The 70,430-nt window shown below is 52.1% G+C and overlaps 1 protein-coding gene and 1 long non-coding RNA gene across 12 annotated transcripts; one reads left to right on the forward strand and one right to left on the reverse strand.

Annotated features, from left to right (window-relative positions):
* Nucleotides 1-5,441: 5,441 nt before the first annotated feature.
* Nucleotides 5,442-38,807, reverse strand: CHST3 (carbohydrate sulfotransferase 3). 11 transcript variants are annotated; one of them, XR_004914661.2, is made up of 4 exons: nt 38,291-38,807; nt 12,744-12,968; nt 8,991-11,468; nt 5,442-7,768 (listed from the first exon to the last, which is right to left on the reverse strand). XR_004914661.2 is itself a non-coding variant. In XM_036083905.2 (4 exons), the coding sequence occupies exons 3-4, from the start codon at nt 12,899-12,901 to the stop codon at nt 10,166-10,168; spliced, it is 1,461 nt and encodes a 486-aa protein (XP_035939798.1). In that variant the 5' UTR covers nt 12,902-12,968; nt 17,526-17,708; nt 38,291-38,807; the 3' UTR covers nt 5,442-10,165. The 11 variants fall into 11 exon arrangements, 4 of the variants coding, with proteins under 4 accessions (XP_035939798.1, XP_035939797.1, XP_077933747.1 ...); XR_013449745.1 differs by having other exon boundaries at nt 5,442-8,440; XR_004914658.2 differs by having other exon boundaries at nt 5,442-8,817.
* On the forward strand, nt 28,084-31,344 carry LOC144382466 (uncharacterized). Its single transcript, XR_013449449.1, has 3 exons — nt 28,084-28,142; nt 28,413-28,470; nt 31,106-31,344. It is a non-coding gene; the product is annotated as an uncharacterized LOC144382466 (long non-coding RNA).
* Nucleotides 38,808-70,430: the final 31,623 nt, after the last annotated feature.

Genomic DNA, 70,430 nt, shown 5'->3' on the forward strand with positions numbered 1-70,430 from the left:
ATGGGGCTTCCTTCTGGGGTGATGAAAACGTTCTGGAGCTAGAGAGTGGTGACAGCTGCATATTACACATGTACTAAGTGTCCCTAATAGTACACCATTCATTCATTCATTCATTCATGCAACCACCACTTGTGCTGTGTCAGGCACAGGGAGCCAAGGTGAATGCTCAAGCCTTTCCCTGAGGCTTAATCACCCGTGAAGGAGAACGAGGAGCGGGCACTGACGTCTGGAAGTAAATGTCAGGAGCATGGTCCTATATTGGGTTCCTTGGATTCCTGCTTCCATGGGCAAGTCTTGACACATGTCTTCTCAACTGTTCCTCTGCTCCCCAGCCAAGCGGGACATGTGTCAGGAAAGCAGTGCGCTCCAAGCCAAGTGTGAACATGTCTCTGTTTGGGGCCAGGGTGGTGGAGAGCAGCACCCATCAGGCAATGTTTTGAATGAATTGACCTCAGCCCAGATCTTGGTCCCCCAGCGTCAGTCTCTCCACTCATACAGATGGAAGGCAGAGGGCATGTTCTCCCGGAAGGGACGCTGCTTAGAGAAATCACCACCAAGCCAGGGGAAAAGAGAATGTTAAAGAAGGGGAATTAATGGAAACTTACAAGGGGAAACAGGATTAGCTCCTGTTCACTTAGCCAAACTCTGGAGGAACTCCATGGGGCATCTCAGGTCTGTCCCTGAAGCTCAGCTCTGCTTTTTAGGATTTAGGACAAAGGGCAGCCTGACTGCCTGGGGCAGGTGCTGAGGGACCCATTCTCTTTGGCCCTGGGTTCCATTATAAGTTCTCTTTGGGCCTCCCTTCCAGCCTTCAAAATATTTGTCAATTCACTGATTAACTGAGGGGCGTTCAGAGGAGGACGAGCATGGGGCAAAGACCTCAAGTAAAGCAGTACCTGTTTATTAAGGGCTCATCATGAACCAGGCACACGGCACATATCCCTGTCCTTCATGTTGATATTGTCCCCATTTTACACGAGAGCCACCTAAGGCGCAGAGAGGACAATTCACTGGTCCAAGGTCACACAGCTAGGACACATTGATGTTATTCAAGCCTGGAGAAGAGCAGACTCAGGGGCAGACTTCACAAAGTGGGCACTTAGAAGAGGGGTCGGGCTTGTCGTGTATGAGCCCGAAGGGAAGCCTTCGGTTCTGCGCTTGTGCCTCCTTGGCATTTCCATGACTTGAGGGCTCTCACCAGATCGAAGTGGGAGACTTGAGGCAAAGGATGGGACAGAAGGGTCTATGAGGATGGGAGACGTGGATTCACATCCTGACACTTGCTAGTCGTGTCAGCTGCCTGGGCCTCACTCTTCTCATCTGTGAAATGGGGTCCAGTGATCACAGCAGGCCACTCTGCTTCACTCTGCCTTTCAGTGGCTCCCTAGCTCGAAGGATCAAGTCCAGCCCCTTCCTAGTGTGGCTTAGAGACTTCTGAGCATTCAGGCCCAGCTCTGCTCTCCAGCTTCCTGTTTCCCCAGAAGCAAGCTGTTTCTCGGGCCACAAGGGCTCCCAGTCCTCTTTGTCTTCCAGGCCCTAGCACCTGCTGCCGCCTGGGGCCCTCTGTTGAGCTTTCCTGGGTGAGAGAGAAGGGGGTGGCATATGAATGCAGGCACTGGGGATTGCCACGCCGATCATTGCAAGAGCACGCCCAGGGGTCCTGTGTACCCCACAGGTGAGCATCACCCGCTATGCACTTTCCAGGGAGGGCAGCTCTGGTATGGACTGGACACAGGCTGGCCCCATCCAGCCTCTAGGTGGGCAAAATCACCTTCTTTCTCACTGCTCATTCTGGCCCCCTGCTCAAGTAGGTAACAGCAGCTCTGGGGGCGGGGTGGGCAGGAGAAACCCAGGTGGATGTAGACGGGGCAGTTAAGTTCAATGTTCTGATGAGGCAGACAGAGGCAGAGCCCACGATTTCCAGACTAACCAGCTTATTCCTCAGATTTAAGTGTTAAGGACCTTGGGGTAGGCCTTGCTGGGAAAGCCTACTCAGACCCCAGCATGCCACCAGGACTTCAAGCTGGAGGTTGAAAACGCAAAGGCCTCTGGGTCCTGGGGAGCTATTATAATGAATGGAGTCACAGCAGTAGCCCTCATGGACAGATGAGGATTCACAGAGATGTCTCAGTCGGAGGTAAAATATCAGTGCTGTGGTAAATGGTGCCTCAGTGTTGGAGAGCCCAGGGGAACGTGGGACCCGGCTCTTCTCCCCTTGGAGCGACTGCTGCCTTCCCCCAGCTGCAGCGCATTGTCCCTGCGGGAATGAGAGCCCCACACCACCCAGGAGCGGGTGCTGTCAGACCCCTCCCCTCCTTACACCTTGCTCTGCATACTTACGCTGCGCTCTGGAAACTTCCAACTGCCTGCATCTCTGGGCCTGAAGGCTTGTTCCAGAATTCTGGAATGCTGTTCTGCCAGCAAGGCTGTGCTGGGGAATTAATATTCCCCTAAAGCAGCCTTCAGCCAAAATCTGATAAGGGTTGATGTAGGAATACTCCAGGCTCCCTCATCTTCCCCCTCAGGTAGAATAATTCTAAGGCACCGGCTTTTTACCGTTTCCTGGAGGGCTTCTGCTCCAGTTGCCCAAGGGGGCAGCTGGCTTACCAGTGCACCCTTCACTAGCTGTCTCGCTTCCCTCCTCCCCTGCTCTCTAGGGGAGGGTGACAACAGAGGGCGGCATGATAGGAAGGAATGGGACCCCTCCCCCAAAACTCAAACCTGTACCTCTGCCCAGGCTGGGCCTTGGGAACTCAAACCATTTTCTTCCCAACCCTTAAAAATTCAGCCGTGTGCAATGACAAAAATAAACCCTTTGCTCTCTAACCCTCGTCTCAGCATCAACCCCAGGTGTTACTCAAACCAAGACACCTGATGTTCTAGAGGAAGTGGAAAGTTGGTTTTCATATAAAACCCCTTATCTTTTAAGTGTCGGCCTCTAATGCCAATTGCTAAAGACGAAACCAGACACTGTGTGGGCCCCACATCCACAGGGTAGATTCGATCCATGGCCGGGGGTGTGCGGGGCCACGCGCACCCTGGGCCCTGAGTGCTTGGACATTGCAGCCGTGGCTATCCTCGTGGGTGTCCTCTTTTAGCACCTTGGCTGTCTTCCTCCCCTGCATCTCATGAGGATGCCCCCTCCTTGTTGTCACTTCCCCCACCCCCCTTCCTCCCCCCCTTCTTTCTCATGGTCTGATTTTCCTGGGCAAGCCTCTCTCGCTGAGCCTTTACTACTTGCTTGTTCTTTCAATAAACCGCACAGCAGCGTTTAGCGAGGGGTTTACTAGCTACGAGAGGATTACATCTCCAGGGAGCCTGTTTACTGTTGGTAACCTTTGCCCGGCTGTTCCAGAAATGGCTCCTTTAAGAGTTACCTCCAAGCTCAGATCAATAGTGTCCTGTGGTGTTTATGCCTGGCCTGGTTCCCCAGGGTCCCCGCTCTCTGTGGGGGTTACCGTACCTTTTGGGTAATGCTGCAGAGGCTCTGCAGGTGTGGGCTCAGTTAAGGAAGCCAAGGACCCAGGGTATCAGGTGACCAGGAGGTTTTACAACAGCAGCATGGATGCCTTGGGGTATGATCTTTGACCCCCAGCGCCCCTAAGGCTGCTACAATCTCGAAGGGTCAACTCTTGCTCCTAGCCTGCAGCCCCTTGAGAATGGTGCGAAGGTGGGATGAGGCCCCGAAGCTCCATCCTGAGCTTTTTCTCCCCACCCCCTTCACCCACAACCTTCTTGTCTGCTTATCATGGCTTTTAGTTCCATATGCTTATATTTGCAGGTTTCTGATAGCTACAAAGGGACCTGTAGAATGCCAGAGTCTTGAAAATGTTGTTTGGCAAAAAAAAACACTTCATGATGAAAGAATTTTACCCATAAAAATGGTTCTGAGTGAATTCTGGTAAGCTGGGGCAAAGAAAAGCAGACCTTCTCAGAGCCTTTAATATACTAATGTGCGCTATAACTTCCTAAGAGTGGTTAGGTGACCACAGTTCCTCCAGACACACCTGGGGACACACTGATGCAGACTGCAGTGCTGGGCCTGCCATGAGCAAATGACACAGGTCCCAGGCCCCTGCTGGTGGTCAAACTGCTTCCCAGATGGATCCAGCGGACTGTCACTCCCTCAGAGACCCTGGGGAGTATTTGGCTCCTTCCCAGGGTTGGATAACTTGGGGTATAATGGAGGAAGGTTCAGGAGTCCCAAAAGGTCTGAGAGCAGAGAGGAAAGATGGCTCCAGCCTGGGCTGGTGACTGAGGGGGTAAGTGGGTGGGAAGATTTCCCGGCTTCTCTCCTCTATGATTATGGCAATTTGTTCCTCCAGGAGGTCATTTGTGGTAGGAAACATAGCCCAGAAATTAAACTAAATATATCCAGTCCCCAGGAGAGTGGAGACAGCAGTGGCACCTGACTGGGGGGGTGGGGGGCGGCAGAGGACTCAGGTTGGGATGTCATTGCACACGGCTGGGTTTTTAAGGGTTGGGAGGAAAATGGTTTGAGTTCCCAAGGCCCAGCCTGGGCAGAGGTACAGGTCTGAGTTTTGGGGAAGGGGTCCCATTCCTTCCTATCATGCCTCCCTCTGTTGTCACCCCCTCACTCCAGGTACCCAACTGCTCACCAGTGCTCAGCCTTCTCTGCTTCTTCAAGCTTGCTACTGTCCCCATCTCACCTGGGCCCCCAAAGCCACAGAGCTTCACCAGCTCTGTCTTCTCCTGTTCCAAAATGAACCTTCTCCCTTCTCCCTGGGGAAACGCCTACTGCCTCCAGGTGGCTGTTTGGAGACAAAAGGGCCAAAATCTAATTCGCACTATAGTTATGAGGACTGATAGAGCCGTATAACAACAATTTGAAAGGACTCCATTAAATTTCTTAGCCAAAAGGGTCTTTAGCAATCTCCTCATGTGGTGTTTGAGATTTTGTTGAAGGCCCAAGGAAATCTTAGGTGCCATTTCAACACGTGAAGCAGAAAATATACAAGTGCTCTGGGTGAGAGGCGCTGCCTGCTTTTTCAGCTGACTTTGGAACCACTGATTACATGTTTCATTCTCAAGGAACCTCGGGCTCAGATAAGAGAAGTGACTTGTCCGAGGTCACAGGGCCAGACAGTGGCAAAGCTGGGACCTGTCCCCTGGTCCCCTGACCTCTAGCCAATGCTCCTGTCCCTGCCCTAGAACACCTGGGTGTTGATGTGTCAGACCGCATTCCTGCAGCCGCCTCCAAGCATGGTTCCCACCAGCTCTGCCCTCCTGGTAACATAAACAGCGATCACACCCCTGCACGTAGCCACCCCTCCGTGTGTCTTCCACTTCTCAGGAGCTTTCCTCTGCCCTGCTTCGTGCTAGAAGTCACCCCTTTCCTACTGCTGCTCATTTTTGTTCTTGTTAATTTTTGGTTGCTGCCGAGAACAAATGCAAAAAGAAAGGCAGAGACACACTTCAGATTTTGCTCACTGCGTGTTTTCATTTTTAATTAAATAAGTCAAGTAAGCCATCAAGTGATGGTTCACATTCTGTTCCACAAAGCAGACCCTGACCGGAAGTGGCCCCTGCATTTCCAGGAGACGGCACATGGCAGCCATGGCAAGGACATCTGGGACGTTTAATGGCAAGGGGGCTGGGGGCAAGGCGGCTGAGCAGAATGAGTTGCATGCTACACATACACACGTGTGGACACATATGTACACACATGACCACGAAGGGAGTGCCCCATACCACGTGGCCATGAAACATGACATAGGGCCGACCGAGATCTTGGCAAAAAGACAAAGTTTGCGGGATCCAGGAGGGAGCAGGGGAGCCAGGCAAACTTGGCCTAGAACATACAGACGAGATGGAGACTTCTGGGGTGCCCAGCTCAAGCCCAATGGCAGAGGAAGCAGGGTATTTTCCCAAATAAAATACCTGGTCTACATTATGAGCTGGGCCCATGGGGATGGCACCGCATCCATATCCTTGGAAACACACAACTCATTCGTCCCCCAGGCACAGTCATGGAATGACAGAGGACACGGGACCAAAGGATCTCCAAGCTCTTACGGCATCTGAATTTGCCAATTCTGCTTCAACCTTCTGAGGTAAAGGGCAGCTCCCACTATTCCTGAAACTGTGGGCAGCTGAGAGGCATTGTGGTTGCAGTCAGGAAGCCTTCTGCCTCTCATCCAGCTGGACCATGTCCCGGCAATCTCCACTAGCAAACCCACCAACCTGGGACCCTTGGGATGCTCCTTCCACTTTGTGCAGATCGGCAAGACCTACTTGGCTTCTGCGGATCCATTTCCCCATGCCCTGCCCCTTCTCTTCCTGACCCAGAATCAATCCCTTCAGGACCTGCCTTTGCTTTCAGCCTTGGGGATGGGAGCAAGGGACTGCCTCAGGGACGCGGCCATCTGCTCTTCTGCTCCCATCCTTCATAATCCAGGGCCTAGCAAGGGGCAGGCCCTAGAGTCAATTAAAATAGGCCCTAATGTGGGAAAGGACCACCAGGGCTGGAAGAGACCTCTGGGATTAGGTCCAAACTATCTGATGCTTACCCCTCCAGGCCAAGTGCCCATCTATTGGAACAGGGAATCCCCTGACTTCCTGCTGGACCTTGCTCCATCATCAGAGAGGACAGAGGTGGTGGGGAAAGATGCCATTGTAATGGGTTGGGTGGGCCCTCTGCTCTCAGGGGTCCTGTCAGCAGCTGCCCCGTTAGACCAGCCCCTAGCTGAGGGTACTGGCAGGGAGTAAATCTTCATTAAACACTTTTTTCCTATTCATTTAGTTATTTATTTTCAAGTGTATGTATCACATAAAGGGACCAAAGGCTAGATTTTGTTCATGACCTCAACCTTAGTAAGAACTTGGTGATAACCTGCAGCGGTGGGGCAGGAGGGTGGGGTGGGGTAGAGGGGGAGTGCCACAGAGCTGCGAATCTGCTTATGTTTTTCTCTCTGTGGGGACTCAGGGACCCTGGTCCCCACCGACTGTTCCCAAAGACCCCCGCCCCCAACCCGGTGCCCTTAGCCCCTCCAAGGTTTACAAACAAGGCCAGAGGAGAAGCCAGAAAAGGCGGCCACAGTGGCAGCCTGTGGGTGTTAAGACACTGCTCCGTCTCACTAAGGCCTGGAATGTTCTCAACTATTTATATAGGCCAGGCTAAAGAGGTCTTCAAGAAAAAGAAAATGAGTAAACACTCATTGCTGAATGGGCCAAGCTGGCAGCCCCGAGGCAAGGCCTCAACAGCTCCCTCTGCCTGTAGGCAGGTGGATGCTCTGCGGGGGGGTGGGGGTGGAGGGGTGGGGCAGGGAGGCTCCCATTAGAGCCAGCAAGAGCAGAGAAGCCCGGGGTTGGCCTCGATGGAAGGGCGGCACTCGCCCCAGATGGACCACCTTCCTCGGCCCAGCTGCCTGCTGAAACCCCCACATGCATACCTCCAACCAGGTCCCCCAGAGTGTAAAGTCAGTAGTTGCCCCCACCCTGTCCTTCCCCAAACCCCGAGGGTTCCCAGAGCGCTGCTGAGCGCTCTCGAGTTGTGTCCTGTTTCAGACACCAGGGCAAAGGGAATACAGCAGAAAGGGCCTTCAATGTCACATCTTCCAAGCTACAAGAAAAAAACCAAGGTACCTCCTTAAACAACACCCCGGGGCCCATGCAACCCCCCACCCTTGGGGTTTACTCTTCTCTTGTATTCTGAATCAACATCTTCGAGTGTCCTTGTGTGTATGGCGCGAGTCAACGGTTTCTATTACTGTTTCGTCTTTCTTGATTTGGGTACAGCTTTGAGTCCCTGCAAATAATAAGGTATTTAATGTCTCTTTGTCACAAAATCAATAAATTAAGTCAACTTGCAGTGTACAAATTGTCAATGTCCTGAGAAATCCCAAAGGTCCATTTTCGGCACTGTCCTCAGAGCTCGGGGGTGGAGACCTTGGCCCCAGAGGCACAGGAAGGAAGGAAGAAGTCTGCTATCCGCACCAGGGGGGCCCCAAGAAGAGCCCCAGAGAGAGGTGCCTGCCTTTGTCCCTGCCCCACCCCCACCAACCACAGGCGGGACACAGTGCAGGGAGCAGGGGGGCTGGGGAGGGAAAGCCAGCACTTCTGTGCTCGCCAGAAACATCCTGGTCTCGCTCTGCCCCGGGGTCAAGTTTTCAGGGCTGGAGTGCCTGTGGACCCCAAATTCGATCCAGCTCCCTGCACAACTTATTCTGGGACTGGAAAGCCAAGACTGGAGACCACCTTGAATGGCTTGTAGTCCATGGTGATGGAGACCCAGCAGCTCCAATGCAGTGATCAGAACAGACCCCACAAAATGGCTACGGTCCTCACCGTCTCAAACAGCAACTTCTGGCCAGGACACACTCCTCATGGCAGCACCAGCTGGACTCAGATCCTCTATTTCCCTTGTGTCCGTATTACTCAAACCGAAACTCAGCCCTCTGGGTTTGACAACAGGACAGATCTGACAGAGAAGTTGTCCAGGAAATCAGAAACAGCCCTGTGAACTCTTCGTGCAGCTCTTCAAGTTCTGAGGCGGATTGAGTTCTGCTCCCCAGTTTGGGGACATTTGCTGCTTGGCCATAGGCCCCTGACCCCCCAGGAAATGCATTCGGACCTGGAAGAGATGTTCAAATCTGGCCTTGTCTTGGGGAGAGGGCGAGAGCTACTAATTTATGTTGCTTCTGGACACACAGCAAAGCCCGTGGGGCACCGCAGACTGCCATGTGGCCGCCTAGGCTCTGATCCTTCCTCCTCCTCCTCTCCCTCCGGCAGGAGCCAGAGTGCTCCCTGCTGGTCCTCCCAGCCCCCTCAAGCCCAGATTGCTTCTGAGCTACACTCCTGCAGAAAGGAAATAAAAAACATAGCCACAAAACAAGATACGAAACTATAACTTTTTTTTAAAAAAAAAACCCAAACAAAACACCCAGCCTATCCCAAGTGGAGCAACACTCTTCCCAGAACCCTAAAAGTTGGAATTCCCAGACACTAACCATGTGACCATGGTGACCAACCTCTGTCCCCTGTCTTCTCAGGGGAGGGGGTATCTTGATGTGACTTCTTCCCCAAGAGCACTCCGCACTCTCTTCTGGGCCCTGCCCCACACGAGGCCTGGCTGAAAATGGCAGGACTTGTCAGCTGCCTTTTGCCTCCACTCAGGCCCGAGGCAGCCTTCACACAGGGACATGTCTCGGGGAGCCAGCCCAGCTGGGACGGGGCATTTGGGCTGTAGTCATGTGAGGGTTGGCCACACCATTTCATAACATCCTGCCTGCCAGCAGGGAGGATGTGAATAGGCCAGAGGAGGTAGCCAGGAGAAACCAAGGCGGACAGGGGCCGCAGACTCGGCCCTTCTGTGTCTACCGTTCAGTCCCAAACCTGGTTGGGAACGGGGTCATGGTCCGTGACCGTGTTCCTTCCCCAACCTCAAATAATTCTAAAAATGTAATGAAAGTCTCCTCTTGAGGTGTGCGATAGTTAAATCCCGTGGGCATAAAGCAACAGGGAAGCTTGCCTGTGTATGCGTGTGTGGATTTGGGTTTCTACATTGTTTGGGTCTGTGTGGTGTACACAGAGGCCTCGTCTTCACACACCTACGTGTGTTTTATGGTTCTGTGCAGGGCTGATTTCATCGGTAACCAGCACGGCTCCTCCACTTATGAAAATACTGAATCATTCTCAGCCATCCTCTGACATTCTGGGCTATTCCAGTCCCCCCCCAGGGATCCATGCGGATTCCACACTGGATTGCCTAGAAATCCAGAAACTGAAAGATGACCGCTGAGTACAGCAGGTGGTCGGCTGTGACTGGTCCGGGCCCACAGCCCCTTCTGCTTCAACACTGGGACTCTGGCCCACAGGGTCTGCAGGCATTTATGGGTGTTTCGTGTCAGAGAGAGAGAGAGAGAGAGAGAGGCTTGTTGATAGTTCTGGGCCTGCGTGGGCCTGCTCAGGAGACCGCAGCCCCTTAGGTCCGGGCCTGGCGGCCCTCACGGGACAGGCGCTGTCCGGCTCTGGGTGACGGACCCCAGGCCCCAGGCTGCGGCGGCGGGGAGCTAGCTGGCCGGGGCCCCTGCTGCTACTACTACCCCAGGCCGCCCGCCCTCCGCGGGAGCCAGCATCGCGCGGCCCGGCGGGATGGCGAGGGTGGGCCTTTCACAAGGAGGGGTGCGCGCGGGCCCGGGGCCGCCTACGTGACCCAGAAGGTTCCGCGCTCCTCCAGCAGGCTGACGGAGCGGTTGGTGAGGGCGGCGGCGTCCCGGGCCAGCCGGTAGCCGAAGAGGTGCATGGCGGGGCCGCAGGCGGCCTGCACCACCTGCGCCAGCTTGAAGGGCATGCTGAAGCGCCACTTCTCGAACTGCTCCGAGGAGTTCTTCTGCGTGGAGTAGATGCCGCTGCCGTCCTGGGCCGCCTGCGTGTTCCTCTGGATCCAGTCCTCCACCTGCGCCGTCAGGGGGATGCCGGCGAAGCGGTACATCTCGCGCGCCTTCCGCAGCGGCCAGCGCGCCACGTCCTCGTAGCGCACCAGCATGTAGCGGCCGCGCAGCCAGGCGGGCTGCCGCAGCCCCAGCTCGGCCGACAGCCGGATGCTCTCGCAGTTGCCCCGCAGCCGCTGCACCTCCTCCTCCCCGAGCCGCGCCTGCCCCTCGGCCAGCCACTTCTTCCAGCCCTCGTACTTGCCGGCGAAGGCCACCATGCGGGAGGCCAGCACGGCCCGCGGGTCCCGCACCAGCTGGATGACGCGCAGGTCCAGCCGGGGGTCCTCGGCCAGCGGCTGCAGGAACTCCAGCTGCCGGATGCGCACGGCCTTGAGGGCCATGTGCTCCTTGCGGCGGCAGGCCTCGGCGGCCAGCGTCACGTTGAGCGGCCCGCAGCGGCGGTTCTTGCAGTGGTACTTCTCGAAGACCTTCTTGACGAAGGGCGTGCACACGGGCTCCTCGCACAGCGAGCGGCTGGAGCCGCGGCGGAACATGAACTGGGTCAGGTGGTCCTCGGGCAGGGGGCTGATGAAGTGCTCCAGCACGTACAGGTCGCACAGGAACAGCTGCTTGAGCACGTCGCGGTAGACCAGGGCCGAGCCGGCGGCGCTGGCGCCTCCCGACTCGAACGACACCGTGCGCTCGATGTGCCACAGCGGCTCGAAGAGGTAGAAGATGTTGCCCTGCTGGTTGAAGAACTCGCCCACGAACGAGGAGCCGGTGCGGGTGGTGGCCATGAGGAGCACGTGGCGCCGCGGCGGCGGGGCCCCGGGGGGTGACGGTGGCGCCTCTTCCCCGACCCCGGCCTCCGCCTCCGCCTCCGCCCCGGCCTCCCCTGCTGCCTCGACACCCAGCTGCAGACTGAGGTTTCGCAGGCGGCCCTGCAGCTGGGTGAAGGCCGAATCGAGCTCACTCAGGGACAAGAGGGACGCATTGTCGGCCAAGAACAGGGCTGGGTCGGTGCCGTTGGCATCTACCAGGGGCTGTGGGATCTGCTTCAGCTTGTCTGACACCCTAGGAGGACAAAGGGAAATCGGAATCAGTGAGTGACTGGGGGACTCCATCCCTTGTGCACCCCTAAGCAGCCTCCCCGGGCTGATCACCCAGAGCCTGTCTTAGCTGGGTTTCCCCAGAAGCTGACTTGGAGGCAAGGATCTGAGTGTTAAGTAGTTTATTTGGGACATGATCACAGGAAGAACTGGTAGAGAGGTAGGAAACGAGGTGGGGAGAAAAAGAGGTCTATAAAGGGTGAGCAGGGTGTCCCTATGGGCAAACCAACCCCCCTGGGGCATCTTGGGAGACAGTGTAGAACACCCTGGAGGATTCTCTCGCCCAGGGGACAGGAAAGCTCCAGCTGGCCCTGGCTGAGGGCTGCTCCCAGAGGCATTTACTCCCTGGATTCCTAGCTTGCGGGTGTGCAGGTCGAGAGAAAGCTCTCTGGTGGAGACCTGCAGGGGCTTGTAGTAGAACCCTGTGGGCACGAACTGGAACAGTCCATGCTGAGGAACCCAGGTGGGGCAGTGACACAGTGCCTGCCACACAGCCCAATTCCTAATCTATCCATGGTGGCTGCTTCCTTGTAGGGTGTTGCGCTGGGACAGCATGTCTAAAAACTTTCTGTGTCTAGCAGGCTCAGCAGAAGAGCCACTGCACACAATGGTACATTGCCAATTTCAGGGGGCAGCATTCCCAGTGTAGCTGAGGTGAGTGCACACCCCTGGAATTTAGCAGTATACAACCTGGACAGCTGCACATGGAAGCCCTGCCCACCAGGGTACGTGTACCAGGACCCTGCCTTTCCATGGGCTCACCCTCACCCATGGCTTCAGGCTGGTATAGCAGATGTGCTGTTAATGTGAGGCATCGTCCTAGCCAAGAAATAAATTAATAATAATAGCCATGGTCAGCAAGTACTTGATACCAACTGCATGCCAGGCACTGAGCTAAATGTTTTACATTTCCTAATTTAATCTATAAGGAAAGCCCCATTGTTAGCCGTATTTTACAGAAGAGGAACTTGGGACACAGAAAAGTGAATTTGTCCAAGCTGTCACAGCTACAAAGGACCGGAATCAAGATTCCAGCCCAGGCTACCTGAGTCCAGAGCCCAAGTGTCACCCCTGTGCATTCCTGGGGGCGTGGGCTGGACCACTTCCCCGGGCACAGGAGGGGCCTCATGATTACTGGTTGAAGGACTGCCTTTGTAGGTCCACAAAGAGCCCTATAGCTACCTCTCTGCCCCACCCACCCCTCCCTGATAAGGAAGACTTTTGCGCTTGCATCCCTCACCTTGATATGATTTTATTTTCCTTTTCAATGAAGACAAAAACCACCACCACAAAAGCCAGGAAAAGGGCATATTTGCTCCTCATCCTCAGGCTGTGCAGAAAGTCCCGGCAGTCCTGGGGTAAAGCGAGTCCTTTCTCCATGGGGAAGGGTGGGGCCATGGGCCCTCAGCTCAGGAGCATCACTCAGGACCTGGCTCGTCGTCTTCAGGTGGGGGACACCCTTGTCCTGTGAAGAGACCGGTCATCAGGACACCCTTGTCTGGAGGTGAGGAATGAAGAGTTTTCCCACCCAACTTTTGAGGGTTGTGGCCCTGCTTAGCAGCCAGATCCCAGACCCACTCTCCCAATGGATGAGGTGAAATCAGGTCATTTAAAATGCTAATCAGCCCTTAGATTCATTCATCCCACTTCCATCAACTTATCCTTTGACCTCACATGTAACTCAAGGGCAAGTACACGGAAAAGAATGTTCCTTGCACTATAAATGTTTGCAATAGCAAAAGACTACAAATACCTAAACAAAAAATGATGGCGATGGATCTGTAAGTGTTGATGTGAATAACCTAAATATATATATTAGATCCTTCACTTGGGTCCTTCCAAAATCCTTCACATGGCCTCAGCCTTCACATCTCAGCCTCCTGGAGCAGCCTCCTCCTGGCTAGGTTAGGGTTCCCCTGGCCCCACCACCGTGAAAGACTCCTATTAGCATCTGAGACTGTCCTAAGGTGAGCCCACTTATAATGATTTGTTCAATGCTGATCATCCCTTTGTGGAGTAAGGGAGTTTGTCCAGGCCCCTCATTATTCTTTAGCACGGGCCAGGCACATAGGACACACGTGAGCATGGCTGCCAAACGACAGAGTGGATAAAGGAATAGATGACCCTCAACGGAAGATGTATACATTTTTAAAAGCTGAGCAAATACAGCATTGCCTGAGGAGCCCATTTCTTGCATTCATCCGCACCATCACACACACACCCGTCCATGTCATGGGCCCCAGATTCCAGCACAACCCCGCCCCCCCTCGTCCAAAAGTCTGTCCCTTCTCCATAAGGACCGTCATTCATGGGATACTATCGCTCCAAGTGTGGAAAAGTCTTGTGACCTGGTGCAGTGCACCCAGGATCATCTCTCTTTCTGGAAAAGATGGATTTTCCCACGGGAAGCAGCTGATGTCCACATGACGGAGTAGGAGGGCAGGAAGGCAGGTCCCAGGGTTGCACCTTCATCACACAAATGGAAGTGGCTAGAGGGAGAGCCAGAACATCTGTCCTCTGGGGAAAGCAGCGGGCCAGGGGCTCTGCAATACGAGCAGGCAGGTGTGTAAGCTGGCAGCTGAGTGGTGGGACCCGGCTGTGCAGGGCAGAGGGGTGGTGAGGCTTCCTGAGTGTGGGTGATTGAGGAGGGGCTCAGAGGGAGGAGGCCTGCAGGGCCAGCTCCAGGGCAACTGGAATATTCCTGCCCCTTCCTAATTCTTCTGGGCCTTTCCCCACATACTCATGAAACAGCTGCTTCCTGAGAACCCACTCTGTGCCAGCCTCTGGTCTAGGCACTGGGGATATAGCAGTGAGCAAGCACAGCTGATCCATGCCCTCATGGAGCTGACACTCGGGTTGGAATGGCCAACTGGAATGATCCGGTAGCTGAGATTTATTGAGCGCTTACTACTCTGTGCCAGGTGCCATGCTAAGCACTCGATTTGCATTTCCTCATCAGATCCTTACAGAAGTCCCATTAGGTGGCAGCTATCCCATTTTACAGACGAGGAAACTGAGGTTGAGGGGTTAAATAACTTGTCCAAGTTTCCCCCAGCAGCAGCCCTCATCATCCCTCCAAGATCCAGGTCATTCGAGCCTCCCAGTGCTCCCCAGTCACCCCCACTGTAGCGTATATGGTTGGGCTTTCCAGCTTATGGTCTGTCTGTCTTCCCTGCCCAGACTCTGAGCCCCCTGAAGTAGGGACTAGCGTCTAGAACGGCACCCAGCATATACCAGCTGCCCAACAAACCACGAGTGAGCAAACCTGTCAAAGCTGGCGCCTGGCTCACTGCCTGGCAGGCTGTCAGCGTGAGTTTGCAGAATGATGGGCAGAGCCATGCTCCTCACACCCTGTGGAGTGTGAGGCCGTCTGTCTCTCTGGAAGGGTGAGATTCAAAGCTGAGTCTGCAGAGCAAAAGGGATTGAAATCCTGACTCTCTGCCCTCTTGTCTCTTGGCTGAGAGTTGCCTGTGTCTGATGATGCGAGGGACGCAAAAGGAGCTGGGACCAGGAGTCCTGGGTTCTAGTCCTTTCTGCATGTCTACCATGCTGTGTAACCTTGTAGGAGTGACTTAACTTCTTTACCTGTAGGATGAGTAACCTGCACATAAGGTCGCTGTGAGGAATAATATCTAGGACATGGTAAGTGTTCATTAACTACAAGAGAGGTGAAAAGGCAGGGGTGGGTGGGGGGAGTTGCCCGCACTGTCCTCTCCCTTCTGAGTCTTTAGTAAGATTAGAAGTTGGGCTGCCTCGATGATGAGCCCCTGCACCTTCTCCTCCCCTCCCTTGCAAGCATTGTTTCTATTTTTGAGTTGCCATCCCAGTCCCCTCACCCCCCTGAATAATACAGGGTTCCTAAGAACCTTCCCGGCACTGCCCTAAAAGGAAGAAGCGATGGTGAAAACTCTGACATGAAACACAAGGCAGGCTGTTGGCGCCTTCTCCCTGTCCCAGCAGGCTGCCCTTCGCTTTAGCTCTGGAAGCCCAGCACATGCTGGGCAGGCAGGTGAGGGAGGTTTAGAGGTCCCAAGGGGAATGTGGGAGGTCCTCAGACCCAGGAGGTGGGAGAGGGGCCACAGGGGCCAGGAGGTCACAGGGTCACCAGGGAGGAAGATGGGGTAAGGATGGGGGTCACCTGGCAAAGCTCCCGGCAGAGGCCCTCTGTAAGAAGTGGGTCTGTGACATCTGTCAACATTAGTCAAACCTTTGTGCTACTCCCTCCCAAAACCCAGGATGCACCCTTGCTTAGCTCACGGGGAGAATGAAACATCGTTTCCTTCTCTTGGCAGATGCTGCCTCCCAGGGGAGTACTCGATACATTTTCTCCCCTGCCATCCAGCAAGTGATGTGACAGCCAAAGGAAAAGGTGGGATGCCAGCCGAGGTCCCCTTTCCAGGGCACCAGGGCCAATGGGGAAGAAGGCCAGAAGCACGCCAGCCCAGCTCTGCCGGGATGCAGCAGGCGTGGGACAGCTCCCCGTGGCCCCGTCATCCCCAGTGCTCAGCTCTGGACCCCTCCCCTGGAGCCCTGCCCTGACCATCAGCCTCACGCTGACCATCTCCCCTCCCCCATCACTTCCGTTCTTAGCATCCTGCTTTATTTCCTTCCTGGATGGAAATGTACTGGTTTCTTGCCTAATTCAGCCACTGCTATGTAGGTTCCGTGAGAGGAGAGCTTCGTCCGTCTGTTCCACCTCTGTACTCTGTGCCCAGAATCCCCGAGCCCTACTGTGTGTGTCCCGGGCACAGAGCAGGTGCTCCAGAATACTTGTGGAATGAATGGATCCTTTACCAAAGCATCCGGCCCAGCGGGAGATGCTCACTCATTCTAAGTTGATGGGATATATGAAGAAGAAAAAGCGCTTGTTCCCTAGACGGGCGAATCATGTGTGTGCTATGACTGTGCCCTATGGGTGTGTGCTTGAGGAATAAGGACGTCCTACCGGCAAAACTTCACACTTGGGGCTTCACATACATCAGTCTCTCTCTCTCTTTTTTAAAAGATTTTACTTATTGACAGAGAGAGACAGCAAGCACAAGGAGGGGGAGCAGCAGAGGGAGAGGGAGAGGGAGAAGCAGTGGGAGTCTGATGTGGGGCTCGATCCCAGGACCCCAGGACCACGACCCGAGCTGAAGGCAGACGCTTAACGACTGAACCACCTGGGCGCCCCTACATACATCAGTCTCTTGAATTATCACTAGCAATCTGGGATGTCATTTTGAGGATGAAGAAACGAAGCCCTGGGGCTTTCAGTTCAAGCCTCTACAGCGATGTGCTAATGATGGGAGGGCAGGAAACCACCAAGGGTATCCCAGACAAATCTGAGTGAGGGAATACTGAAAAGAAAGTGGGCTGGGCTAAGGCCCCAACTCTAGGCACCGGCCTCCCTACCCTCCTCTCCCCTCAGGGGCCTTTCTAGCCAGGACTCCCTCCCGCCCCGCGAGGGGGCCCTCACTAGACAACAGTTTTCTACTTGGATGCCTCCCAGCCTGCCCCTGCCTCCCCTAAGGGAAGGTGGGGTCCCAGAGTCTGCTGGGAATGGAGCTCTGATAAGGGACAGGCCCTGCCAGACATTGCATCAGGCAGCAAAACTCCACTCCCCTCACTTGCTGGGGCCCAGAGCACAGTGGGGGCTGGGCCTCAGCGGGAGTAGGCGCTGCTCCCACCGCTTTTCCATCAGAGGAAGAGCCACGATGAGAAGAGCAGCTGAGAGAGGGCAAGAGTCCGGATGGGGGGCTCTGTGGGAGGCTCAGTGTCTGATAGAAGAGTAAATGCCTAGGGGCTGTTGGACAAACCAGTGAGTGAAGGAAGAAAAGAGAGTGAGGAAGTGAAGGAGTATCTGGCTGATGGTCCCCTGCGCAGCTCGGGGCGTCCTTATTCCTCAAGCTTGCTCACATTGCAGCACTCCAGCTTCCTCTCCCAAGAACAAACCCCTCTAGGACCTCCTTATGGGCATGTGCCCAGCCTCAGCCAAGACAGAGACATTGGAGAAGCAGCCAAAGGTAAAGGTGTGTCTCACCTGAGCGGCAACGGACATCCAAGAGCTTGTGAGAAGCTGTGGGCCACCGCCACGAGGTGGACGACAGGGCTGAGGGCCAGCCTGGTGGGGATGGGGCTGCCACAGACTCTCAGGGCATCAGCTCCGCCTGGGACACACTCTCTACCCCCATTTGAGAGTCACTTTATCAGGGCCGGCTCAGTCCTATGAGCAAAACATCCTGTGTAAATCCCAGAGCCAACAGGTGCATGAAATACAGGGCCCCAGAGAACAGTCCCAGGCCTTGCTGTCAGCGAAGGCCCTTCCAGCACCTCTCCCACTGAACCTGGGGCCCTCGGCCGGGTCGGAGCTGACCCCCACTCTGGGCTTTGCCCAGTCAGGGCCCCAAGTGGAAGCTGGTGTCCAGGACGTCCAAAAGAAAGGTGTCCTGTATACCACCCCGTGGGCCCTGAAAAAACATGGCTCTTGTCCTAACACTGCAGAATGTCAGCACTTGGAAATTTTCTTACCGACCCTTCCTCATTTTTTATCTATAGAAATTCAGGCTCCGAGAGACCAAGGCATACCAGTGCATGGAGACAAAACTCCAACTACTACGTGGGTCTCCTGTCCCCCAGGTTAGTGATGGCCCTGCCCTCCTTTATCACTCTGACTCTCATAGCTTAGCCCACTTAAGAAGCTTCATTACAGGGCTGGCAAATACATGGCGCATACACCACCACTCAGCAGTCCTGTGCCCGGAGCAGACATCACTAATCAATGTCCTCTCTTCAGCTGAGACTGGGATGTAGCCTCATAAACGTCATTGCAGCACCAATCCATTAGCCTTGTCCTGTGAGATAAAACTGATTTGCCCTCCCAACTTTACAGGATCCTTACTGGCTACCGAATGAAATTCCTCGCCGCCTCTTTCTCTGACATTCTACAGTCTGACCTCACCCTGCAATGCCAGCCCCAACTCTTACATAAGCCCTCCATTCGAGCACATGTGCCTTGTACGCCCATCCTCCAAGCCTTTCATTTAGCCCATGAGGCCCTTTACTGAACAAAACACTGCAGATTATAATTCATGGCGAAGGTTACTAAGAACAGTGAAGTCATCAAACATTGAGACCCCTCCCTCCAAAACTGTGTTTTGAAAAGAATTGCAACTGATGCAAGGTTCTTATAGCCCCCCTCCCCCATGTGGCATGTGTTTTCCTGAATGAGAGTGGAGGTGGAGTTACGGAGAGCTTAGGAAATTGCACAGAACCTCTGCCAATCCATTCCATACCACAGCTGGCAAAGATCTTTACACGGCTAATTTTATATTATTACTCACATGCCTTTATATATTTTTATGAATAAGAGCCAAAACTTAAAAAAAAAAAAAAAGTCTCAGGGCTTCCCCACAAAATGTTTTTTGGGCTCTGGGAAAATCTGGGCAAGCCCCTGGAGTGTGTCTTTTTTTTTTAAAGATTTTTTTATTTGACAGAGAGAGACACAGTGAGAGAGGGAACACAAGTAGGGGGAGTGGGAGAGGGAGAAGCAGGCTTCCTGCTGAGCAGGGAGCCCAATGCAGGGCTCGATCCCAGGACCCTGGGATCATGACCTGAGCCGAAGGCAGACGCTTAACAACTGAGCCACCCAGGCGCCCCTGGAGTGTGTCTTCAGTGTGAACGTAGCAGAAGGTTGAGGCCAGTTGCCTAAGGAAAGCGTATGAGGGTAAATCGAAATGATACATGATGCCCATCAGATTGAAAGACAACATCTTCTGTGATCTACTGTGCAGGTAACGTTAGGGAGAAACGACTGGCAGGCTGGCAAACACTCGGTGCTCATCAAGTGCCCGCACGCCCTCCGCCTTCCCCAGCCTGTGGAGGCATATGACCGGGTGCGGGTCAGTGAGATGTGGGTGGAAGTGACGTGAGCCGCTTCGAGGCCTGGTCCTCCAGATGATCCCACACGTTCCTCAGGCCCTCTCTTCTCTCGTTGTGGCCACACTGGAGACCACAGGTTCCGGCTGGCTCAGTCCAGATCCCGAGCTGCTGACAGGAGAGCCCCCCTACATGCGTCAGAGGTGGTGCAAGGGCAAAATAAGCCTTTGTTGGGCGAAGCTACTGAGATTTGGGGGTCTATAACTGCAGCATGGCCTGTTCCGTCCTAACTAAAACACGGGATCCTCTTGTCACGCTGATGGGAGTGGGTCCTTTTTGAAGGACAGTTTGGCAAAACCATCCCAATTCTAAGTATGCACGCTCTTTAACCCAGCAATTGTAGATACACTAGCAAAGTCACAATAAGGCCACACACAACAGGAAACCATGCACGACTGCAAAAGGCCAAAAATAATCTAAATGTCTGTTAAGAGGCACAAACATAAAAACCCAAACAAAAAACTAGTTAGACAGATGATGGCACATTTGTCAGTGCAGTACTCTGCAGTGGTTAAAAAGAAAGAGGCAGCTCTGTATGGGCTGATGGGAAATGCTGTTCAAGACATGAGTGATACAAACAAGGGACAAGAGTGTGCAGAGTCTACTAACATCTGTGTAAAATCGGGGTGGACACACACACATGCTGGTACACAGACTACCTCCGGAGAGGAAAACAAGAAATTGGCAAGAGTGGTTGAGGGGAACTGGGAAACAGGGGTGGGAATGGGGACCCATTTTTCACATACACCTTCTTGTATTGTTTGAATTTGTTATCATGTTTATTTAATACTCTTTCCAAAGAAAAGGAAGTGGTTATAGGGGAGCCTGGGTCGCTCGGTCAGTTAAGCATCCAATTCTTGGTTTCAGCTCAGGTCATGATCTCAGGGTTGTGGGATCCGGCCCCACATTGGGCTCCGTGCTGAGTGTGAGCCTGCTTAAGATTCGCCCTCTGCCCCTCCCCCTGCTCACACTCTCCCCCTCTCTCAAATAAATAAATCAATCTTTTTTTTTAAAGGAAGTGCTTATAAAGTAAACTAGAATAAAAAGAGTATATGGAGTTGTGCTCTAATCCATTGCCCTGTATACAGTTAGTGCTTACTGTTTACTTGAATGACCAAGTCTGCCTAAGAAGCTTTGTGATAAACAGCCCAGCACAAGAGGGAGCTTGACAAAGATGGTGACTGTACCAGGTTTCCAGCATCTTGACCCAAAGAACGCGCTTAAGCTGCGGACAGCAAACAATCCTCAACCCATGAGCCAAAGCCAATAGATTGGTATTGACTGCCTAGAGCACTGTGAGAAGACTGAAGTCAAGCTTGTTTTCCGAGAGAAAAGAATGTGGTGTTTGATTAGTGATGTCTGCCATGTGTGTAGGATGGGGAAGGGTCAACACATGCGTCACATATTGGCCATTCTTACTTTAGGGGGAGCGGCCTAAGAAGGCTAGGAATCTCTGGGCCATGGAATTCTTTCCTTCCCTCATTCCTCATGTGCCCTATTATTTCCATTTTGGTCACGCTCATTATTACAAAATTCTGTGCTCATTTGTGGGCTTTTGTTAGTTTGATTGACCTGCCACCATTCAACCAGAAATGTGTGTAAGTATGTATGCGTGCATACGGGTGCATCAGAGGTGAACATGTTCAGGAGGAGCCAGTGGCAGCTGTGGGGGGACCGGGGGTGCCTTTCAATATGGTCACACAGCTTTCCCATCTTGTTCTGCACCTTTGTGAAGATTAACTCTACTACAGCATTTCTGGGATCGCTGGGTAGGAAAAAGCTCTCAGTGCATAAGCCCAGGATCCCCTTCCTGCTCTATCCTACTTACTGACCTTCCTCAGGAGATTCCACACCTTTCTGTGCTTGGAGTACTACACACAACTTGGATGAATGTCAGGGGTATTGAGTGAAAAAAGCCAGTCTCCAAAGGTTACAGACTGCATGACCCCATTTATATAAAATTCTAGCAATGACAAAATTGTAAAGACAGAAGCACAGATCAGTACTGTCAGGAGCTAAGGAAGGCGTGGGGGCGGGAGGGAAGTGGTTACAGCTATAAAAGGGCACCATGAGGGAGCTCTGTGGTGCTCTATCTTGACTGTGTCAGTCAGTGTGGGTGCCCTGGCTGTGACCCTGGACCGGAGTTTTGTTAAGATGTTACCACAAGGGGAACTGGATAATGGGTGCATGGGGTCTCTCTGTATTATTTCCCAAAACTGCATGTGTATCTATAATTATCTCAAAACTGAAAACATTTAAAAATTGGGGATGACGGACTGCACTTGCCATGATGAGCACTGGGTGATGTATGGAATTATAGAATCACTATATCGTACACCTGAAACGAATATAACACTCTATGTTAGCTCACTGGAATTAAAAGAAGAACTTAAAAAATGTACAAAGTTTAACTGAAAAGAGAAGGAAGGGAAACTGGCTCTTAACACAGAGGCGGGGTTGAAAGAGGACTTTGGAAATATAGCTGGAGGTAGGTAGTAAGACTGAGCAGAAATGGCCTTCCTGGGGCAGAAGACTGAACTAGTTGAATCCAAACTGGACCCCTGAGTTTGGCTTTCTGTAGAACCATAACTGGCCATGCCCCTGGGGTCTATTCATGTGCAAGGATAAGCTTGGGGGCTTTTTGTGGGGGAGGCTGAGTGAGGATGAGGAAGCCCCATCCTCACAGCAGGGGAAAGAGAAAGGGGGACGGGACTTGACGGACCCACATGGTTTGTGACCCGCCCCCCCGCCCCCCTCCCATCAGCTGGAAGGCCTGGCATGGGCTCCAAGTAGGAGAGATGCTGGGAGTAGGCACAGGGTCCGTGTGAGGCCATGCAAGACTCGGTGTGCGAACAGTGCTGCCACCAGGCCCAGAGACCCCGGAGAGCTCAGCAGGTCGGCCAGGCGTGGCCTTGGCAATGGTGAGAACCTGGGACCTCTGGGTTATCTCTGAACTGCCCCAGGGACTTACCAAGGGGCGAAGCAAGGTTCAGGCTGCTTCTGGGCCATTGTGCAGCTCCCAGGCAAGAAGGAGCAGGAGGAGGGTTTGAACAAAGGGGGAACTTGAAAAGTTAGAAGTCTGGGGAAAGTACCTAGCGAGCCTCTGGATGATAAAAGCTTGCGCAGGACAAGTCAACTCATTTGCAGAGTACTTGCCCTGGGCCATGGAGGGACCGAGGCACTGGCAGCAGAGGGAGGGACAGACACAGTCCCTGCCCTAGGGGAGCTAACAATGACCGTGATGAACGAGGCACTTCCAAGCACTTCACACACCGTGAATGTTATTTGGTCCACAACACAACCCAATGAGGACGGTGGGGCAGTACCCTCCTAGCTACTAACCACCACCCCCACCTAGGGCAAGGAGAGGCCAAACACCTGCCCTCAGGCACAAGGTAGAGCTGGGTTTTGAACCCAGGCAGTCGGCTCCACGGTTCAGGAACACAGTATCAGTGAGCAAGCAGGTTTAACCAAAGCCTGGGAGCCGCACGACAGCGGGCAGCTCAGAGTTCCGGCCGGGAACTCGTGGGCCAGGACCGGTCACCTCCTTGCTGTGTGACTTTGGAGAACTCTCTAGACCTCTGCTTGTCTCACACGCCTCCAAGAGACACACGTGACCTCACTCACACACAAGGTTCTTGGCGTCTGGGAAGAAACGCCCTTTGAAGGCACAAGGCCACTGCCGGCCTCCCAGGAAATGGGAGCTTGCTGGCTGGCCCAGATAAGCAGCTGCTGCTGGCTGCGGGTGACAGCGAGCAGAACGCTGCTCCTGCCCAAGCCTGTGGCTGGCGTGTGGCCGTGGGCCAGATCCCAGGGGCAGAGTGGCCCTGAGAGCGTGATGACAGGCGGCAGAGGAGATGGGGGACAGTGCCCGCGGGCTCCGCTCTTCCAGAATCGAGTTCGAATGTGGCATTCCACTTGGGGACGACCCGGCCCACCCTAGCTTTCCTCCACCTGCCCAGCCCATCCCCACATCCTCCCCTCTCGGCGGATTGGGCCCCACCATTAACAAAGGACACAGGAAAAGGCGGCGGGGCGGGGGTGGGGCGCTTCGGACCTACGTCTGTCTGTCTGTCAGGCTGCAAGGAGGGGCAGTGCGGTGGGGTGGAGGAGCACCCCGAGTGAGGGATTCTTCCTGCTCCAGCTCTGCCACTCACGAGCTGTGTGACCCCAGCTGACTGCCTCACCTCTCTGTGCCGCATCTGTAAAGCAGAGTTAGCAACAGCCCTGTATTCCTTCCCTGTAGCCGTGGTAACCGTCAACTCAGTGGCTTAAAACAACATGTATTTATTACCTGAAGAGTTCTGCAAGTCAGAAGTCCAAGATCAGTTTGGACTGAAATCGAGGTGTCCACAGGCTTGCGTTCCTTCTAGAGGCCCTAGGGGGAGAATCTGCTTCCTTGACTTTTGCAGCTTAGTTTCTAGAGGCTGCCTGCTTTCCGTGGCTCGTGGCCCCCTCATCCATCTTCCAAGCTAGCAATGGTTGGCTGAGTCTCTTTCTTCAGGCATCACTCTTCCTCTTCTGTCGTCAAATCCTCCTCCTCTCAGGACCTGTATACTGACGGTGGGCCCACTAGATCATCCGGGGTCATCTTCCTATCTCAAAATCCTTAACTTAGTTCCACTGCAAAGTCCCTTGACCTTGGGAAGTAACACATCCACAGGTGTGGGGAGTGCGTGTGTAGACATCTTCGGGGAGCCAGTATTCAGCCTCCCACGAGCACCTCCCTCATGAAATGGGGACTTACCAGTTCCGTGCTCAGCAAGCACAATGTTTAACCAATAGGAGGCCCAGGAGGCTTAACCCCCAGCTGCGAATGAGAATCCCTTTGAGAGCTTTTACAAAATATCAGGGCCTGCGGTTCACTCCCCAGTAGATGTTTGTTGAATTACATGGAACTGAATCACTCCTGGGGCCTCGAACTGCCCCTGGGATGGGACAGGAGGGGTGAGTGGGTTTCTCACTGTTGCTTCAGGGCCTGAAGAATGAGGTTCTGTCGGCAGAGGCCGAGGACTGGGATCAACTTCACACCCAGAAATGGCTGCCTGGGGGAGGGGGGCTTGGAGTCCTTCCTCCTCCCCTAAGTCCAGTCAAGGGGGGCCGCCCTGGGCAGAATCCAGTCATCAACGGGCCATTGTTAGTGGAACAGAGGAGCTCTGTGCCCATTTAACACTTCCCTCCCTCACGAGGCTGCTCCCAGCTGAGGGTTGGCTTCTAGAGGACTGCAAGGCTGGGGAGGGGGCCCCACGGCTATGAAGGGGGAGGATTAGGAGTGGGGGCTGAGAGTTCCCTGGCTGGAGGAGCAGAGGCAGCTTAAAACATAGGCAAGCCCGGGTGCTGCTGCACGTGCTCAGCTGCCATGCCAGGAAGAGGTTCCAGGGAAAGCTGGGGATCCAGGGACAGCCAATGAAACCCAGCAGACCCCAACCAGAGTGAGGGAAACAGCTTTCCCCATGGGGTGGTCATGCTTGACTTGCCTTCTTCCCTTTAAAAAACCAGAAGAGGTGAAATCTCCATGGTAAATGGCACCTTTCATTGCCTATAGAGGAACGGTGTTATCAAAAGGGCTGGGAGGGTTTTATGTTCTGTGGGTTTGGGATTTAAGAGGCAGGTATTCAACCAGGGTTGGGCATAAATGTCCCTTTGCTTCCCAGACCTTTTCTGCATTCGGCACTGGAGACATAGTGTGAACTGGACTTCAGGAGAGCGGTGTTTAAAGATCCTGAAGAAAGTGCCTGACCGACGCCCTCAAAATGTCAGAGACCCAAATTCTTGTGTTAGCCATCAGCGATTCTCACCTGTTGAATAAAGCAAATCCTCTGGAAGTCTCTGGCGGGAAGTACAGTGCTTTAAAAAACAATCTAGGAAGGTCGGATCTCAGAGTGAGGTCCGGGGCCAGCAGCAGGCAGGAGCACCTGGGAGCTTGGTGGAAATGCACATTCTCAGGCCCCTCCGCAGACCTCTTCAACCAGAATCTCAGGGGGGTGGGCACAGCAAGCTGCCAACAAGCTCTCCAGGTGAGTCTGGTGTAAAGTTTGAAAATCAGTCTTCTAGAGCAATATTTTTCAAACTCCAGCTTGCAATCAATTTGGTAGGTCGACAAGCTTTTTTTTTTTTTTTATAAAGTTCAACAGAATGGTATAGAACTGAAAATATCAGTGTGTGTCATGTGTGATGAAGATACATATGGGCTTCATAAGACTTTTGTTTCAGTTCCGGGTATGTATCTTTGTCTGTGGTTTTGGTCCAAAGATTGGAAACCACTGTTCTGGAGCTGGTATGTACCGACTTCAACCGGTTCCCCTTTTGTAACTGGTCTTTATCAGGAGGTTTTAAAGAGCAGAGTGTATGGGTCCTCCTCCCACCACAATGCCCTCATGGACACGGGGAACAAATGAGAGGGGCTGCTTTGGGGCACACAGCCTCCTTAGAACGCTGGCCTAAAAGTTAAACTCAACTGTGCATTTTCCCATGTTTATAAAACTTTCTGCCTCTCTACCGCCCCCTCTTCTATGTATATATGTGCACGAAATAACTAACTGATTACATCTGGGCGGTGGAACTGAGGAGTGAGTTGTTGCTTTCTTCTCTGTATTTGTTCATTTTACTTGAATTTTGCATAGTAAGCATCTATCACTATTATAAAAACTGTAAAGTCATTACTTAAAAAAAAAAAAAAACAACAAAGCTGAGGGTTCATTTCCGGGTGGAAATAGAAGAAAAGGCATTTCCACAGGAGGGCAGGCAGCCATTAGCCCAGGGGCCAAGCTGCCTAAGAGGCCATCGGGCCTGGCCAAAGTCTGCCCTAAAGCTGAGCCCAAACCCCAAGTGTCCCCAGAGCCCTCCCTGATCCAGCCCGAGGCCATAACCAGTCTCCCAGAGGAACAGCACTGCCCACCTCCCCCCCCCCACACACACATCTGTCGCCCTTTCCTCCTTAGGAAGCCCTTTTGCTCCTCCTGGTCCTCAAGCCAGCCCTGTGCCCAGCCTGGATTCTTACCACCACGATCACCTTCATTCTCCAGATGAGAGAGTAAGGTTCAGAGAAGCTAAACAACCTGCCCAAGGTCACCCAGTCGGAGATGCAAGGCCAAGACGTGAAGGGCAGGGTCTGCTGACATCAAATCTCCAGCACATTGCTCTCCTGGCACTATTTCTCTCTCTGACTTGCCCCATTCTTAGGAATTAGAGTTACCATTTGCTCTACAGCACCACATACATATGTCAGGAAAGAAGGAGGGAAGAGGGGAAGGATGCAGAGGGAGGGAGGGAAGGGGGGGGTGGGGGGGAGGAGCAGGGGAGGCCCAGGTCACACTCAGTCTCACCAGGGAAGGCAGTGGAGAAGGGTGGACCTGTCTGTGTGAGCCCCCACACCTAGGGGACTCTGAACCTGCAGTCAGTCTGGCCAAGAGGCAGTATGTCCGGTCAGATCACCAGCGTGGGGCCCTGACCCCACAGGCCACAGCTGCAGGCCCCAGCCCAGCCAGACAAGAGGGGAAAATGGAGAAGAGGCAGCTGGGAATGCAGGACAATGCCACCCTTGGAAGCTGAAGCTAAGGGGCCATGCCGGGGCTGCAGGGGCTGAGGGATGTGGGGGCCTTTGTGTCTCGTGGGTGGAGGCCAAGGTGACTGCTGCGGGGGCTGGGATGTGGCAGCCAGCACTCACTGGGAGGGAGCACTCACTGGCTTAGCAATGACCCCGGGCAGGGGTCACACTAACTGTCCGGGACAGCTACTCTCCAGCTTGTGCCTTTTACCTTATATCCATTTGTACCTTTCCAATTGTGTACCATGGGCATGTATTACTTAATTTATAAAATTTAGTCAAACTAAAAAAAAAAAGAAATTAAAAGCAGGTATCAGTTTTCTACCTATAGAAGTAGAGGCAAAGTTCTTTTGAGATGAGACTCTCCTTTTGGAAGTCATTTTAACAGGCCTTTGAATTGAAGCTGAGGCAAAGCCAGAAGGGAAAATCTGGAGGCAATGAGAAGCAAAACTGCCCCTACAGTCAAACTGACAGTCTACTTTCCCTGCAAGAAAAGCGACAACTCTCCAGAAATTATTCCTGTAGTGGTTGAGGGGAGTAACTGGTTTGGGTCCCCTCCCTTCTGAGTGTGGGGGGATGGCCACCCCTGAAGCCTGGGGACTTCTGGGGGCTAAGGGGGGACAGGGTCAGGAGGAGCCACCCTGCAGACCATGGAACCCTGGGGGATCCCCACATATCTGTGGAGAGGGCACCTGGAGTTGGGCTAACCTGGGGCTTGGGCATTAAAAAGGGGATGAGAGACCCCTGAGAATCCGGCACCTGTCCATTGAGTCACATGCCGGGTAATCACCTAAGCCAGGTATCTCGTGGAGGCCCTTTGTTTCCAGGCCAGGCCCACTAAGGTGGGGCTGGCTCTCGGGGGGGGGGGGGGGGGGGGGAGAAGGGCCCAGCCCAGAAGCCTGAGGAGGGCCCCTACGGCTTCAAAAGTGCTCCTGGAAAAATGGTAACTCAGCCCAAGGGAAATCAGAGCTTTTCTCTCACCCCAGAGGGTCATTCTCACGGCAACACGGCCACACGGCGACCCAGTGACTGCAGAACGATTCGGAAATGCAAGCCTGAGAACAGAGCTGGCCTTACCCGGTGTCAGAGGGGAGACTAGCTCCTCCCTCCTCCTGTCCTTGCAGAGAGAAGACTTAACAGTCTCGGTTTCTCCCCTTTCAGGCCAGAGGAGTTCAGGTGAGCCAGAAAACCTCGATAAGCCTCAGTGTCCTCACCTGGAAGATGAGGGGGCTAACCATGCCTCCCTCGTGAGGTTGTGGAGGGTGAGGGCACCATTTAGCACAGGGCTGGGCCCTGGCCCCTCCTCACGGCTGGGGCGGCTGGGGCGGCTGGGGCGGCTGGGGCAGCTGGGGCGGCTGGGGCGGGCGGAGCTGGCATCCCACGCCTGCAGACGGGGCTGAGGAACCTGGCACTTGGCCCCTCTCTTGACTCACACTCCTTTTCCAGGTCCAGCCCACCAAAAACAGAACGGGCGCCCCCAAACCCCTGTGCTCCTTCCAGAGAGGTGAGTTTCACCCCAAATGGCCACATCAGCAGGGTCTGCATGGCCAAGAACCTGGGGGCTCTCTGCCACCTCCTTGGAGATCCACCATCTTCAAGAAACTCTGGGGAGTGATTCACACTGAAAGATGAAAACTCTCCTGGCACTTCCTGTCTGCACCACACCATTTGGCAGGCATAGGTTCATACACCCTAGCTCCTACGACTCTCTGGTGGCTTCATTTTGCAGCTGGATCGTGGAGCATAGGCACAGCTATAGTTGGACAGCTGAGGATTTGAATCTGGCTGTGTGACCTTGGACAAGTCACCTAACCTCTCTGGGCCTCAGCGTTGGCATCTGTAAATGGGTACCTTATGCAATCAGACTGATGCAAATAAATCACCCAGCCTGAGGATGCTTAGTACATAAAGAGCTCTCAAGTACTCAACTGTACCTACCAGGAAGGCAGAGGCCTTTGGGACCTGGCATAGTGCTGGGCACATAGCTCATCCAGGCTTTACTTTTTCAAAGTGATTCCAACACTGGAATGCCCAGAATTCCAATCAGAGGCCTGGCAAGGATGTACCTTTGGAAGTTCTTCATGCCTATCACCACTTCCAGAAGCTCTGCCACAGCTGAGCTTATGAGTAAGGGGTGTGGTGGGGACCCCAGGCAGGGAAGGGAACTCTGGCAAGGTAGGAAACAGCAGCCGGGAAGGAGAAGCCAGGACAGGAAGCCAGAAAGCTGCCGTGGCCCTGCTCCCCGGGGTGGGGGGGTCCCTAGCAGGACTTTGGGCACACGGTCACCAGGGGCCCACAGAGGGCAGACCGGCAGGTAGGCAGCAGACAGTGAGGCTCAGTGATGTCAGGCTTTCCCAGAATGACTCAGTGGTGCGCCTGGCTGTGAATGGTGAGCTGTGTGCTATGGTCTCAAGGGCTCCCTGTCTCCGTGCCCTCCGGGCTGGCAGGGTCTCTCTCCTTCCCTGTCCCCTCCTGCCCTCCTTGCCCCAGGGGCCCATGACTACAGCATCCGGGTGCCGCTCTGGGCTGTGACCCCCATGGTACTGTCATGTCTCTCCAATCTCCACACGGACAGACCGAACTGCCAGGGAGACTTGGATTTCATTACTGCCCCCCACTCCTCCTGGCTGAGTGATCCGGGGTGGGTTAACCTGCCTCTCCGAACCTCAGTTTCCTCATCTGGAAAATAGACACATGGCTAACAACCCTGCTGGGCTGTATGGGGCTTAGTGAGACGGTCTGTAACTACCTGGCACACGGCAGGGGCTTAGCAAATGGAAAGTATGGCATTCAAGAGCCTCGACACGACCTCAATTGACGTTTCTAGCTGTGTTTATTTAAAAAATAAGAATAGTAGCTCATTCTTCCTGATGCTTACAGTATATGAGGCACTGCTCCGAACACTTGTATAGGGACACATTTTCTTCTTCTATCACCCCCATGTGGTGGGTATTGTTAGCATCTCCATTTTACAGATGAGAAAACTGAGGCACAGGGGGATGAAGCACCTTGGCCACAGTCACAGAGCAGGTGAGGAGCAGGGCTCCCTTTCCTTGCAAGCAGCCCACCTCTAGAGCCTGCACACTGCAACCACAGCTCCATCCTGCCTCATCTCCGGTCTTCATGCACCCTACAAATTACACTTCGCCCTTCTCTGCATTCCAGCTGAGCCTTCCCACCCTGTGCCTTTGCCCAGTCTCCCTCCCTGCACCTGCATGCCCACCTCGTCCATGAAGCCCTCCCGCTGTCCTCCCTCATGTCCACCTGTGTGGGCTCATCACAGCTGGACTCAAAGGTACTTATCTGTGCCCACGTCTCCTCTCCCTTTCTAGCCTGGGGGCACCTTCTGCTACCCCTAGGACACCCTGTGCAGTGTCAGGCATGAGCAGGCATGCAGTACCTGGACAGGCGAGGCCCGGGCTGAAGCACCTCATGTGTGCTCCCTGGGTGGTGGGGAGGACAATCGAGCACTCGGGGGCCCCGCTACTTCTGCAAGAATGGCTCAAGGGCTGTAGCTGGAACCAGCCCCCCGAGGCAGCCTGCCAGCTGGGCTTCCTTCTCTCTGCTCAGGGGAAAGGATTCGGCCACAGGAGGCCTGCACTGCCTGGGGGGCAGGTCTGAACCCTGGAGGGGCTGGACGGGCTGGACAGACATCCTTCCGTAAGGGGACAGGACTGAGAACCACTTGCTGATGGGGTTGAGCAGCAGGGCCCAGAGTGCAACCACCCCCCCGGCCCACCTAATTCAAAGGGGCCTTCAGAAGGTTTCAGGCCCATTGTCAGGACCCCAGCCCAGCCCAGCGCATAGGATAATGACTGAGACAGGTCACGTGCCCAGGGTCCCACTCTCCTGTTTCCACCCAGTCCCACACAAAGCCTCTGGTCCACATCAGCTGCCTCCTCCAACTCACCACGACTCCCCTCCCACCGCCCCCCCCCACACTCTGACTGCTCCCTAAGGGGAGCATCCCGTCCTGGGAGGATGGACACTATCCTATCCTACACGGCGAAGCTTCATGTCACATCCATCACTCTCAGTTCCATAGTCAGGTGGGGACTCACTGGGCGTGTGGACGCACTGGGGACACCAAGGGGAGCAAGGCAGACGCTGTCCTGCCTCACAGAGCTCACTACCCACAGGAGACCACAGACCACGAAAGCAGCAATGGCCATGCAGCGCGGTGAAGTGTGACAAGGGGGACGCGCAGACAGCCACAGGGAGGGCTGCTGACCTAGGCTTCCAGAGGGGACACCCAAGCGGAGGCCAGAGGCTGAATGGGAGCTGGCCACAAGAAAAGCAGGAAGGAGAGGCTGGAGAGGCTACAGAGAGCTGGATGCCTGTGTCTGAGGAATGAGGACAGCTTGGACCAGGGAACAGCAAGGACAAGGTGAGGGCTGGGGAAGAGGAGGCTGGGCCATACGATCCACCTGGAAGATCACAGGGCCCGTGGAAGCCACCGGCATCCCGAGCAGGGCGGCACCATCCCCGGGGCGGGGCTTCTGTCTCCCTGGAACACCCCGATCTGCTAGCTCCTCCTCACTAGTTTAAAACCCTTCTCCTGGCACAGCTGCCATAGATTGGCAGCCCAGGTCACTGCCAAGGGGAAGCAGCGATGGGCAGATGGCCGGCCTTGCAGAAGAGGCTGTCGTACCATCAGGAATGCCCTGTGCGGGTCAGCCTGGGGGTGGGCCAGGGGCTCGAACCTCCACCCGCAGTGCCCTCACAGGGCTGTGGCGACCCCCGAAGCCAGCCTCCTCAGAGCCGCCGAGCCACAAAGCAGTGGCCCGGCCAGTGATGGAGGGACTGTCCTCTTGGGCCTCAGGCACGGCAGCACGCAGGCGCACAGGGCAGGGCCCCGGGGCGCGACAGGGCTCTGCACGCCTGAGCTGGGGGACACGGGCAACCTCTGCGGCCTGTGGGCTTCGGTGTGCCTGACTGCAGAACGGCAATCACGAGCTGCCTCCCTCACGAGCTTCCCGTGAGCACCGAGCAAGCGCGGGCCCGGAGGGGGTGAGGGGTGCAGTCCCCGCCCGTGCTTCCTGTGTACCTGACGCCGGCCACCTGTACCACGCGCAGACGCAGGGGGAGCCGGGCCGGGAGGAAAACAAGACTGGGGGCCCCACCTTCCGGGTCAGGGGTGTTTCAGTTCTTCATCCCCCCCCCCCAGGAGGCTGACTTCCCCTTCCTCACAGGTGCTAGGTTTCTATCTCGGGCCTCTTCAGGTACGTCTGTCCCTGACCCTGCAGCAACGGGCCCCAGGCCGTGTCCAGAGCAGAGGCAGGTGCCTGTGGCCCGGCGTCATGCAAGTTGTGAAATGTCGTGCTGAAAATTGGTGCAGTCCCAGCGGAGGGAGGGGGGGCGGCCCAGTTTGTTTTCAAAATATTTCCTCAGATAGCGCTGCTTTGGCTCCGACCCCCTAGCACTTTCCAGAATCCTGCAGATGGTGCGGCAGCTGGAGGGGAAGGGAGAAGAGGAAAGTGGGGAAGAGAGCCGGGGAGGCCCGGGGCCACATGTCAGGTGGCTGCGTGGGCTCGCGCCCGCGCTCGGCATGTGTAAACAGGCATGCACGCACACAGAAGGGAAGCAGGTCCACCGGGAGACGGGGGCTTTCAAACGGCGAAGCTGGGGAGCCTTCTGAACCAGAACTTCCCTCAGAAGCCCAGTGTGTACAGCAGACAAGGCGGGGAGAGGCCTGGAGCCTCCTCCCATCAGGCCTCTGCGGGGTCCCCATTGAACTCTGGGGCTCCGTGGAACCTAGTTTGAAAACCGCTGCTGCTAAAGCAATTCCCGCCCTTCCTGGGGGTGGGGGGAAGTAACAACACTGTTTTAAAATAATGAGCTTTCTGAGGGAAGATGAAATTATTTTCCTAATAATTCTAATTTAGGTCTAGTACAGCAAATGGCACACATTCTGAGAATCAGGGCTCAGAAAGTACAAAGCGACTGATTCCACTCACCGACAAGTTTGTGGGTGCCTCTCTGAGAAGTCTTGTGAACCTGAATCTGAGTATCTGGGCAGAGGGTGTGTGGTGAATAATACTTGTAACACTGGCCTAGTTCTATGTGCAGGCACATTTCTCAACTCCTCACAGATACTACTTCACTGACAGCCCTATTACCTATGACCTAGTACGATTAAGAAACTAAGGCCCAGAGAGGTTAAGTAACTTGCCCAAGGTCACACAGCTACTAAGCAGGACTGCGAGCATTCCAGCTTCAGGATATGTGCTCTTAACCATTACATAATTTGCCTTTTGGAATGAGTGTGTCCCTGTGTTTGTGTATCTGTGTGTGCACGCACGCACTCATGCCTACAAAGGTTTTGGTATATAATGTGCCCAGCTGTTTACTGAAATATTTGTGTGTGGGGGGACACATCTGAGTGTGTGTGTGTGTGTGTGTGTGTGTGTGTGTGTGTGTGTATTTCAGCCCATGATGATGTGATGGTCTGTGAGTACACGGGTATGCACCTCTCTCCCCCCAGGGCTACAAGTTATGGAGCCCACCCCCAAGTTATCTCTCGGCAGCCTGGCAGCAGCATGACAAACAGGCTCCCTGGCCGGGGGCAGGACCCAGGGCCTCCCGGCAGTGCCTGCTCCCCAGATCCCAGAGGTTTCAGTTTGCCCACCCAGCTCGGTACAGTCACATACAATGGAGAGGCCCCCCAGCCACTCTCTGGGTCCCGGTCGGGAACTGCCCCCATGCAGAGCTCTGGTTCTCCCTTCTCACTAAGCACTGCTGGGGTTTAGAGTGGCTCGACTAAATGCACTGAAGTTATTAAGCTATCATGAATCTGCTTCCTACCCTATAGACAGAGCAACTCTCAACAGTGCTAGAGCTCCTTGAAACCTTTGGTGTGAACTTACACCACCAGCACCCTAAGCTGATATGGCCTAATCTGCTATGACTCCGGCCAAAAGCAAAGAACCTTGACATTCTAGTTAGTCCCGAGAGCCCTTCAAGGTAAATGTACAGGTTTTGAGGGTTTCTTCACATGTGAGCCCCACCTTGTATGTGGGGAGGAGGACACGAAAGGGGAAAATTAGCTTTGGTCCATCGACTCTAAACGGACGTTTAAGATGCAAAACTTCATCAGGTGCCACAAAACTGGAAAAAGCCCCACCATTCTCCACCATCAAAGTCCAACTCACCAACTGGGAGACCACCCTCTGCCTCGCTGAGTGGGGCCAAGGCCGGGAGGCTTGCTCAGGTGGAGCAGGGCTGAGCCGGCACTCTAGGCGGACTTTCCTCCCTCATGTTCCTCCTGGTCCCAGCAGCCAGCGAGCCAACCTCCCGCAGCACAAGGACAGGCCAGCAGTCCGGTCCTGTGTGTTCCCTGACTTTTGAGGCTCCCAAAGCCAAGGAGGAGGGGTTGGACAGGGGAGAGGGGAGGGAGGGGGGGAGCCGGTAAAAGCAGCCAGTGAGCCAGGTGTAACCATGGGAGGTCAACACAGAGCTTCCAGGGCTGGCCTCCAGGATGGCTGTTTACTTATGGTATTCAGGAGACGCTCAACTGGGAACTGGCTTATTTATTTTCCACACTTTCCTCCAAATCCTTTTCAGAGAGTCCTCTAGAACCCCAGTGATAAATTTCTCAGGGCCCAGAGAAACCCACAGTCCTTCAGCACACAGCCATCTTTGTGGAGCAGGGGGAGAGGGGGGCGGGGGAAATGTGGAGGGGAGAGGCAAGAGGGGGAGGAATGAGGGGGTGCAGTTGCTGGTGGTCGGGGTCTCCCGTGGCCTGCCTGCCCCCTCTCTCCATGGTGGTGGATAAGGGGTCGGGGGAGCAACCAGCCAGATCTGGGGCAATGGGGCCAAAGACTGAGCGTGTCCACCTCCAAGCACAGAACAAACTGTCCAGCTGGCCGGGGACCGCCCCACACCCAGCCGTGGAAGCCACATGCTCAGGCAGAACAAGCAGCATTCTATCATCTATTTAGTCATCAGAGAAGAAGAGATGACATTTATTTCTTACTTCTGTTTAAGGAATGAAACGCAGAGCTGTTTTCCTCCTGCATGACTTCATGACAGGCAGAGACCTCTGTGAGCGTTTCCTCATGGCTAGGATTCCCTTGGCTCCGCTGCTTTATGACTTCCCAGCAGGCCCGAGACCCCTCCCTGGGCTTCACCCATCACCTGACAACAGTCCCAAGTACTTCCCTGTCTCAGACGCTGGGAGGGAGCCAGGGTGCAAAGATGAGCAGCCCCTGTCCCTCGGGTGGGGCAGCTTCTCCCCACACCCAGTCTCCCAACTTCCATCCTGGACAGCATGCCCACTCTGTGGCGGAGGCAAGAGAGGGTTCCAATACCTACAGCTCAGCTCTGTCAAGGCTCTCGAAACTCACCCACATGGGCTTCCTGGGGAAGGTGGGCAGGGGCCAGCCAGGTAGTGCTCATCCTCTGCTCCTTATTTAAGACTGCCAGTTTTTCCTGTATATGGACACCTTGGGCAGAGATGGGGTGGGCAGAGCCGTGAGAAGCACCCCTCTCAGCCCTTCTGGGGTATAGAGTACCAACCAGACTGAGGACACAGCCGCCCCTAAGTGCCTACAGGGCTGCCTGGAGGCAGCATGGCCTGCAGTTCCCTAGCTTCGTGACCTTGGGCATCCACCGCACCTCTCTGAGCCCCCTGTCCTCATCTGTAAAGTAGGGACGATAACCACTGTCCCTCTGTGGGGCATGTGGGGGAAAGCATTCGCTAGGGACCACCAGGTGAGCCATGTGTCATCTTCCCCCACCCCAGCTCTGCCCACCCATCTCTCTTGGGGACCAGAAACCACCTCAGGGCATCTGGCAGGTGTGGGAAGGACAGCCACCAGGCAGGAGGTGGCAGGGGAGGGCTGGTTATCCCGTGTGACAGATTTCCACTCTGGTGAGGGCCGAAGAAAGAAAGGAATAGAGTAATCCATTTGAGAATGTTTGCCTGGCCATTTCTCCCAAACCCAAACTTATGCCTTGTATGGTCGCAAGTGGCAGCTTTGTCCCCACTTCTCGGATAAGCAGCGAATCATCTCTCACTGGAATTACTGCAGTATCTCCCTCAATCACTTCCAAATCTCCATCATTTCCCGACTCCAGTCCTACATGGAAGGTTCTAGCAGCCTGGAGCCACCCAGACTTTGATTTCCCATGGCCCACGGTGTAACCCAGTCTGGGCAGAGTGTGTGGAAAAAGGACTGCAGTCAGAGGCCCCAGGACCATGTTAGTGTTAGTAAGTAGCTTCTTTGTTGCCATGGAGAACCAGTAGGGACCGTAGAGACAGCCTGGCATGGTGGAGAGAGCATGAGTTCCAGAGTCAGACTGTTCATGTTCAAATCCCCAGCTTTGTTCCTCATTAGCTGTGTGCCTTTGAAAAAGTTACTTAACTTTTCTGAGCCTCAGTTTCCTAATCTGCAAAAGAGCGATAAAACGCTAACTTCATAGGGATGTAGGGCTTAATGAGATAATGTACATAGAGCTCTTGATTCCCAGAAGACACAGGGCGGGAAGGTGATATGGGGAAGGGACTGGCTGCAGCAGTCCCTCTGAAATTAGAGATGGCCAAGTCCAGGTCACTCCCTCTCTCATCTGGGGCCACAGTTCTGGTGCTGCCCACATACTTTGCTAATTTCAGCACTGAGACCATTTCGAAGCTTGAAATGCAGACTGAACCTAGTCACAAAGGGGCAGGGGAATGACACATTTCCTTGTGATTCCATGGCCAGGTTGTCCCATATCCTTGCACGCTCTCAATCCCACACCAACAGGGAATCACTCCCAAAACTGCTTCTGATCCCAGTTCCAGGAACATGAGATGTTTCGGCTCCTCTGGGAAACGCATGCCAGCTGACACAGAGGAAACCACCGGATGCTCAGTACAGGGACTGTGACTACCCCTCCACCTGCTGCCACTATAGAGCCAAGCCCCTGCTGGAGGACATAGCCCCTAGACCCTTCATGAGACCCATTTCCAGCCAGGCCAACAGGAGCCACGAAGAAACACAAACACCATCCCCTGCTTAGCCAGATGTAGACATGGGAGACTTTCCTGCTGCCCCTCTTAGGGGAGCATAGGCCAATGATGAGATTCAAGTCCCCAGTGCCAGCCCACACGGCACACTGGAACATGCTGCTTGGGTCACTTCTCCAGACAAATCAGGCAGGGCTTCCTGGAACCATTCAGGGCCCCCTCCTCTGCAGGAAGACCAATTCCAACCCAGCTGAGGCCACCAGGCTTGGCTCATAGTGAGTCCTTAGCAAATATTAATTATTGGTGCCATTAATCATCAAACAACTACTTACTGAGTACCCACCATGTGCCAAGCACTGGTCTAGGTCCAGGACAATCCCTGAAACATCCTGGGGCCGCAGCACACCAGGGCATCTGAAAGCAAACACAGCTTCAGGTGCAGTGAAAATAAATAGGGTTCCCGCACAGCCCTGGTTTCTTCGTGACCTTGGGAGTCTTAAACATCCCCCACCCCGGTGAACACACACACATATAGGGCTGGAATCTCCTCCGCTGGTCCTCCTGGAAGTCCCTCTGAGGAAGCACATCCGCTGGGGGGGGTGTGGGGGGGAAGGGTTTGTGTGCTTTCCTCCAGGCCCTGTCACTGCCACCCCACAGCTGTCCCGCGCAGCGCAGCATCGGCCTGCAGCCTTTTCTACTCTGCTCACAGAGCCCAGCACGCAGGGTCCGAGTTTATGAATCACTCCCTCCTCTCTCCCGGCCTCGCCTCCGGAAGGGCTGCGCACACCCAGACACATCACCAAGACACCGAGTTTCCACACCAGACTGGCTCCTGATGAACCCCGAGATCCGATTGCAGTATTCGCTTTCCCCTCCCCACTTCTAGCCTCGGGGTGCCGGCCACGACTTTCAAAGACAAGACAGCCCTTCCCCGGCCCATCGCGCTTTGGGAGCTCCTCACTGGGGGGCTGCAGGGGCAGCAGACAAAGACCGTGGATTTATTTGAGGGCAGGAGGGCATGCTTGGTCTAAAGATCCAAACCCCGGCGCCCCCGGAACTGTAAATTTCGGCCTGCTGCTTGTGCGGGGTCGGCGTGGCTGTGCTCCCAGCGAGTGCGCGGTGTGTCTGTGGCTTGAATGATGATGAGCTGCGAGTATCTGGCAGCTGTGAATCTGAGCGCGGGTTAGGTCTGGGGGTCGCGGGTGACTGCGTGGAGTTTTCCCTGGGCCGGGAACTCCCTCTCCCACGCTCCGTTTCGCCCCCTCTTCCTCCAAAGTTTGGCGGGCCGCCCGGACAGGGGAGGTTGCGGGGCGCACGGCTGGGCGGCCTTGCCCGGGCCTCGGAGGCGGTTCCGGGACGCCGGCGCCCTACTTACCCCTGCCGCCAAGCCTCCTCCGGCGGGGGCGGATCCGACTGTCAGCGGCTGGGGTCCGGCGCCAGCAGCATCCGCTCGCAACTTTGCCCTCTGCGCAGAACGCGTCAGAAGCGGCTCCGCGGTTCTGATCCCCCGCGGCCCGGGCTCTGCGCCCTCCCCGGAGGCGGTGGCGGTGGCGGCGGCGGGGAAGGAGGGAGGGAGGCGCGGCCCGGCCCGGCCGGTTCGCACGCCGAGCGGGAAGCGGCGCCAGGCGGGCGCCGTCCTGCGCAGCGAGCGAGCGAGCGAGCGAGCGGTCCTGCCTGGCGCCCTCCCCGCCCGGGCCCGAGCCGGCGAGCGGCCGGCGGCGGCGGCGGCGGATTCCTGAATCGCGTCCAAGGCGCCCGGGGAGCCCTCCTCCTCCTCCTCTCCTTCCTCACCCCACCCAGCTCCCAGCCCAGTGCGCCCGGCAACTTGGGAACCGTTGGCGAAGTTGGCGCAGCTCGGGCTACGCGCCGGCCGGGCCTCTAGGTGGAAGGAGGGGAGGAGAGGGAGGAGCTGAGGGGGGAGGGAGGGGGAAAGGAGGGGGCCCGCCCCCGCCCCCGGGGAGCCACGCGCTCCAGGACCCCTCTGTGGGCCTTTGTTCCGGGCGCTGCACCTCCGCCCGCCTCCCCGGGGGGCTCGCTGGGGGGCCTCTCGGTTCCCCCACCCCCTCCCAGAGAGGCTGGGAGGAGCTCCCGGCCCCGGGGTGGGTAGGTGGGGGGAGAGGCGGCGTGGAGATCCTCGCGGCCTCGCCCTGCCAGAGCCTCCCAAGCCATTACCGGCCTGCCATCCTATCTCTCCCCCGAGAGATCCCTCTGGCTGCGCTGGTTCTCGGCCCCGGGGCGGGGTGGGGGTCCAAATGATGGTCCCCTGGGCTTTCAAAGACCACAGCACACCCTCTCTGGGCGGTCACAGGTCACCCACCCACCTTACCGCCTTCTCGGGCCTCCAGTCAAGAGTTCCCTTAGTGGGACACCTGGGAAGCCAGAAGGAAGTGGGGTCCCCGCGCACCAGCCAGGGCGGCTTCGCGTTATCTTCCCACCCTTCTGGGCAGCTGGCGTCTCCGGCGGAGGGTGGGGTGGGTGCTGCTGGCCGAGGAGTGGGGACCGGTTGCCTCCCACACGTGGGGCAGCGCCCAGCTAGGCAGCGCCGGCTCGTGGGTGCAAGGCCAACTTCACCAGGAGCGTGGTGAAGTGCTGGGAATTGAAAGAGACTCCCTGTTCGCTGCCCGAATCCTGTGGTGTCCTGGGCTCCGGGGCTTTGATTTGGGCTTGAGGCTTTTCTTCTCAGTCTTTTCAGCACTTAGCGCCATAAGCTAATTCAGGCCTCTTGAAGACGGTGGTCCTGGCATTTAACGGGGTAGTACAGGGTTCAGAACAACAAGTCATTCCGGGAAAAGGAGAAATAGGAAAGCCCCAAAAGGCAAAAACCTCAACATCTGCACTTGCCTCCATTGTCATTTTCAACATTTGTAGAAAAGAAACCCAAACAGAACAGAGCATGGTCCTGGCCTTCCCCAGGGGTGAGTCCTCACAGGTGGGGGAAGTCAGAGGTCCCTGTTCATTATCTGGGTCGGGACCAGCCCAAGCTGCCCCTGGGACTGTGGACTGGAGGGGATATGAGCAAAGTGCTCCAGATTGTGAAGTGAGACCTCAGTGTCTCTTTTGGCAGAAAAACCCAACTGGGTGCTTCAGTTCTATTATTAACAGTTCTGTGGCCTGCTCCAGGGGACTAGAAATTTGGTGGGAACTGAGATCTAAAGTCACCTCCTGGGTAAGCATCCTGAGGCCCTCTCCACATCTCCTGCTACCCGGGCCTCATCCACAGGTTGCAGGCCTCTGCTCTAGAATCAGTCTGTGTGCTCTCCAACCAGTTTCCAAATCAGAAGGGTTTCTCCAGACCCCATCATCTCTTCTCTGAAGGGAGGGCCTCTTTGGAGCCTCACAAATCTGTCAAGAAGCTACATTTAGGGCACCTGGGTGGCTCAGTTGGTTGAGCGACTGCCTTCAGCTCAGGTCATGATCCTGGAGTCCCGGGATCGAGTCCCACATCGGGCTCCCTGCTCAGCAGGGAGTCTGCTTCTCGCTCTGACCCTCCCCCCTCTCATGCGCTCTCTCTCTCTCTCATTCTCTCTCTCAAATAAATAAATAAAATCTTAAAAAAAAAAAAAAAAAAAAGAAGGTACATTTAACTGCACCTGCTGGCCTTATAAGGGAGGTCTTCCGGTCAACCACATGGAATCTGGGATTTTATTGCCAGAACTTTATAAGCACCTCAGGGGATGCAAAGGCTGAAATCTAGGACTGTGTCACCCCCAGATTATAGAGCAGGGACAGTGCTACTGAGGTAGGGGTGAGAGGAGGAGCACAAGCGGCCACTGCGAAATTCCAGTGTTCACCCAATACTTCTGGAGCACGTATTGGATATGGGGGCCCAGAGAGGTAGACAAACCTTAGTCCCACCTTCTGTCCAGAGAAGACAGACCTATATCTCGATAAATTCTAGTGATACTGTGTGCTATGTGAGGGAAGGCTGGGGCCGGGGGTAAGGGGGTAGATGTCTCCAGAACAAGATCACAGGCTTGCACAGCTCCGGGGGTCCCTGGAGTTGTTCAGTGCTGTAGCCTTATTCTTGGAGCTGAAGACCCCAGGCCTGGGCTTCAGAGATGGACTGGAGTTCTGCAGGCAGACCAGAAGGCAGAGATGGAACAGGGCTTTCTAGGTGAAGGCACCAGCAATTGAAAGAAACAGGTTCCTTTGGGCTGGCATGACAGCCAATCCCTGGGCCTTCGGTTGAGGGTATCTGGGTTGCAAATGAGAGGGGAGGGTAAAGTTCTGACAGGACATTGGGGATTTTCATCCTAAAAGAGTTTCCAGGCTCAACTTCTTCCCACAATTGCTCTGCCAAGAGATTTGGTCTCGTTTTGTCTTGTTTTGTTTTGTACTGTTTTGTTTACCCTGTTTGAAAAATTGAAAAATTTTACCCTGTTGAAAAAAGAACTTTCCAGGCCAGAGGCAGAATGGCAGAGTGGGTAAGAATGTGGCAGCCTGAGTACCATTTTAACTTATCCAAGTTAAGATTACTAATCATGGGACACGCCAGCATCATGTGTCTCACGATATGCTACACTGGGAAGGTTACAATGTTGAGTATGAAGTATTCCTGCCAAAAATGATGCACCACCTGAATCTAATCATGAGGACACAGGCCCCAAACTGAGGGACATTGACAAAACAGCTGGCTTGTAATATATTAAAATGTCAAAGACAAAGAAAACAACTAAACCACCCCAGATTAGAAGAGACAAGAGGGATGTGAGCACTGTGGTAGGCAGGCTTCTCAGATGGCCTCCAAGGACCCCAACTCCTGGCCTTCACTCCCCTGTGCAGTCCCCTCTCCTTGAGTGTGCCCAGACCTGGCGACTTGCTTCTAATGAATACAATAGAGCAAAGGTGAGGGAATGTCATTTCTGGATTACAAAAGGCCATAATTTAGGTTATAAGAGACTGTGACTTCTGTCTTGCTACATCCTCTCTGGTCCTTCTCAGTCTGCTTGAATTCAGAGCTGCCCTGTGGAGAGCCCCATGTGGCAAGGCACTGAGGCCCTCGGGCCAACAGAGTGCTACGATTAAATCCTGCCAACACCTGCTGAATGAGCCTTGGAGCGGATCCCATCCCTGTGGAACCCTGAGATCACAGGAACCCTGGCCGACACCTTGACTGAGAGACCCTGAGCAAAAGAGCTAAGCCACATCCAGATTCTTGACCCACAGAAACTGTGGGATGATCAAAATGGTTGTTTTAAGCCACGAAGCTTTGGAGTGACTTGTTACGCAGCTCCATATAACTGATACAGCCACTAAGTACAATGCATAATCCTGAACTCGATCCTGGAGCTGAAAAAAAAAATGCTATGAAAGACATGGTTTAGATAATTGAGAAAGTATGAGTGGGGGCCAAGTGATTGCTAATATTGCATCAGTGGTGTATTTCCTGCATTTGATAACTGCACTGTTCTGTAAGATGATGTGTGGTTCATTAGAGATACGCACCTGAGTATTTAGGGTCATGATTTCTGCTGCTTCCTCTCAAATGGCTCAGAAAAACTAATAAAAATAAACATTAGGGGGGCACCTGGGTGGCTCAGTCTTGGTTTTGGCTCAGGTCCTGGTCTCAGGGTTGTGAGATAGAGCCCTGCATCAGGCTCCAGGCTCAGCAAGGAGGCTGCTTGTCCCTCTCCCTCTCCCTCTGCTCCTCCCTCTGCTCTCTCTCTCAAATAAATAAATAAAATCTTAAAAACAAACAAACGACATTAGGGGCTCCTGGCAGGCTTAGCTGATGGAGCATGCAACTCTCGATCTCAGGGTTGTAAGTTCTAGTCCCACGCTGGGTGTAGAGATTACTTAAAAATAAAATCTTTTAAGGAAAAGTAAACATTATACACATTGTACATAAAATATGTATTATAGAGAAAGAGTTTTATTTATCTATTAATTCATCTGCTGTATAACAAACCATCTCTAAACTTAATGACTTAAAACAGCAAAAAAGTATTATTCCTCACAAATTTGTGGATTGACGGGATACATCTGGAAGGCTCCTCTGTTCCATATGGCATCAGGTGAGGCTAGTCATTCCGCTGCCTTCAGCTGGCAGGGGGGCTGCGCTGGGCTGGAAAGCCCAAGAAGGCTTCCCTCCGAAGTGTGGCACCTCAGTGCTCCTCCACACAGCCTGTGTCTCTCTCCCTATGTGGCCAGCTCGGTGTCCTCACAGCGTGGTAGTTTCGGAGGAGACAGACTTCTTACACAGCAGCTCCCTTCTGAGAGGAAGTATAAGCTGCCTGTCTTCGTAAGGCAGCCCAGTCGCATGCTGGGCCAGGGAATTGCTGAACCATTCTTGGGATCTGGGGCAAATCTTCCTGTCTGGGTCAGAAAGAGCAAGTTAGCAGTGACTCAAGGAAGAATGCTGGGAGCAAAGGAAGAGGGGACGAGGAAGGATCTAAAGGGGTTCCCCACCTGGAGTTAAAGGGCCCAGAGGCTCGGGAGCCACGAGTAAGCTCTCCCCTCTCCCCACCACCCTACCCCATCTCAGCCTCCTCTACTTCCTGATCATTTTCACCAAAGAGCTCACTTCAAGATGGTAAGAGGCAGAGATGCAGGAAGAAAATATCAGTTGTTGAACACAAAGCGCCAGGAGCTTTCCCCAGAGTATTTCATTATCCTCACAGCAACCCCGCAAAGAAACTATTACTATGCCCTTTGCAAAGAAAAGGTAGCAAAGGTTTCAGGTGGTGCGGTGACTTGAGCCAACTCACATTGCAAAGGTATCAGATCAAAGAATGTCTTTGCTTCTTTATTCAACAGTTTGTGGCCAGGGACTGCACTGGGCTTGGGAACCCGGGGATGAATGATGTCTTAGTCAGGTATTGTTGCAATGATGCTACAAAACAAACCTCCTCCAAATCTCAGTGGCTTACGACAAGTGCGGATTTTCTTCATTCATGGGTAGGTCAGCAATTGAACAGGGATTTCTGTTGTAGGCCATGGGTGGCTGGGCGTGGGGCCAGCCTCTCTGTTGGCTTCAGGTCTGCTGTTCATGTCCCCACATTCTCGTTGGTCCGGTGACTACCTGTGACACATTCTTCTCGAGACGGAAGAGACAAGGCAAACCACCCAAGCACATTTGAAGCCTCTGCTGACATCACTGGCCAAAGCAAATCCCATGCCCAAACCTAAAGGCATTAAGGCAGAGAAGTCTGTTTTACCCACTATGAAGCCCCGGTGATAACAGAGAGGTCTGTGACAAGGGGAATGAGAATTGAGAGCAGAAATCCAGTCTGCCACAGGGGACCAAGCCCAGGTCTTGCCCTCAGGGAGCTCACAGTCTAGTGGGAGCACTCACCGAGGCACAACTACAATGCGGTGAGGTAGGTGCAAGGAGGAGGTGCAGGTGGGTGGCAGGGCAGTGTGTGTGTGTGTGTGTGTGTGTGTGTGTGTGTGTGTGTGTGTGAATGTACACATGTACAGCATGGAGGTGGGTCCCTGCCAGCAGGTAGACATTTAGGAAGATATTCTAGAGAAGATGCCCGAGGTAAATGCGATAGGAGAAAATAAATAGGAGCTCTCGGCTGAAATAGAGAGAAGTGGGCAGGGAAGTAGGGAGGGCGTCCTGGGCAGTCATGCTGTGCGAACAAAGGCAAAGAGGCCAGAAACAGGATGGGGTGTTCAGGGACACCGAGAGGCAGTTTGCTGTCTCCAGAGCACCTGGGGAAAACAGTGGGTGTCAGGAATTGAGGAGAGGAGGACATAGGTGGGGCCCAGCCACAGAGGGCCTTCGCCAGGTGCTGGGCACCTTCCCTTTGCTGCCAAGAGCAGTGGCCACCCTTCCGCACTCCGCTCTCTGTCCTGGGGGCCTGGCCTGTGTGGACTGCGGCCAAAGAAAGCCTCTCTTCTGGGATGATGGCAGAATGTAGAATGTCTCTTCCCAAATTCCCCATTATGGACTGAAACCTGTTCTCCCCCAGATACCTATGTTGAAGTCCTAACCCCACTATATTCGGAGACAGGGCCTTTAAGATGTAGTTAAGGTTAAAGGAAGTCATAAGGGTAGGGCTCTAATCTGACATGGCTTGTGTCTATGGAAGAAGGGGAAGAGACAGCAGATCTCTCTCTCTCTCTCTCTCTCTCTCTCTCCTCACAGAGGAAAAGCCCTGTGAGGACACAACAAGGAGGCAGCTGTCTAGGAGGAAGAAAGCAACCCTGACAGCACCTTGATCTTGGGCTTCTAGCTTCCAAAACTGAGGAAATAAATTTCTGTCATTTGGGTCACCCAACTTGTGGTATTTTATTATGATGGCTCTAACAGACTAATACACCGACCCCCCCTTTTATAAAAAAAATGAAAAACTAGGTTAAAAAAAATCAGAAGACCCACAGACAACATCTATCAAAAAAAAACACAAAACAAAAAACTAGGTGACAAGTTAAACCCACAAGCCCAAAATACAGGTGGGCTGGGAACAAGCCAGAGGCAGTTAGGAGCCCCATGGATATCGACGTCTGTGTGGGAGGAAGCAGAAGGAAGAAAACTGGGCTTCTCGTGGTCCCAGGAACAGGTAAACCCTCAGATCACCAAGTGGTGCTCAAAAGTATGGCAGACCTGTTCAGCAGTAGCTGAAACTGGAAAACAATCTCGCAGAATCCAGTTCACGTGGGAGTGCCAGGGGACCGCTGCACAATGAGGTATAATGGTGGGGGAGCCATCTGGGCCCTGTAAACTCACTCTCGCTCCCCCTATAAACTCTCGGAACTAATACACTGAAGCTCTTCCATGATAAAGTCCCTCACTGGGACTTTGAGAGTAGAATCCAAACTGATCAGGACAGGCCCACTAAGGGACAAAGAAAGAGAAGCTCCAGAGGAGAGTGGGATTGGAGGGTGGAGGGTTGAGGAACCTCAGAAAGTACAAAGCCATGAGAGAGAGAGAGACAGGGAGGGAGGGAAGGAAAGTGTGTGTGTGTGTAATCATTGAGGCAGATTTTATTTTCCAAAAATGGCTGCAAAAATTATCTCCTCATCCCACATGCTCTTTTACAATGGGACCTTGACATTCATCTCATTAAATGGTGGGATCTATGCACCTGGTTGGAACTCTGTGACTAGCTTGACCAACAGAGTACAGTGGACATAAAGACAATGTGACTTCCAAGACTGTTCAAATGTCATGCATGTCTACCTTTTTTTCTTAAGATGGTCGCTCTTGGAAATCAACCGCCATGCTGTGAGGAAGCCCAACAAGGCACATGTAGGTATTCTACTAGACGGCCAGCCTCCACCACCAGACATGAGTGAGGAGCCCTCAGGTGGCCCCAGCCCCGAGTTGTCATGTCACCTCCACACCGTCATCTTCCAGCTGAGCCACCAAGCATCAAGATACAGAGACACGCCATCCTCACCATACTTTTTCTGACTCTCTGACCCCAGAATCTGGGAATACAATAAAATGGTTATTGTTTGATACAGTACATTTGGGGTGGTTTGTTATGCAGCAGTAGTAATTAGAGCAATCATGTTGTAGACTCAACAGAATTTGAAGCTCAAGAGCCATGAAGGTAGAAAACTATCCTTACTCACCCATGTTTCCTAAAAGTGCTGGGAAAATCAATCTAATTTAGATTTTATTTATTTATTTGAGAGAGAGAATGAGAGAGAGAGCACATGAGAGGGGGGAGGGTCAGAGGGAGAAGCAGACTCCCTGCCAAGCAGGGAGCCCGACACGGGACTAGATCCTGGGACTCCAGGATCATGACCTGAGCTGAAGGCAGTCGCTTAACCAACTGAGCCACCCAGGCGCCCAAATCAATCTAATTTAAAAAGGAGCATTGGGAAAGCACCAAGGTTGAATCCTGTGTAAAATTATAAGAACAAGGAGAAGTAGCAAAATCATATTCCTGCAAATAATAAAAGCATACCAGAAAAACATGTCCACAAAAGAGATAGAAATGGTAACTTAATATTTCAAAACCAAATTAGAGAAATTTTTAAAAAGTGATAGAAGTTGGGCACCTGGGTGGCTCAGTCGGTTAAGCGACTGCCTTCGGCTCAGGTCATGATCCTGGAGTCCCTGGATCGAGTCCCGCATCGGGCTCCCTGCTCAGCAGGGAGTCTGCTTCTCCCTCTGACCCTCCCCTCTCTCATGTGCTTGCTCTCTCTCATTCTCTCTCAAATAAATAAATAAAAAATCTTAAAAAAAAAAAAAAGTGATAGAAGTTATGAAATGACATAAATAATTGAAATTAGAGAAACTCAGAAGTGAAGAGGAAAAAAGAAAAAAGTGGGAAAAAGTGATGATAAAAGTCAGAAAATAACTAAATATAAAATAAGAAACCATTTCAGAAATGAAGATGAAAAGAGAAAAAAAACAGAAGAGAGAAGAAACACAATAGATAATATTCTAAGAGAAAAGTGAGCTAGAAAGGAAGGCATTTTATTTCATTTTTAAAAGATTTTATTTGTAAGTAATCTCCGTCCAACATGGGGCTTGAACTCACAACCCCAAGATCAAGAGTAACATGCCCTACTGACTGAGCCAGCCAGGGGACACGAGGGGAAGGTATTTTAACATATAAAAATAAAACCAGGGGTGCCTGGGTGGCTCAGTCGTTAAGCGTCTGCCTTGGGCTCGGGTCATGATCCCGGGGCCCTGGGATCAAGCCCCACATCGGGCTTCCTGCTCGGTGGGAAGTTTGCTTCTCTCTCTCCCAGTCCCCCTGCTTGTGTTCCCTCACTCACTGTGTCTCTCTCTGTCAAATAAATAAATAAAATCTTTAAAAAATAAAAAAAATAAAAATAAAAATAAAACCAAGGGATGAAAAAGATAAAAGAGGGGTAAGTGATAGATCCAGCACAGAGAAAAGGAAGATTCACCATCCATGTAGTAGAAATCCACAAAGAACCTTAAAGAAAACCAAAACAATGGAATAGAACAAATACCAAAAGCTATAATTCAAAAAACTGTTCCTCACAGAAAGCATGGCCTGATATTTCATATTGAGGAGGCGTGCGGTACATCTGGGCGAAACAACCCTGAGACTCAAGTCTAAGAAGACTGCTGGGCTTTAAAGAAAGGGAAAAGGGGCACCTTGCTGGTTCAGTCTGGGGAGCATGCGACTCTTGATCTCGGGGGTGTGGGTTCGAGCCTCGCATAGGGTGTAGAGATTACTTAAAAATAAAATCTTAAAAAAAGAAAAAGAAAAAGAAAGAAAAAAAAAGAGAGAATCCAAGCAAACAGATCTCACCACTGATAAAGGAAGGAAAAACAAACTGTCATCTGACTTTCTACAGCAATGCTTTATGCCAGAAGACAATGTAATGTTTAATCTAAGACAATACAGTATTTCAGGACATGTGACCCACAGATTTAACACTGAGTGAAAGTGACCATCAAGTATACGAGTCAAACTGTTTCGAACATGGAAGAGCCCGAGGAATACTGGATAATCCACTAGAGAACAGATGCCGGAAAATCACAAAATTGGTGAATCGTTGGCATTAGGTCTTGTGAAATATCCCAGCTGTGGGAACCAGACTAATCCTTGGACAAATCCTCCATGATAACCTTGCTGTGACCTGAAACCAACTTGAGCTCAGCCCCCCTCCCACATTCTCTCCTTTTGTTTAACCACACCTTTAAGCACACAGGGGTGGGGGTGGGTGGCTGTCTCTGTCCTTGATCTGCCCTGGAGATATGACTATGACACACGCCTATTCTTAAAAACATTCTTCTTTTGGGTAGTCTTTTTTTTTTTTTTTTTTAGATTTTATTTATTTATTTGAGAGAGAGAGCACGAGAGGGAAGAGGGTCAGAGAGAGAAGCAGACTCCCTGCTGAGCAGGGAGCCCGATGTGGGACTCGATCCCGAGACTCCAGGATCATGACCTGAGCCGAAGGCAGTCGCTTAACCAACTGAGCCACCCAGGCGCCCTCTTTTGGGTAGTCTTAAGGGAGGTGGGGTTGTGGGAGATCTACTCCTCCTGCCGCCACCCCCTTAATAAACCATTTCTTGCCAAGCTGGACTTGTTGGCCTTTTTCTTTGGCCTTAAGGCTCCTTTGGTCTTTGGAGGTCATTTTGCACATACCTCCTTTTCTAGAACACCAGCTAATAATTAAAGAAGGAATCAAAGAATCAAAATAGCACCATTTTGTATCCCTAAAGAGTTAAAGAATCTGGGCATTGATCATCTATGGCTGCTAATATTGAGGAAGGATAGTTGGAAGGCAGGCAGGCAGGGACAAGCCTCCCCACCCCCCCAAGAGGAAGCCACCCTGAAAAGGATTTTACGCCGCCCAGGAAGGAGCCCTCCTCCCTTTCCCATGTGATAGGTGGCAGGGAAGGTTAATCAGATTAAAACAGCCCACCAAAAAGCCCATTAAAAACCCCTAGACTTAGAAACTTCTGGGGCAACCCTCTCAGGTCCCCTCCCTCTCTGGGAGCTTTGTACTATCGCTCAATAAACTTTGCTTTGCTGCCACCACTCTGTCTGGTCTACCTCTTCATTCTTTGAAGTGGCATGACCAAGAACCCTGGGCACCAAGGGAGCAAAAAAATCCTGTAACAATATCACAAAAAGAAAGATCACCAGACATTAGGTATCGCCAGATGGAAGGACAAAATATGACCTATTAAATAGTTTTGCCAAAAAGAAGCAGAAGAAGAAGAAGAAGGAAGAGGAAGAAGAGGAGAAGAAATAAACTTGAATCTGATCAAGCCTATAATCTAACAACAAACTTAAGGAAATACAAGGGACAAAGGAACATTGCTAAAACGATACCATCAAGATTGACAGAATCCAGGGGCGCCTGGGTGGCTCAGTCATTAAGCATCTGCCTTCGGCTCAGGTCATGATCCCAGGGTTCTGGGATCGAGCCCCACATCGGGCTCCCTGCTCGGCGGGAAGCCTGCTTCTCCCTCTCCCACTCCCCCTGCTAGTGTTCCTGCTCTCGCTATCTCTCTCTCTGTCAAATAAATAAATAAAATCTTAAAAAAAAAAAAAAAAAAGATTGACAGAATCCAGAGTTTGGAAATTTCTACAATGGGAGACCCAAGTTTTTCAACAACAACAACTGAATAAAACATTGCAAGAAAAAAAAAAAAAGAGTTGGAGGGGAAACTTATAAATTAAAAGAAATTGAATTAAAAACATGAAATCGAAGAGGCACATGAATCAAGCACATGTATGGACTATATGAACTCTGATAACGTATTTGATGATTTAAGGAACTATTGTTAAGTTTTAGAGATGTGATAATGGTGTTGTGGTGCTGTTTTTGTAAGAGAATCCTTATCTTATATAGAGGTACCCAGTGAAATAGTTACAGATAACCTGATATGCATGATGTGTGGGGTTTTCTTCCAGATAATCTGAAGAGAAGGAAGGAGTGGTGGGGGGACTATAGAAGCAACATGATTGGCCACGTAGTAAGCATTGTTCAAGCTGGAGGCTGGGCACATCAGGCTCATTATACTATTCTACTTTGGACCTATTTGAACTTCTCTTCAGTAAAAAGTTCCGTGAAAGGCTCCCTATTTCTGCTGATACTTGGTATCAGCTAGAAGAAGAGGGAAGCAGGACAGGAGAGACTCTCCCAGGAAGACAATGCAGGTGAAGAGCTGAAGGGAAGAGAGAGCTGCTTGGAACAGAGGTGGGGTGTGGGAGTGGCCCCGGAGTTGGGGGGGCGGAGCCCGGAGAGTCGGTCTTGGGTCTCCTTACACTAAGGAGCTTAACCAGTTTTGAGGAGCAATGGGGAGAAATGGCAGGATTTCAAGCAGAAGAGGGGCACAACCAGATTTTTACTTTAGGGAGGTCACTGTGGATGCAAAGCAGAGGAGGGCTGAGCAGGGGAAGGCTGGATTAGCACCCAGTTTGGGTCCAGGCAAAGAGCTGATGGTGGCTTGGAGAAGAGAGTGGCTGTGGGGATGGAGAAAGGTGGGTCTTGTCAAGATTACTTTAGGAGGTGGAGTGAGTGGGGCCTCGTGATTGACCAGACATGGGGAAGGGAGCAAGGGGGGGACCCCAGCAATGGTGAGACAGAAGGCTCACTAGTAGCAGACCCTTATCTAAGCCTTCACATTAATGAGCTAATTTCACCTTCTCACAAACTCTTAGAGGAAGATGATGGTTGTCTCACCTGGATTCTTATCAAGCAAAGCCTAAGAAGCCAAAGGCTGGTGCCTCCTGCTTTGTTGGGAGTGGCCACAGGGAGCAGGAGGGAGGGACAAAGAGTGGAGCAGGCAAGGACGCAGAGTTGATAATAAAGGTGTGTGATCCAACTCACTACCTCTAGAGCAGATGAATGAATGTCCTATCCCCTGGGAATATCCTTCAAGAAGGCACATAAAATGCACCTCAGGACAGTTGGACCAAGGTAAAAAGGAGGCAGAATTTATCCACTAGCTCCTGGCTCCCATTGGCAATGTCTACTCCAATGGGCTTCCCCCATTAAGCAAACACTTCTTGGTTATGCAGGAGTAGACACCAAGCAGAGCCCTGGGGCATCCCATGCTTTGTTGGCCTTGGAGAAGCCCCAGGACAGGAGGCCAGAGCATGCAACTTGGACACGAGACCAGGGGCTGTCAGGTTGCTGCCAAGCGAGGCTGTTCATAGTCCATGCAGAGCTAGTTGCCACCGCACTGGTTAGAATGAATAATAGCAGAGGCCAAGGGCATCCGATGTCACCCCTAAGAGGTGTCCGATACACCTTCATCATTAATATCAACACCACCATTGTTATCCTCGTTTTACAGGGGAGAAAACAGAGGTCACCCAACTAGTCAATAGCAGAGCCAAGATTCGAACCCAGACAGTCCGGCTCTCAAGGTTGCATTCTTAGCCATTACGACATTATGTTAAGCTACAGCTCCACCCTTAGTAAGCCTAGAGATTCCAAAGCCTTCCAGGATGTTGAGGAAATAGAGGCACTGAGATAGGAGTCAAGGGTAGGGAAAAAGGAGAGAAGAAATAAAAATCATACTGCAAGAGAGCTTTGCAATTTATAATCATTCATTCAACAAATATTTGCCAGGCACCTGTTACGTGTCCAGCCCTATGCTTGGTGCTGGGGAGACAGAGGTAGAAGTGATACACTGTCCCTGAACTGGAGAGCTTGCATGCTGGTGGCAAGACCGACATGCATTAAGTGCTCCAGAGCGAGGCAGTCAGCATGGGATGCAGGATGACTCATCTGGAAGATGGGGCAGTAGCAGGCTCTGCATCATGGGTATTTAGCACAGCGCCCTGCAGAGGTTGATAGTGCTTACTGAATCACCACGGTCATTATGTGAAAGATACAGTGGAGGGGACAGCCCTTTATCCTCAGGCCCCGTGCTCTGCATCAGCAGCTCTGCAGTCCTCTATTTTCCAGCCTTGAACACGGGTCCAGACACCCACACCTCCCTGGCAGATGAACCAATGCCTGTCATTCTCTCCTTTCTTCGGATCTTTTTTTTTTTTTTAGATTTATTTATTAATTTTAGAGAGAGAGAGGGAGAGAAAGAGAGGGCACAGGCTGGAGCGCATTCATGGGGGTGGAGAGGAGCAGAGGGAGAGGGAGAGAATCTCAAGCAGACTCCTGGCTGAGTAGGGAGCCTGATGTGGGGCTCAATCTTACAACCCCTGAGATCATGACCTAAGATGAAATCAAGACTCAGACACTTAACTGACTGAGCCATCCAGGTGTCCCTGGATCTTTTTTCTTTCTTTCTTTCTTTCTTTCTTTCTTTCTTTCTTTCTTTCTTTCTTTCTTTCTTTCTTTCTTTCTTTCTTTCTTTCTTTTCTTTTTTTTAAGTAATCTTTACACCCAACATGGGGCTCAAACTCACAACCCCAAGATCAAGTCTCATGCTCTACCCACTGAGCCGGCCAGGCGCCCCATGGGAACTTGATCAGAAACTGGGTCAGTAGGTCAGCCCTGAAGCCCTGGAGGGCTCAGCCCACTTGGCGTCTCTCTCTAGGGTCAGCTTGGGAAGTGGGGGTTTGTGGGCTGATGGGATGCTGTCCAGAGATTTCTTCAGAAGGAAGCCAAGGGGCCCAGTTTCTATGGTAACAAGAATTCCTTCCAGGGGCTGCTGAGGAGGACAAAGGTCCATCTGACTCTTACTATAGGCTGGCAGCAAGGTCCAAGCTGGCCAGGAGTCTGCCTCTTTGGCCGTGGAGGGGGTACTAATCTGACTAATCTGACTGGCAGATTTTTGTTTATTTAATGAGTATTAGCGCCTCAATATACACAGAAACCCTAACAAAAGAACAAAAGAAGGCTTCGTAACAAAATAAAATCAGAAACTGATTGAACTTATTTGCTACATTGTCCTTCACTTACTGGTGGCTGAGAAATAGGTCCTTTTTTCTGGCGTCATCTGCTCTACTTGGTGAAGGTTTTGTGGTGTTATTTGATGCTCACAACATCCTTGGGAGGTAAGCATGCTTCACTGGGGGTCACAGATGAGGAAAGGGACTGACTACCCTACCAGGGTAGTCAGATTAGTAACCCCCACCCTGCTAGAGCACTTTGAATGGGCTCTACACCGTGCTCAGAAAGACCCCAGGTACCCGCCGAACACTCAAATCCCTTTGCTTGAAACTTTCCAGGCAGAAGGTGGGAGGAAGGAGCATGGGTGGTTGGCAATGTCCTTCCCAGCTTCTCTCACTGGGAAACCCACCAGGAAAGCCTGGGATTGGGGAACCCGGGTTCCCATCCTGAGCACCTCCGGCTGGCTCCCTCCATCATGGAAACTCCTTGAGCCTTGCTTTCTTTGGCAGGGCAGTGGGATCGAAAAAGCACCCACTTTGGAAGCAGGCAGACTTGTGTCTGAATCTAGGCTTTGGCCCTGAATTTATTCAACAAAATGTGTTGAGTGCCCACAGGGGGCTGTCCCTGTTCTGGGTGCTGGGGATGCGGCTGTGATCAAAGCCGGCGGCTAGCTCCGTGACCTCGTAGGCTTTAGTGCACGGGAGCCACAGGCCACAGTCAGATCACGTAATGGAACGAAGAGGAATGTGGTGTGCTGTGCTAGCAAGTAGAGGGTAGGGCTATGGAGAAATATAACCCAGGGCAAGGGACAGAGAAGCATTCATGGTTGGGCGCTCGGGGCGGGGGGGTGGAGGGAGACTACTTTAGATAATGTGCTCCGAAGGGGTTCTGGCCTGGGCAGAGCTCCTGGCCCAAATCCGAGCCTCCCTTTCCTCCTCTGTGACCCCCAGTGAAGCATGCTTACTTCCCAAGGATGTTGTGAGCATAACACCACAAAACCTTCACCAAGTAGAGCAGATGACGCCAGAAAAAAGGACCTATTTCTCAGCCACCAGTAAGTGAAGGACAATGTAGCAAATAAGTTCAATCAGTTTCTGATTTTATTTTGTTACGAAGCCTTCTTTTGTTCTTTTGTCAGGGTTTCTGTGTATATTGAGGCGCTAATACTCATTAAATAAACAAAAATCTGCCAAAAGCAAACCAACTTTAACTGTGTCGGGTACTCTTAAGTCCTCAGCGATATATTAGATTCCCTTCGTCCGGAGGAGCTGGGGCTTATCTTGTGGATGTTAGGGGAGTGGCATGGTGGAAGCAGAGTTTCAGTGAAAGAGCATGGCAGGCACACAAAGGGTCTCGAGTCTTCCTTGAGGCAGGAAAGCATGCAACCCTGTCATTGCTGCCAAGCCAGGCTGGCCAGGAAAGCTGGCATCCCCACATGCACCAGGAGGAGAAACCCTTACCGAAGGTTACCCCGAGCCTGAGCAACCTCCCCTGCTGCTCCCCTAGCCTCGCTATTGTAAAGCCAGCCCAATGCTCAGCACCAACCCATCTCCTTTGAGAAGAGACAGCACAAGCGTATTTCCAAGATAACCGAGTCCAGTTCAGCGGTAGAGAGGAGGCAGGTGCAGAAAATCCAGAGGTCTCAACACCCTCCCTTACCCCAGTTTTGATTCCATAGCACTGAGCCCTGACTTTAATTTGCAAAAGAGACTTCTGGCTACAGGGCATCCCCCGAGTGCACGTCAGAGGGGCCATTTCGAGGTCTGTCTGCTGGGGACTTGTGGCACAGAAGTGGTCAGGCTCCCAAATGACAGGGCTGCCAGGCTAAGTGGTGACTGGGATGGCTAAAAATAATCCACGGCCAAGGTTGGGAGGTGAGGGATGGCATCTCCCCTTGGAGAGCAGGGGCAGCTACAGACATGGACTTGGCAGGACGCTGGTGTCAGGGCCACACTCCCTTCTGCAGGTAGCTCTGCAGTCAAGCCAGTGGCCACGAGAGGGGCTGTCCCGAGTCTCTGCGGGAGCGCCAGCCCCGCCCAGGGTGGCCTCTGCCCCCCAGCCCTGCCTCACCTGCTGGTTCCTCAGCCCGGCCAGCTGAGAGCCACTTGTCCAGAGACAATCTAGGCAAGAAAGAAGATTTAAAATTCTAATGCTGGTTATTTCACGTTTGTCCCAACGTGGGGCCTGATTTCAAAAATGAAAAGAAAAACTTGGGATAATATTTTGAAGCCTATTTATAGAGCTTAAAATGTGTTCCGTTTTATTTTTCTTAAGAAGCCTGGGGTTCAAAATGTTCTAGAAAGGTAGAACAGTGCACATAGTCGGCTACCATTTGTGTGAAAGATGGGCTGGGGAGGAATATATATTTGGGTTATCCCTGGGCAGAATTCTCTAGAAAATGATAATGTTAATTGCCTCCAGGAAGGGGAACTGGGTGTGGCTGGGGCGCATGTGGATGAAAAATTTTTAAGTTTTTCTTTTGCTTACTGTAGAGAGAGGCTCAGAAGAGGGAGTGAGGAAGAAGAGGGCATGGGGATATGCCTTAGATCCAACAATTCCATTGTTAGGAGTTTGTTCCAAGAGATTACTGGTCAAGTGCACAAAGATGTCTGCAAAAGGATTTTTTTTTAAAGATTTTATTTATTGGAGGGGGCAGAGGGAGAGGGAGAAGCAGACTCCCTGCTGAGCGGGGAGCCCGACTTGTGGCTCGATCCCAGGACACTGGGATCATGACCTGAGCTGAAGGCAGACGCTTAGCCAACTGAGCCACCCAGGCGCCCCTGCAAAAGGATTTTATACAGTATTTTTTGTGTTCTGAACTGGGATTAGGAAAATACATGATATGTATCCATGGAAAACTATGCAGTTCTTAAAAAGGACAATGTGTGGGCGCCTGGGTGGCTCAGTCATTAAGCATCTGCCTTGGGCTCAGGTCATGATCCCAGGGTCCTGGGATCGAGTCCCGCATCGGGCTCCCTGCTCGGCAAGAAGCCTGCTTCTCCCTCTCCCACTCCCCCTGCTTGTGTTCCTGCTCTCGCTGTCTCTCTCTGTCAAATAAATAAATAAAATCTTTTAAAAAAATAAAATAAAAATAAATAAATAAAAAGGACAATGTGGATTTATAAACGTTGACATGGGAAGACATTCCCATCCTTGTTGAGGGAGAAAGGCATGAAATAAAAACAGTGTGGATTGTATGACCCCATTCATGTGAAATCTCTGTTAAGCGCCCCCAGCGTATGGGATTTTGTGAGAGCAGCCTGAACAGACCAAGACCGAAGGCCAGCCCATCATATCTGCGACCCTCGTAGCTCCTCAGAAGGAAGCCGCACATTCTAACCTTCACACCCTTGTATGGTCGCCTTGTCCTTAGGCTGGGAACGCCCTCCTGCCTCTGCCCACGAACATGCTCAGTTTCTGGGCTCTCCCTAGAGATACAGGTGAGCTGAAGTGAACTCTGTCATAGGGAAGAAGAGCTCTCTGCGGTCTGACTGGGCTCTGGAAGCCTTGTGGGTGGGGAGCGGGTGGGGAGGGAGGTGAAGGATCCCGTTCAAAGGAGGAAGCAGGGCCTCGGGGGTGAGGGAATCAGCACAGACGCAGGAAGGAACCTGGTGTGTTCTGGGAGTGGTCTGCAGGAGACCAGCGTATGCAAAGGGCTCTTCCCCGGAGGGGGACCTCGGGGCTGGCGAGGCTGGCGGGGGCCACTGGTGCCTCTGGGCTTCCCACCGATTTCGTTTGCTGGTGCTGCCATCATAACTGATCACCATCCGAGTGGCTTCAAACAAGGCGAAGTCATCGCTGTACTGTTCCACGGCCAGAAGTCCCACCTGGGGCTCCCTGGCTAAAATCAAGGTGGCTGCCGGGCCGCCTCCTCGTCTGGAGGCCCCAGGGGAGAAACCACATCCGTCTTCCAAGCCAGCAGCTTCGCATGTCTCTGACCCTCCTTCACAGTCACTTCTTGCTCTGACCAAAGCCAGGAAAGGTTCTTTGCTGTTCGAGACTCACATGGTGAGATGGGGCCCAACCAGACCATCCAGGACTGTCCCCCCGTCTCAAGGCCTCTAACCCTCATCACCTCTGCAAAGCCCTTCTGCCTGTGAGATACCATCCACAGGGCCTGGGGACTGTGGCATGGACATCCCGGAGGGGGCATTGTGTAATCAGCCACACCACCTTGCTCAGCCTCCTCCATCCCACCGGGGTGGCCTCGGGTTTTATGAAGGAGAGAGAGGAGCAGGCATTCAAAGACCGATGGAGCCCAGCGCCGGGGGACCCTGGGGACATGCATGCACATCCTCCACGTGGGTGCGGGGGGTACAAGCTCTTGGGGGAGTAATTTGACAGCAGGTACTAAAATGTTATATCCATGTACCCTCTCCATGGAATTAACCGGATCCTACTTCTGGCATGAGTCACACAGAAATACAGCAAGCCTGGAAACATCTGTGAGAGGTTGGTGCAAGTATGTAGTTACAAATCTAGATGTAAATGCGGCAACACTGTCATACCGAAAATAACGTGTACTTGTGTAGTGGGATTCTATGCCGTACTCTATAAATACGGACCTGAAAAAATGTCCATGATAGATTACTGAGTGAAAAAAATGCAGATCAATATTAATAGCATAATCCCATCTATGCAAAAGGAAAAATGTCTTCTGCTGAGTACTTTCTATAAACTCACATGTAAAGCTGGGTGTAGGGGCACCTGGGTGGCTCAGTCGTTAAGCGTCTGCCTTCGGCTCGGGTCATGATCCCAGGGTCCTGGGATCGAGCCCTGCATCGGGCTCCCTGCTCAGCAGGGAGTCTGCTTCTCCCTCTCCAGCTGCCTCTCCCCCTGCTTATGCTCTCTCTCTCTGACAAATAAAAAATAAATAAATAAAATCTATAACAACAACAAAAAATAAAAAATAAATAAATAAATAAATAAATAAATGGCGCCTGGGTGGCTCAGTCAGGTAAGCGTCTGCCTTCGGCTCAGGTCATGATCCTAGAGTTTCAGGATTGAGCCCCACATCGGGCTCCCCGCTCAGCGGGGTGTCTGCTTCTCTCTCTGCCCCTCACCCTGCTCGTGCTCTCTCTCTCTCACTCTGTCTCTCTCTAAAATAAATAAATAAAATTATATATATAAAAAAGAATGGGGTAAGGACAGGGGACAGGAAGGTGAGCAAAACGGAAATTTTCACTTCTTACTGTATAATTTATAGAGGGCTGGGATTTGGGGTGACTTTTGAACTATTTTTTTCCTGGTTTTGAGCATTAAGGAAAAAATCAGGGACACTTAGCTTAGGCCCCCATGAGCAGCTCTGAGAGGGTGTGTGTCCAGGAGGGGCAGGGGATGGGCCCAGGAGGCACTCCTGTGGGAACCTGGATCTCCATCACTCTGTAGGACTGACAAAGGACTCTGGGTCCTACCTGCTCTGGAGAGTGGGCAGTGGGAGCCTGTTCCATGTGGGCCCCGCACTGCCTCAAGGTCCCCACGGAGGGTGGCCCAGGTGGTCCTTGGAGTTAAGAGTTCTGGACAGGAACAGGGCTCCATGCCCCACTCTATCCTCTGACTCCTCCTGTCAGTCACTGGACCCTTTCTGCCTCAGTTTCTCTGTCTTAAATGGGAATCAGTATATACAAAAACAACCCCATTGCATAAAAAAAATACATATCAATTTTAAAAATGAGATGCACACACACAAAAAAACTAGGGTATCTTCCAGAATATTGTCAGTGGTTCTCTCTCAGGAGCAGGACTAGGGATGATATTTCTTTCCTTCTTTCCTTGTTTCCAAGAATGAACATTGAATCCATGGTATTATTTTTCAACTGCCTGGCCCAAACGAACTCATAAGGTTGATGCTTTGGAAAAATGTGTAAGGGGCTCTGCAAATGGAAGTTGGGGCGGTGGGGAGGTGGGGAGGGAGGGAGAGAGGAGAGTGAGCAGGCCAAACTGAAACAGCCACACATTTCCCCCACCAGGGATGGTGAGCATCTGGGCAATCTCCTCCCTCCCCAGGCAGGCTTGCCAGGAACACCGATCCACATGCCCCACACTCAGCAGCTACAGCAGATCATGGCCTTGAGAGAGGACTGGCAGCCAAAGAGTTTGGGGCTGCATCCTCAGGATTTTTTTCTGAGCCTCCCCAGGGGCCCTGTGCGGTGGCCACATGACCATCTATCCAACCCTGTGTCCAGATTCACTGGCAGACTGGCAACCTAGAATAGAGCCTGAGTCCTTCTCCTGGCATACCTGCCCATAATGGGAATGGTGGGCTCGGAGAAGTGTTTGTTGATGGACGCACGATCCTTATCCATCATCTATTCCTGAGGGGTGATGCAACTTGCCCAAAGCCATTCAAAATCCTTCAGCCTGTGAAGGAACTGAACCTAGTCCTGAGCCGGCATGTGTGCTTGGACTCGGTACCCCATATCGCATTCGGTCCTGACACTCGAGGGATGACCACTATTATCATCTGCTTTACAGGTGGGGAAACCAGGGCTCGGGAAGATGAGGCTATTTATCCAAAGTCACACAGCAAGGGAGAGGCTGAGTCAGATACTAGTCAGATTCTCTGGCTTGGTGGCTATTGGACCATCCTAGAAAAGGTCAGTGATTTGCCCAAGGTCACATAGCTGGGGGTCAGACCTAGACCAGAACCAAGCTATCTGCTTCCTTACCAGAAAGTGGGCCCAGGCTTAGCAAGGTGAATGTTAAGTCCAAAATCTCCACAAAATCAACTCAGAACTACGGGACAGGGTATCATGGCTTGACTGAGAAGGTAAGAAAAGTTTTAAGGGCTTGAATTGGCATCAACTCTGATCAGTCAGCAGTGTGAGGTGGCTTCTAGATGGGCTCCCTGGCTGTATTAATAGGAGCATGGTGTGCCGAGCAAAGGAGGTGGCAGATGCTCTCGGCCCCGCATCTCCCGTCTCCCATAAAACCAGGTGGGCTGGGTACAGTTCTGGACACTGCCCCGTAAGAGAGACATTGATAGGAACGTGTCCAGGGGGGCAAAGTGATGTGATAGGTCAGACAAAGAGCAGTAAGTGGGACCAGGATATATTCAAGGGGATGTCGGGGAGCCACAGGGAACTCGGTCTCTGACTTACACAGGGACTGTTGTGGGAAAGCGTTCAGGCTGCCCGGAGGACAGAGCGGCACCAACATGCAGATGGTGCAGATTTCAGCTCAAAATAAGGAAGTTCTTGTCCCATCAGAACAGCCCTGTGACAGAGTGGGCTGTGTGGAAGGGGCTGAGTTCCTGTCACTCTCCCTAATGAAGCACAGGACAGATGTCCGGGCCTAGTGGGGAATGGGCAGACCTGGAGGATTCTCTGCGACTCACTGTCAGCTGACCCACCCACCCGGGTTCAGGGCTCCTGACTCCGGTGAGGTCCTGGCGACACCCCAGGGGACAGTATATACAGCCCTCTCCTCTGCCACCACCCCGTATCATCAGCTCGGACCTGTCGGCTCCTTACGTCATCTCTTCTTGCCCAGCAGTCAGAGTGATCACACGGAGCTTGTCCCCACTCAAGCTTCAGTGGCTTCCTCATCCCTGAGCAAACAGCTACCCCTCCCTGCCTTCCCAGGCGAGCAGAACCTGGCTCCTGCCCTGCCCTCCCCTTCCTGGCCCGTCTCCCTCTAGTTCACTAAGCTCCACACCCTGGACTCTTTTCTCCGGGTGAAATTCACATAACATAGGCTCAGTCATTTCCAAGTGCGCACTGTCGGTGGCATTTAGTACATTCACAAGGTTGTGTACTCATCACCTCTATGTTGTTGCAAAACACTTCCAACACCATGGAGGGAAACCCCACACGCCTGAAGCAGTCCCTCCCCCCCGCCCCGCCTCATCCCTGCAATCTGCTTTCTGTCTTCATGGATTTGCCTAGCCTGGATGTTTCATAAAAATGGAATCATATACTGTGTGACCTTTTGTGACAGACCTCTTACACTTAGCATAATTTTTTGAGGTTCATCCATGTTGTAGCATGCATGACTGCTTCGTTCCTCTTCACGGCTGGCTAATACTCCAATGAAATGGCCACCTTCAGCTCCTGGAGGATGCCATGCTTTTTCTCACCTCCAAGGTTTTGCACAGACTGATTGCTTTGCCTGAAACTCTCCTTTTCCCGTGATCACCTGGTGAACTCCTAAACCTTTACATTTCTTTCTTTCTTTTTTGAAAGATTTTATTTTTAAGTAATCTCTACACCCAGCATGGGGCTCAAACTCACAACCCCAAGATCAAGAGTCGCATGCTCCACCGACTGAGCCAGCCAGGCACCCCTTTACATTTCTTTCTTGACTCCCAGGATAAACAAGGCCCCTCTCTCACGTGTCCTAAGAGCACCTGTCCTCCTTCACAGCCCCTAAGCAACTGCTGGTTCTTCTTTTTTAATTTGGTGGATTTTGCTGCTGGTGTATCCCCCCCACTAGATTGGGAACCCCATGTGGGCAGGGCCTAGGGCTTTCTTGCTCAACACTGTGACTTCAGTGACTAGTATAATATCTAGCACTTTGCAGGTGCTCAGACATTTTTTTTCTCCATTAAATGAATGAGCTAATGCTTTTTTAAAATCATGCTTTTTTAAAAAAAGATTTTATTTATTTATTTGACAGAGAGAGAGACAGCGAGAGAGGGAACACAAGCAGGGGAAGGGGGAGAGGGAGAAGCAGGCTTCCCACTGAGCAGGGAGCCCAATGCAGGGCTCGATCCCAGGACCCTGGGATCATGACCTGAGCCGAGGACGACTGAGCCACCCAGGCGCTCCTGAGTGAATGCTTTTGTTAAGCACCTACTAGGAACTAGGAATTTTGTATACATCGGATTTTCCCAGAGCCAAGGCAGTAGTGGCCAGAGTTGGCATCCAACAACTTTCTAGGTTTTTGCTGCCCAATTCTGCATCCTCTTCAGCCCCTCTGGGTTTAGGAGTCTGGGGTGTGCGCCTCCCTAGGGGCTTATGCGGAAGCTTATGTGGAAGCCGGAGGAGATAGCTTAGCCTGCTGATGGGGCACTTCAGGCATCATTACTGTGGGCAGCTCTATAAGGTCACGCTTGTCCCAGCCTAGCTCTTCCTGGTCCCCGGTCCCAGTGCCTGGGCACCCGGCTGAGTGTGAGGTGTCAGATTAGGAGCCCAGTTTCTCAAGGGTTAGCGGCAACTGTTGTGTTCTTATGTCCTCTTGTGGTCAGTCCCGGGATAGCAAGTGCCTGTTTCCTTGCTTTCCAGATGCTATGCTGCAATTGGCCGCCAGAGGGCAGGGTTCTCAACACTCACACACACAATACTTCCCATATACAACCTCAGCTTTTTAAAAAGCAGATTATTTTTCAACAGCTTTATTGAGCTGTAATTCCTATACTGTAAACACTCCACCCATTCAAAGCATACCATCCAGTATTTTTTAGTATATTAATACAGGTGTGCAAATGAAGTCAAATTTTGGAACACTTTCATGGCTTCAAAAAGAAAACTCCCATCCCTTAACTTGTCACTTCCTCCATTTCCACCCCACCCCTAGCTCCAGGCAACCACTAATCTGCCATCTGTATAGATTTGTCCATTCTGGACCTTTCCTATAAAGGCTATCGTCCCGTATATAGTCTTTGTGACTGGCTTCTGTCACTTAGCACAATGTTTTCAGAGTTCATCCATGGTGTAGCACGGATTAGAACTTCATTCCTCTTTATCGTAAAATCATCTCCTCCTGTATGGATATACCACATTTTACTTATGCATTCATGAACTGATGAACATTCAGACCGTTGCTATTCTCGGCTATTATAAGTAATGCTGTTGTGAACATTTGCGCATGGATTTTTATGTTGAATACATGTCTTCATTTCTCTTGGGTATATATATATTTAGGAGTGGGATTGTTTCTCTTCTGTTTAACAATTTCAGAAACTGCCAGACTTTTTCCCACAGCAGCTGTACCATTTTACATTCCTGCCCGCAGTGGATGGTGAGGGTTCCAAGTGTTCCGAGTCCCTGCCAACACTGATTTTTATTACAGCCATCCCAGTGGGTGTGAAGTGGGGGCCCTATGCGTCCTTTTCCAAAACAAACATTTTCAAATGCTCCCTTGCAATTTTCAAATTAGATGCATCGATTAGTGGTTCTCAAACTTTTTGTGTTGGGACACCTCAACAGTCTTAAGAATTATTAAGGACCAAAATACCTATTAATTAATCTAAGAATAACAATAAGCCCATGCAGGTAATGGGTTTCTTACAAACAAAACAAAATATTTTTATGAAATATATCCATAAAACAAAATATATGTATGAAAAATGAACACACTTTTACCAAAAATGTCTACATTTCCACAACGCCCAACAAATTTAGTGAGAAGATTGGCATTGTTCTTCACTTCTGCAAAGCTCTTTAATGACTGTCTTAATAGAAGACTGCTGGATCCTTGTCTCTGCTTCTGCACCGTCCGTTGTGATATGTTGTTCTGACTGAAGAAATTCTGCCCTCACAGATATGTAGTCAGAAAAGAGAGGAGTGGTTTGGTTTTTTTTTTTTTAAGATTTTGTTTATTTATTTGACAGAGAGAGACACAGCGAGAGAGGGAACACAAGCGGGGGAGTGGGAGAGGGAGAAGCAGGCTTCCCGCCGAGCAGGGAGCCTGATGTGGGGCTCGATCCCAGGACCCCGGGATCATGACCTGAGCCGAAGGCAGACGCTTAACCGACTGAGCCACCCAGGCGACCCAAGTGGTAGTTTCTTAAAGATTAGTTGCAATGTGGAATCTGAAACTACATCCATGAATATTTCATACACTCTTATTTTATTTTTTTTAAAGATTTATTTATCTTTTTGAGAGAGAGAGAGAATGCAAGGGGGGAGGGGAAGAGGGAGAGCGAGAATTCCCAAGCAGACTATCTGCTGACAATGGAGTTCAATGTGGGACTCCATCCCAGGCCCCTGAGATCATGATCTGAGCCAAAATCAGGAGCGGGTAGGTTAACCGACTGACCCACCCAGGTGCCCCAGTACCCTCTTATTTAAAACGCATGGGTCTATCTTGGACTTGAAATGAATCTTTTTGGAGTATCATGCATCCATCATTTGGAAATTGGTTTGCTGAATGGTGCAGATCTTCCAAAAGATAACACATCATTAAACAATGTAAAAAAATCACATTTGTTAACATCGCCACTCATCCCATCAGAAAATTTTTTAAATGTTAGCAAGCTGTCAAGATCACAGTGGTAGATACAAGCTTTCCAAAATTCTAACTTCTGCTTTACAGCCTAAATTCATCATTGACAACAAATGTGGTCAACTCTTTTTCCTTGAAGTGACAGGCTCCCTTTGCTCCCTTTTGAAAAACTGCCTGCCGGATAGCAAAGTCTGAACACCCACAGTTTGTCTGTCAGTCTCTTTTTCAAGTAAAAATGGTGTTCTGTGGACCGAGAGGCTGGTTTGCCTCCAACTCAGACAAGCTCACAAGTGCATTTCCCTACAGCCGTCCATGTAGGTATCAGCCCAAGTGCCCCAGACACATGGGCCATCTCATCACACGGGATATTACAAGTTGGGCACTCGAGGGCTGAGATTCAACGAAATTTATCATTTTTACTGTTTCGCCAAGGACACTCTTAAATGACACTGGCATTTTTTGTCGCTGTGAGTATGTGTCTTTGCAGGATACAGCGGTGACCTCCACAGTTTGGGGCCACTGCTTTGCTTCCTGCTGAGGTTCTAGCCCTTTCGCCGGCCATGGCTTCTGCATCATCAAATGTCCTCGTGGTGAGACAGGCACTCTCTTAGTACCATCCCGAAAGGGTCTCAGGGACTTCACTATAAAATATTCCGCACAGATAATCAAACTTATCTATACATATAATTTAAAAAAAACCAGTATAATGCCCCAACTAATATGTAAAGCAGAAAGAAAGGTATAGTAAATTTATGTGCATCTCAATACGTGAATGCCCAACAAATCCCACCAGCAGACCCTCTTCCAAGATGCAGACTGTTGACTTCTCATTGTACCCTCACATGGCAGAAAAAGAGCAAGGGGGCTCTCTGGGGTCCCTTTCATAAGAGCACTAGTTCCAATCATGAGGGCTCCACCTTGATGACCTACTTACTTCCCAAAGGTCCCACCTCCTAATGTCATGTCATTGGGGGTTAGGATTTCAACATATGAATTTGGGGTGGACACGAACATTCAGTCCATCGTAGAGGGTGGCTGAGGCCAGGCTGGGGCCAGGGGAGGGTCCCCCAGCCAGCAACCTGGGAATTCAGGCTGGCTGCCTTGGTAACCTCTGCTGTGTCCACAGCCCTGGGCTGGCCCCATGGGGAGGGGGCTGGCCTGGTGCCAGGTGCTTGCTGGTGAATCCAGGCACATCTGCTAAACAGCATCTGTATGAGCTTATCTTCAAGAAGCTATGGAATGTCAGGGCCTCGAAGGACTTTCCAAACTCCAAAACTGCTCCTGTCCTCAGGGTGGCCTCCCCCAGGTCCAGCCTCATCTTTCAGGGCCCTGTATATACCATATTCTCTCTCTCCTCAGGGCCTTTGTCCATGCTATTCCTTCTGCCCCCAAACCCTTTCCTACCTGATGTGCTGGCCTGGTAACTTACCTTCCAGGTCTCACCTTAGATACCGCTTCCTCCAGGAAGGCCTCCCTGACCCTTTTAAATCTAGGTCAAGTGCCCTGGCAGCCCTGTAGTCACCCATCAGAGTATTTCTCTTTACTCTCCCTATCCATGGGTCTATCTCCCCACTAGAGCTGTGAACTCACAGAAGGCAGGACAGCTCTAGTTCTCTCTTGCCTCCCCACAGGCCTGACACAGGGCTGGTGGCTGTGGTTAATAATATCTAGGGACTGATGGATGAGGCCAATGAATGGAGTAAGCTGGAAGGTGTGGGTGACCCCACTGGAGCTGGAGGGAATTTTCTTTGCGGAGGGACTGGGGAAGAGGAGCTGTGGGAAGCAGCATGGGTAGCCCAGAGAACAAGGTTCATATGCGTTTCGGGGGCTATGGGAGACTCAGACGGCCGAACACAGGCCCCCTCTTGGGGAGGGCAATGGCCCAGTGGTCTCATACCTGGCTCCTGGCCAGTGTAAAGAAAGAGGAACAGCAGGAAGATCTCCCGCTGAATCAAGTGGGGTCTCTGGGAGCGGGCGATGGGGAGTGCAAGGGCCAGGTCAGAGAAGAGCCACATTGAGAGGGATGGGATGCAAGGCAGGGGTGCCGCAGGAGGGAGGGAAAGGGGTTGAAGGGAGAGAGGCAGGATTCAGGACAGGGCAGGGCCCCAAGGACTCTGGGACCATGGGTCTCGACCACAGGCCTGAGGAATACACAAAGCAGTCTTCTTCCCATGAGGTCAGAGTCCCTGGGCAGGCCTCATTACTATTTCCAGCACTAATATAAAATTCCTGAGCTTCTCCGACTCCTTTACTTAAGAGACGACTTTGAAACCGAAACCTAACGAAGGGGTGACTGGGCCAGGGAAGCAGCAGGTTGGTGGCAGGGCCTCTGAGCAGGGCAGAGGTGGGGAGGGGGTGGAATTCAGGCCTCCCGCCTCCTTCCTCTCTCGGGTACAAGGTGCTAGGTGCCAGGCAGTTCTCAGCACTTCTGCAGACCTCGCGTCAGCCCCATTTCACAGACCAGGAGACTGAGGCCCAGGGAAAAGGGAGCGACGTGCCCCAGGTGTCACAGGCGGCGGAGCGCGGCAGAGAGGACACCGGCTCCAGCAGGAGGAGCTCCGGAGAATTCCTGATGAGCTGGGAGTGGGGGGTGGCTTCTGGGAGGAGGTGGCCCCAAAGGATGGACGAGGGAGGGGTGTACGTGCGTTCGTGAAATCAATAAACACTCTGGAAAGGGGTGAAGCGCCAAGTGAGCCGTGGGCAGGCGCCCGAGCGTCTCCGGGCAGCATGGGCGCCGCCGTGTGGCCGCGCTGGGTCGCCGCGCTGGGTCGCCGCCCGCCGCCGCCGCTCTCCTCGGCCGGGCCCTCCCGGGGCCGCCCCGCCCCTCCCGCAGGCGCGGCCCTGAACGTGAAAGCGCAGGGCGCGTGCTTTCGGATCCTCTTTCGCTTCTCCTTCTTGGAGAGCCTGCAGCAAGGTCCGCTGCGATTGCAGGAAACTGCATTTCGAAAGGGGATGAGGGTTTCGGCGCGGGACGGCCTTGCGCAAGCTGCGGGGGGAGAGGGGCGTCCGCGGAGCGAACCGGGCCCGACGGCGGGGGAGGCTTCCCTCAGAGCCCCCACCCCCCCTGTCGCCCCGCAACGTGCCCTAGAAAAGTCGGGGTAACGCTTACCTCGGGGGAGGGGGAGGCGCGGGGAGAGCCTCGTGGGGCGGCTGGCGCAGGTGTTCCTCCTGGGCTCGGTGGCGGCCACCGGGTGGTGAGGCGTTCAGCCGTGCACTGGAGCCCAGGGATTTTCCGTCTCTGGGTTTTGTTCTACAGTCACACTATTTTTTTTTTAAGTATTCAGCCAATTAAAGTGGTAAAAGTGAAATTCCAACTCTAATTTTCTTATTTCTTCCTTTGTTCCTCTCAACAAGTGTCTCTTTCTCTCCCTTTCTCTTTTTGTCTTTTTCTCTCTCCTTTCTCTTTCCCTTTGGTCTCTCTTTTTACAAATATTTCCTGAGGCCCCATCATGTGCTAGGGGGTGTTCTCGGCTCCAGAGGTGTGTTGGTGAATAGACATGGTTCCTGCTTCTGGGAGCGGCTTACTGTGTAGTGAAGGCAGGTTAACAAATAAACGGGAAAACAAGTAAATGCATAACTACAAATTGTAGTAAGGATGTACATCCCGAAGGTTTGATGTGCATCGTATTTTTTTTGCATGCATGTGCAAACTTGCATACACTTTTGTATATTGCACATATGTAGTTTATTTATGTTTATTTTTAAAGACTATTTTTAGAGAGAGCGCACGCACGAGTGGGGTTAGGGGTAAAGGGAGAAGGAGAGAGACTCTCCAGCAGACTCCCCTGGCTGAGCACGGAGCAGGAAGTGGGACTCCATCCCTCCACCCCAAGATCAAGACCAGAACCCAAATCAAGAGTCTGCTGCTTCAGGGACTGAGCCACCCACGTGCCCCATATGTAGGCATTTTTTTTTTTTTTTTAAACACAAGGATCATATACAACATGTGCTGTTCAGTACTTGCCTTTCTCACTTAAAAATGCATGGTGGGAAATTTTCCCAATTGGCACAAGCAGGCTACCTTGTGATTTTTGGTGGCAGCATACTATTCTGATCTATAGTTGTCGAGTTGCTACATCAAAGAATTGCCACAGATTTTTGGAGATCCTGTGGTCCCAGGAGGGGCCTCAGGGATGGCTGGAGAGGGGACTGAGTGGGGTTTGTGGTCGGCCTCTTTTTAGGCAGAGCAGCCCTCCTTTGCTGTGTGTCCTCCACCCTGGCTGCATGTAAGTCATACGGCAGCTTTTTAAAGCATTGAATCAGGATCTCTAGGGTGGGCCCGGGGAATGGTTGTATTATTATTATTATTTTTTAAGAGTTCCTCAGATTTGTCTAAAGTGCAGCCAGGACTGAGAAGCACTGTCTATCATGGGGTGGGGTTGGGAGTGGTCTGAATGAAGTTGAAAGCCAGTGACTCAAGGAGGACATGGAGCCCTCGCAGCAGGTTAGGAGCAAAGCAGCACGGGAGTTGGAACTCTTACTGCTCACTCCAGGGCTCTACGCCTCACATCACCTTTCCTGCAAATTTCCAGTATTTACCTTTTTGCACATTTCTCTGTCTCCAGATTCAGAGATCACAGGGTAAAGACAGGTGTGTTTTCCTTCTTCTTTTTAAGATTTATATTATGATTCCAATTATTAAGGCAATAAAGATGTAATAAAGAAGTAAGAATCAAAAGATGTCCACGAGCAGGCAATTCACAAAAGAAATCTAAAAGACCCGCAAATACGTGAAAAGGAATCCCACCAAGATAAAGAGACAAATTAAACCAACAATGAAACGTCTTCCCATGCACACCATGGGCAAAGATGAAATGCTTAATGCCGCAAAAACGTGGGGAAGTGGGCATTCCTCTTAAAATCGTACCCATCCAGTCTTCTAGAGGGAATTTGGTAATATAGATTAAAAACATTAAAAAATACATTCTATTTGCCCTAGCAATTCCACTTCTAGGAAAAATGCATGTGCGAAGATATATGTAAAGTATGTTATTTGTTATGATTAAAATAATTGGAAACAGCATAAAGATCCAGAAATCAAGGATTTGTGGCAAAAATAAATTATTCCACATCCCACTGTGGAACATTAAAACAGTCATCAAAAAGGTCGAGTCTGGGGGCACCTGGCTGGCTCAGTCGGTAGAGCATGTGACTCTTGATCTTGGGGTCATGAGCTTGAGCCCCACTTTGGGCATGGAGCCTACTTAAAAAAAAAGTTGAAAAAAAGGATGACTCTGATCTATGGATGTTGACATGGAGAGATGGATATATTACATGAAAAAAAACAAGCTTCAAAATGGTGTTTGGATATGGTTCCATTTTTGCATAAAAGTAAATATACATGTGTGAATTTGCATGGGTATCCATATGCACGTATATGCGTGTATGTATATAGGGGTGTATGTGTATATGTATGTATAATTGTGTACATATGTATGTGTATGAATATATATGTGCATGTCTGTGTGTATGTGTGGACATGCGTGTAGGTATATATATGTATGAGTATGTGTGTGTTTGTATTTGTGTGCGTGTGTGTAGGTGACTGAGAGGATATTAACACCAGTTATCTCTGAGCAGAATTACAGAGTTCCTTTGCTTTGGACTTTCATACATATATATTGTTAACATTTTTTTTTACCAACAGAATGTATAATTTTATAATCAGAAGAATGTCTAAAATATTTTCCTTTTTTTTTTTTTAAAGATTGTATTTATTTGACAGAGAGAGACACAGTGAGAGAGGAAACACAAGCAGGGGGAGTGGGAGAGGGAGAAGCAGGCTTCCCCGTTGAGCAGGGAGCCCGATGTGGGGCTCCATCCCAGGACCCTGGGATCATGACCTGAGCAGAAGGCAGACGCTTAACGACTGAGCCACCCAGGCGCCCCAATATTTTCCTTTTTTTAAAAAATTGCAAGTAATACATAGTTATTAGAAAATTCAGAAAAGCAGAATAAAGAACCCAAGTTCCCCTTGGTTCTTTCCCACAAAGGCTATTGCAGGACCACTTCCGCTCATTTGCTTCTGTTTTTTTTTTTTTTTTTTTTTTTCCCATGTCTTTTTTAGGTAGCTGTTGTCACTTGGCATTAAAAATTTCACATCCTGTTTTTTTCTCCGCCTCGCATTTTCATGTAAGCCTGTCCCCCACCGT

This window comes from Halichoerus grypus, chromosome 7 (genome assembly GCF_964656455.1).
Source record: "Halichoerus grypus chromosome 7, mHalGry1.hap1.1, whole genome shotgun sequence".
Lineage (NCBI taxonomy): Eukaryota > Metazoa > Chordata > Mammalia > Carnivora > Phocidae > Halichoerus > Halichoerus grypus.

What these genes read in the sequence shown, in the direction of transcription:
- CHST3 (XM_036083904.2), bottom strand. Translation starts at nt 12,901, where the DNA reads ATGGCCCCACCCTTCCCCATGGAGAAAGGACTCGCTTTACCCCAGGAC. An exon ending in GAAAATAAAATCATATCAAG is followed by an intron (nt 11,469 to 12,743) that starts GTGAGGGATGCA and finishes TTGTCCTCCTAG; the next exon opens with GGTGTCAGACAAGCTGAAGC.